The 54,519-nt window shown below is 41.6% G+C and overlaps 1 protein-coding gene across 1 annotated transcript; it reads right to left on the reverse strand.

The window, feature by feature from the left end:
- Positions 1–1,156: 1,156 nt before the first annotated feature.
- On the reverse strand, positions 1,157–42,024 carry patl1 (PAT1 homolog 1, processing body mRNA decay factor). Its single transcript, XM_078267098.1, has 20 exons — positions 41,915–42,024; positions 38,822–38,927; positions 29,620–29,838; positions 28,882–29,136; positions 25,200–25,288; positions 23,312–23,392; positions 22,818–23,018; positions 22,167–22,268; positions 21,856–21,942; positions 21,253–21,470; positions 19,439–19,583; positions 13,712–13,829; positions 10,481–10,578; positions 8,117–8,176; positions 7,853–7,998; positions 7,547–7,706; positions 5,200–5,325; positions 2,279–2,370; positions 1,775–1,924; positions 1,157–1,470 (listed from the first exon to the last, which is right to left on the reverse strand). The coding sequence occupies exons 1-20, from the start codon at positions 41,927–41,929 to the stop codon at positions 1,452–1,454; spliced, it is 2,487 nt and encodes an 828-aa protein (XP_078123224.1). The 5' UTR covers positions 41,930–42,024; the 3' UTR covers positions 1,157–1,451.
- Between the last annotated feature and the right edge of the window lie 12,495 nt (positions 42,025–54,519).

Genomic DNA, 54,519 nt, shown 5'->3' on the forward strand with positions numbered 1-54,519 from the left:
TGGTTTGATGTTCCGAAACACTTAAGTGTGACAAACATGCAAAGGAACAGGAAATGAGGAAGGGGGCAAACACTTTTTCACACCACTGTATGTAACAGAAGATTCCTTTTCAAATCAATCTGAATCAGAATTAAAATATTGCATTAATAAGCCATTTTCAAGGGCTTTACATTTTTAAATCCTTCATAAGAATGGTCTGATATTGACTAAGTGACAGTGTGAGGTCGTCTGCGGTCACTCTGAAGTGAAATGAGTCTCTAAACAGCAGGTTTCCTTTTCAGATCAATCTGAATTAGAGTTAAAATATAGCCTTCATTAGCCATTTTCAAAAGATTTCATTTTGAAATAAATATGCCATCTGTTGCGACTTTCTTTTGCCTCCTCTATTCAGCTTGTCTATATCTAAGATGTTCCACTTCCGGAATTGCTCTGGTGCCGCAGGAAATTCCGCCGGATGCATGTCTTTTCGCCGATGTCCGTTACCTTCCTCTTTCTTTGTGTTGGAATTTTAAACTCCGGTGGATTTATGAGGACTATGGTTAACTGCTCCTCAGATCTCTGCAGGGTAAATCCAGACAGCTAGCTAGACTACCTGTCCAATCTGAGTTTTCTCTCGCACGACTAAAACAACTTTTGAAGTACACATTCCACCAAAACAAATCCCTTCCCGAGGCTATTTTGCAGCGGCTCCCTGCGGAGCTTAGCGCCACCCATGACGATTGTGATTGGTTTGAAGAAATTCCAATAGACCAGAGCACGTTTTTCTCCCATCCCGGAATGTTGTGTGGACTAGCCAGACCCTCCTCCACAGCGCTGTGGAGGAAGGTCTGGCAAATACAAGACTACAATTCCACCATGCCTTGTTTTCTTTCCACGTGTGTGTGTCTGTTAACCTGCATCAACCAAAGCCTCCTCAACTGTGATTGTAGGACAAACAGAAACCAGAACACTTCGGATACCAAACTCTTTTCTTGTTGCATTCATATGCAGAATGTGTTTATCGAGATTATGCAACCAGGTTTTGTTAAGGACGAAGAATGCTACATTTTTTTTTTTTTTTTTTAAACTGCCCATTGTGAGTTTGACAATGTTGTAGGAGTACATAATGTTTCACACGTTTGGTTCTAGCAGTGTAAGATCAGACTAAAACACTAGAAATAGAAATACTTTTTAATTTGAAGGTTCATCACAGGCATAATCGTAAACAAGATATTTAAAAATGCAGATCATCATCATACAGTCCATCTGTCATGCGCTGTGTCACTGTCGTTCATTCACACAGACAAGCAAACACCAGAAGCTAAACACAAAAAAGTGACTAAAGATTCTGCTGTATTAAAATTCAATTCATCATCATCACCACACACACACACACACACACACACACACACACACACACACGTCTGCATCCGGTGGGCAGGGGGTTGTGTTGATGTCTGTTGTAACTTCTATCAGGACAAAGAAGAGATCCTGAGAAAGGCAATGAACAAACTATTAGTTTTTATTTTTATACTTGTGCTCCTACAACAATGAAATAATACTGTAATTAATGTTCATTCAATAGCTCCCGACTCATCTTAGTGGTTTACGTCGACATGATCTTTATGTACATTACAACATAAATATCTTACATAAACACATACACTTAAATAAAATTATTTAAAAAGGAGTAACTCTGAATGCTGTTTTCAGTATTATCAGCTTGTTTTCCTTGTGCTAGCTTGTCCACACAAAGCAGCTAACAAAATGCAACATGACACTTTTTGTAACTCACTGTAGCTTGTCCTGTAACAGCTCCAGCCTCTGCCGATCAACGTAGCGTGAGAAGAGGGAGAGCAGGTTGGGAGGGGTGAAGAGGGGAGAAGAGAGTGATGAGGTCGGCACGCTGAGCAACTCCCTCGTCACTGAAAACACCAACTCCGTCCTGGACGGAAAGAGAAGGTCAGTTTGGATTAATGTGCAAACAGCTGAAGTGGAAAGAAAAAGAGAGATATATTTAAAGAAGCATGAAGAGAAAAGGATCGAGGGAACGAAAAATTACTCATGGCAGGGTTTTGTCTTGGGCACAGAGCCATTTTGGGATGCCATTATGACTAGAGCTGCTGTATTGATTTTTTTCGTACTGCAGAAATGACTACACTGGCATGAAAAATACGCGTTTTTGTGCATCTTATGGAACACTGGATACACTCCAATTGTATTGAATGTATCAATTGACATTGACTCCATGAGACTACACAAGAAAGTAATTGACATCACTGACACACAAACAGCTTACCATCGATTGTCGTCCATGAGTTGACAGTTGGGGTCGGAACTTTGCATCCTCTCTCCTTCACTCAGGATCAGATACAGCAGTGTCACACCAAACTAGACAGAAACAAACAGAGGTGTGTGTAACTCAAGTTTGTTTGGTGCTATGTTGGACTTCGCTCATGTGCCTCCAATTTCCCTTTATTATCTTTGAGATGTACCTACACCGTTATTGGAATCCACCTGTGGTAAATTTAATTGGTTGGACATGATTTTGAAAGGCATCCACACCTGTCTATATAAGGTTAAACAACCGAGCAAAAAACAAGGAGCAATGATGTGGAAGGTACTTAGTTCAGCAGTTAGCGATTGCTTCTCTGCTCTCCGGCTTTCTGTTGATCTGTGCGTCAAATTTAGCTATTCCTCTGCCTCCTAAAGTGATACTTGTAAATATAATGACTGTAGTTTCATTGTTGTGTTGGAGGCGAAGCTCCACACCAAGGAAACTCGATCTTTAACGTTAGCTGCTGTAAGCCCCAGTAACGTTATTCGGTGTGGGCTGACCTAATGTAGCTCCCATCCAGCCAGGGAGACTTGGTGACTGTCCGAAAGATTAATTCGTCACTTGGCTGATTAACATGGCATAGTTGGCGGACGGACTGCTCCACCAGAAAATAAACAGCAGGGCGCAGATTCTAGATATTATAGTTCTGATAGTATGAATGTTATAATCGCTTAAATATAAGCATAGGAAATACCAATCACAGATCCTTCAATCGTCGATATACGATCTGATCGCCAATCGGCACAAGCCTAGTTGAGGGAAAGCTGAATGGAGCAAACTACAGAGATACGGCTCTCTAATCAAACTGTGCCCACTGGATTGTTATTTTATTAGCACGCCAAGAACCTGGTAGCCTCGTGAGTCCGTCCTGATCTTGCGAGCTCCAGTTTTCCACTCGCAGATCAGTCTGGCATCTTGAGACAGAAAAACAGAAAATTTTGGAGCTGTTTGCCAAACGACTGACCAATCAGCGTTGGTTTTGAAGCGGGTTTAGGTGTGACGCAACGAGAAGCGACTGTACAGTCTAAACAACATGGCGGCTTCCACGGATGAGATGAGCGTAGCTATCGTGCAAGTTTTATCCGAATTAGAAAGTATTCCTTCATTAAAAGAAGAGCAAAAAAACTGCACTGGAGGCTTTTTTCGAAGGAAAATATGTTTTTTTTGCTCTTCTCTCGACTGATTTCGGCAAGAGTTTGATATATCAACTCGCTCCACTAGTTGTGAAGAAAATTTGCCTTGTGAGACCGTCCTGATCTCGAGAGCTATCTGGCAGAGTCAGGTTAGTGATAGACAGATGGTTTATCCAATCAACTAACCAGCATTTTCGCCCCTTCCCAAAAGTTCACCAAAGTTCCCAGATGGATATGCAGAGCAAATGCGAAGCAATCCATCTGGCAGAGTCAGGTTAAGAACCTGGGGCTAGGGTGGAGGACTTGCTGTGGTGTTCAGGAACTGCTTTCCAACACAGGCAGATGAGCATCGGACTTTTCTCCTCATTTGAACTGCAGGTGACCAAAGTTAGTTTAGATAAAGTGGCTCCAAGTAAAAGACTTGTTCCCTCTGCCAACTCATCCCCCTGGCCAAAGGGTTGAACAAAAGTGAAAATCCACCATGCTCCATGTTTACCATCTCTATTACAAAGACCCCATAACTGCGTTTAAGGGTATAGTTAAGGGTGATGTTAATCCAATACACTTTTTGTCAAATTCAGTGAATATCTCCTCACGGTCACCTAGGTCTCGATTTTCTGTGTGCGCTGAAAAAAATCAGGTGTTTAATACACAGCCCTGGCTCTGTAAATGGAAAACAAAGGGGGGGAGGCAGGTATGTGAATGTGCTGGCCGACTGTCTGTTAATCTGGGGGGCGGAGCTTTTGAAGGGGGGGTTGTATTTGTTTGGCAGTTGTTCAAATATCAACAATCTTTGCGCAGCATCACTTACTGCACCTTTAACAATATGGTTGAAGAGTTAAAGGCATCTTACTTTGCGAACCACATTTCCTTCAGTAAACACAACCCTGAAGTCCTGTTTGACACCATCAACATTGCCAACCCTTGCGCCTTTTGATATGCCTGTCTTTCTACATAAGATCTAATAAAATTTTAGATCATTTTGCACATTACATTTTGCAAGTAAACTGTTAAGGCCCGGACACACAGAGCTGATAATCGGCCGTCGGACAGTCTGGCGAGGTCAATGACTCGAGTCTGTTCGGTGTGTTCACTGCCGTCGTCCGTCCCAAGGGGGTAAGCTTCTCCTCGGACCGCGAACCGTCCGACGTCCGTCGGCCTTCATTTCGGCTGATTTGCCGGCACTCAGACTCAAATGACCCATCTGATTGGTGGAGTGCTAACCCGGAAACGGGGAGCGGAATGAGCGTGACTAGGGTCTCTCAAAATCTGACAAAAATCTTTTATACTGACCTTTGTTGATCTGAAATGAAGACAGATTCAGCAACTGCATGGCCTATTTCTCGCTTCAAATGTTTTCAGAAACACGTTTTGGTGAACTATTTTAGTACAATATGAGATCGTATTCTGAACAAGCCGCCATGACAGTCTGTCTTTGAATTTCCGGAGGACACGTTTGTCTAATCAGCTGCCGGTTTTCATTTTTTGGCGACAACACAGATTAGCGCCGCATGCTGTTAAGGAGACGTATTACGTCTTGTCGCTTTGGTGTGTTCCGAGGCACTTTTTGACCAACTCGGGGAGACTGATCAGTCCAACTGCCTTTTCTGCCGACGTTTGATCGTCGGCTCTGTGTGTCTGGGCCTTTAGTTTGTCTTGTGTTGAAGGGGAATTCAAAAAGTTCAACTTGAAAAGTATGTAATAGTATTTGATTACTATAAAGCATTGATGTTCTGTGTGTGTGTGTACCTTGTTGTGCAATACTGTGGCCAGTTGGCCCTCATTGCCCTGAAGCTCCTGGAGCAAGTCTGTAAGGGCAGAGCTTGACAATGACTGGATCACAGCAGAAATTGGCTCCACTAACCAGCACAGCACCTGAACAGGAGGGTAGAGGATGAAAGACAGCCACTGGTAAGTAGAGGTGTTGAAATGAATCCAATACACACACAGACACACACACACACACACACACACACACACACACACACACACACACACACACACACACAGACAGGCAGACATGCACACAGACAGACACACAAACAAACAGACAGACACACGCAGAACGGCTGAGCGGAGACACGGGAGAGAATCACAAATCGAGAAGAGGAAAGAAAACACTGAGAAACATCGAGAGACACTAGTTAGCTTGGAGAAGATCTAAGTGGAATAACGAAGCTGAAGAGGTGTAGCTACACTACAGCACTTTTCCTGTCTAACAGCAGTGGTTTAGAACAAACGTGCTAGTGTGCCTGGCTAAAGTTGGAGCTAACGGACTAGCTAAAGTTGGAGCTAACGGACTAGCTAAAGTTGGAACTAAGGGCAGAGAGTTGCTGATTCGGAGGACGCTGATTTTTGACCGGAGAGGACGCCAGCATGTTTCCCTGCTGAAGAGGACTTTGCCGTAGCTGGTGACTGGTTTTCGTTTGTGTTTGAGCAGTTTTTCTTGGACTAACAGCTAACTGTAAGTTGGATTTCTGTGTGTTTACTTCACTGAAGATAATGTCCACACAAGCTACCATCAGGCCAGCAAATTTATTGATTTCTTTTTCCTCTCTGCATGTGTGGGTGTGGGTGGGTGTGTGTGTGGTAACACAGTGGTTTAATAGGGTTTGAGTAAGTTTTACATTGAAACTGCTGTAAGGAGGAATCATTTTGTGTAGCTGGAGTGTTTTAAGTGGAAACTGATAGAGAAACGGGTAAAGGGGTAGTTGTGTGTAATATCATTTGAAGAAATATTGCAGTTAGCATATTTGAAGGGTGTGATTTGTGTTATGTTTTTTATTTTTATTCAATCTAACGGCTAAATATCATTTGTACATTTAAGTTATCGTTCAGTAAACAATACCTTTTTTGTCAGTTATTCCAATACAGCACAATATATTTGCTGGTTAAAAGTAGGGTGGTATATGACTAATCCAAAATAGATAAACCTTTGTGGTAGCTACCTTAAAGAAATTAACCCAAACACTTCATCATTCCAGTCTAAAGTTAGTTATTGCAGCTTGGGCATTGCACTTGACAATGCAAGTTTGTCAAGTCAAACATCCGCTTTAATAGAAAAATGTTTTTGACGCATCAAGATATCGAATTGAAGACCCGATAATCGTAATCGAATCGGGAGATCAGTGAAGATTCACACCTCTACTGGTAAGTGCAGGTAGCTGTAAAACTCTGACAATCGCATAGTTTGGGTCTAGTTTGGGTCTATTTCATTATGCAAAAGAATTCTTTATTCACATGAATGATATTCAATGAGAAACTGCAGAACAAGACAAACATCTAATGTCTCTTAACTAGGAAACCGTTGTCTGTAGACTTGAACCTTATACTGTGTAGCTTCAAGTGTTACGATTGCATTAATAGATCTTATTTCATTTGATGCAACACCACGTTTTGAATCATAGCCAATGCTAGATGTAAAGTTACACAAGAAAACAGTAAAATTCCTAGCTTTCAAGGCTAAATATATTTAATTGGCCACTCTTTATAACATACAATGTTTACCGTCTGTATAATTAGATTAGCTTCGGTCTTTTAATGAGAAAACCGTTTGTAATTGTAACAGTAGCCAGCCTTCAACCTGCTAAACTAGACAGGGATCGAAAAATGACCACCCTACCACTGCCACAAATTACATTAAAATTACATTTAATTATTACATGTCATTTAGCTGACACTTACCAAAACAACTTACAGTTGCTATATATGTAAAGAGGCCACACGCCTCTGGAGTGGTTAGTGTCTTGCTCAGGGACACATTGGTTGATGTATAGCAGTGGGAATAGAACCCAGATCTCCCACACCAAAGGCATGTGTTATATTCCATCACCACCCAAATAAATCAATGTAAGGGAAACACTGCTTTGTTCTATGGTTTGGACTACAGCCTCTGTGTTGTTGTATTATAATCTGATGCCTTTATTCACAGTGCAAAAGACAAAAACAGTTACAAAAATAACAATCAATTGCACACAAAAAACGTCCCTGGTGTGAAAAGGCCTTAAGGCGCAGCACCGGTTTTGTTTTTTTTACAGCGCCTTAGCCGAAATAAAAAAAAGATTATGCTGAGAGCTTGCATTGTGAAATGGTTTACCTGGTCCTGCTTGTCCTTCTTGGCCAGGGCAGGAAGGTTGCGAGAAATCGCCATGACAATGGCGGCAGCTTGGGGTGAGGGCAGGAAAGGGAGGAGCCTGGAGATGAGCCGCTTGCCCTTCCTCACTGACATGATCATCACACACTGCTCATCACTCACTCTTATCAGGAGAAAGAAAATAATAATTAGTGGGTGGAGATAGGCATATTTTGGGTGTTTTAATTATCTCTCATTATCCCATACACTAAATTATGTTTTGTACGCAGTTATTAGTTGTACTGTACTTAATCCATCCTTCCCTCCTACCTGTCATCCCACTCCTTCTCCCGCAGAGAGTTGCACAGCTGCAAGGTGTTGGTTTTATGCTGCTCTAGAAGAGCCTCCCTGTCCTCCTCTGGCACCTGGACAAAACGTTTCTCAAAGTCTTGAACCTCCAGCAGCAAACTGTACATCTTGAGGACAGAGATAGATGGAGGGAAGTACAAAAAGAGTCATAACAACATTTAGGATCCAAGAGTGTTTTCCTGCATTTTGAAAATGTGCTTGACATGTACAGCTTCCTTGACCTACCTTCTCCACAGTGTAGAGGATCTGTCGCCTCTTATTCCAAACCTGCTTCTCTCTTTTTTCCTGGAGGTAGACAGTCAAAAAATACTTCAGATTAAAAAACAGGTACGGAATTAATAACAAAAAGGAAATATTTCAGAAAGAGGAGAGTAAAATAGGAACATTATGGCACTACACACTACTGTGCCGTTTTTTTGTGGTTCTCTGTTTTATTTACAACAAAGCAAGCATGAGGCAGCTGACTGGCTTTTCTGTCCATGAGACCAAAGCCAGGCAAACAATTAGTGAAATGTGCAGCAGAGGGTTTCCACAAATTCTAAACTCACTCACACCCCCCCCCCCGTTCAGATTTCCAACAGTTCTGAACACTCCGGTTTCAGCGTTTTTTTCTACTCTTGGCTAAGTCTTACGTAGTCTGGCTACTCCACATAGCATTCGGGGATCGGAGGAAAATGTGCTCTGGTTTATTGGCATTTCTTTAAACCAATCACAATCGTCACCGGAGAAAAGACGCGGTGCTGCTGCAATAGGCTCGGAAGGAACTTGTTTTGGTGGAACGTGTACGTTTAAAAGTTGTTTTAGTTGTGCAACAGAAAACTCAGTTTGGACAGATAGTTTAGCTAGCTGTCTGGATTTACCCTGCAGAGATCTGATGAGCAGTTAACCATAGTCCTCAGAAATCCAGAGTTTAGAACGCCAACACAAAGAAAGCCCAAGGCAACGGAGCAATCCCGGAAGTGGAACGCCAAGGATATAGGCGTTATAAGTGTTACGCAACTCTAAGCCGGCCTTCTATGATTGGTCATCTGCTCCAGGTAGGTACTGAATGCTAACATCAGTAAAAGATGTCATTTTGGCTGCCAATGTTATTAAATTCTCCCCAATTTCGGGTCGCATTACTGCTGAAACATGTCTGATTGGGTAGCGTTTGGTTCAGAAGCCTTTGTATGCTAATGCCAGATAGCTGTAATATTGGCGGCCAATGTTGGTCATTTCTCCTCAATTTCCGGTTGTGAAGTATTTGGTTTAGAAGCCTTTATTGGCAGTTAACAGTACAAAGTCCCGTTATATGCTCCGTTGCAATAGCTCCAACTCCAACTAGTGAAACAACAGTGGAGGCTACGGAGCACAGAGCAGATTCCAGGAAACACTCTGGCCAATCAGAGCAGACTGGACTTTTTCAGGTGGGGGGCTTAAAGAGACAGGCGCTCCTCATCTCATCATCCTTGTCTCATACAAGGGTGAATACAGGCCTGTTGCGCCTGTATTCACTGTATGGAATTATTAATTATTATTAAGTATTAGAAAAATAGAGTGTTTTTGAGAGGGAGTTAGATTTTTAAGTGGTATATGGCACGTGCCAGTGGCATGTACTTCCGGTACTTCAGTATGCCAATTGCGATTGCATGTGAATTGACGCTGTAGCAAGTAGTATGAAAGGGCGAAAATCCGCTTAGGTACGTTGGTTGGGGTGGAGGATGGGTAAAACGCAGGACTTTCACCTAGGAGAGCGGGGATCGAGTCACGTGTGTGACCTTGTGCCCCGTGATTGATATTTCCTTTTCACATTTGTTGTTTTCCTAACCCCGTTATTCTTTTCCTAAACCCAACCAGTTGTTTTTTTCCTAAACCCTAACCCCGTTATTCTTTTCCTAAACCCAACCAGTTGTTTTTTTCCTAAACCCTAACCCCGTTCTTCTTTTCCTAATCCCAACCGTTTTTTTGGTAAACCCAACCCAGTTCTTCTTTTCCTAATCCCAACCGTTTCTTCTTTTCCTGAACGCAACCCGCATGTCACGTAGCGTCGCGATAACACGCCACGTGGCTTTAGAAAGTGCCACGTATATTTTAACGAAAACTTACGTATAAGTTATATTTTAAAGTTATAAGTTATATTTTACGTCTTACGGTGAAGAACTAAGTTATATTTTAACGTTGTAAGTGATATTTTACACCTTACGGTAAAGAACATGCCACTTCCGGTGAAGAACATGCCACTTCCGGTGGAGCATGCCAGGACATGCCACTTCCGGCTGCCACATGCCAATTAAAAATCAAACTCCTACTAGTTTTTTTTGTTTTTTTTTAGCAATAAACCATGTAAATATGTTCTAGTACAAACACAAAATACAAGTATGAACCTAAAAATGCTATATAACAGTTCCCCTTTAGCACCTCCTACAGTTGCCTCAAAGCTTTACAGTGAAAGAGAAGGGTTTGTGATTGTAACTGTGAAGCAGCTGCAGGAAGTGTTCAGTTGTAAACACTGACCATTTCCTACACATGCCTCTACTGTTAGTCAATTTAGCTAGGTCAAGTCAATTTAAAGAGACCATTGCGTACAAGAAAAGAAACATGCAAACAGACCTCGTCATCTGTGCGGGTTGTCACCACAGCATCAATCATCTTGCGAGGGTTGTTGACGCTGGAGACCGTCAGCTTACCCAGAGAGCCTGCAAACTGAACTGTCGACAAACATGTCATCGTTCCCCAGGGATCATTCGTTGTTCATGTTACTTAATAATAATAATGTTACGTTGTGTTAATTGCACTGTAATTAACGTTTTGTTGTTGCAGTATATTATATATATATATATATATATAAAATGGCGGATGGTCACACTGCCTGTGTGTTTAATCGTTTAGAACGCTGAATATTATAACGGAGGTGTTGCTTTGCAAGCCTCAATTTGGAAATATTGTTTGTTGTTCTTACACAATGTAGGCAGTGCTTATTTAAAGGGTTAATTCTGCAGCTCATGACCATTATATGTTCAGCTGATTTAGCATGATGTGCAGCAAATCAATCTTTGAACAGGGATATAGCCTATTACTGCATTTTCTTAGTAATAAGCATTTATTTACTTATTTACTATATTATTTATTTACATTACATTTAAGTCATACTGTATATAACAAAACTATGATTTAACCTCTTAAAGGGTAATTTTTTAATTGAATCTTTTTCAACCTTTCCCCATGCACTTGTGTCTAATAGACTGATGAAAAATCTTTGAAATTGGTCCAGTATTGAGCAAGATTCCAAGTACAGGCCAGCGCACACCAAGCTGCAATGTAACCTAATGGAGCAATTGTGCACCCTAGATTTTTGTCCACTAAAAGTGATTTTTACAGGCTCAGATTGTTATTTCAAGTGTTACATCAACATCGATCTCAGGAGGTGACTTCTTGTCTGCAGTGGAGCTGAGAAAAAGGCGTCTGATGTTTCAAAGTAGGCTACAAAAATTATAGGTTGGTGGTTGTTATCTAAAATATTTTCAGTCCCATAGCTCAATATTTAAATGATTTCGACAATGTGGATGAGGTCATTATAATTACGGCCGCCTGTATTCATTTGAGCCAGAGTATACGGACAAAGAGGGGACGAGGGGAGGGGAGGGAGGGAGAGGGAGAGAGAGAAAAAGATAAAGGCTGTAAAGTGTTTTGTGCGTCAATAGGCTATAATACATCCATGGTTTTGTGTTATCTAAAAGATTTTCACTAACAACAATGGCTCGTATTTGCTCATGTCTCCACCACAGCCCTGTAGATTAGAGGGGGAAATTCTCTGATGTGGTGACACAGCGTTGTGTCCGAGGTATATCACCGGACACATCACAGATATCTGGCAGCAACAGGTCCCACTCCTGACAACATATTCTTGGGGCATATAGGGGCACCGCACCCACGGGAGCACTACCAATATCCCGAGCCTTGCAGCCACCTTTCCCTCTCCCTCCCTCACGGCTCAAATGAATACAGATGGTCATCTATAATGACCTCATTCTGTTCGCGCCGGCCCGTCACTGCGTTCTTGTTCAATACTGGACCAATTTCAAAGATTTTTGGTCACATCAGTATATTAGCCACAAATGCATGGGGAAATGGGGTCCAGGTTGAAAAAAGGAAAAAAAAAAATTACCCTTTATGTGTATAATGTTTTATTATATACCAGTTAGCCATGTAATAACTATTTGAAATATATATACAGAACATACTAATAACTGCATGTATCTCTGTTTCAGAACCACACACACCTTCATTCCAATAAAATACCTAAAAAGGAACATCTTGTCTGCATTCTAATTGATAACCTTTTACAAACCGGCCAAAACCAGTAACCAAAACAGCTGTAGCATGTTAAATAAAAAAAGTGCATTACTGTAACTATTTTGATGTTAATTATCTAATAATAATCAGTGGTAATTTTGACCATATGGCCTTAGCAACAAACAAGCCGTTCTTTAATGCCGATTGTCGCTTTGTACTCTTCCTTTATTTTTTATTTTATTTTTTTAAGTATCGGTTCTGCGCTGTTTTGAGCACAGTGTCACAGAGGAGCACTCGAAGAAACTATGCCGTGCCAGGCCCACTTCAAGAGGGGTCGGCTCCGGTGTCCCGTGGCAAAAACACATTCTCAATGTAGTGCTAGGCGCTTTTTTTGCATCAACTTTAATATTGGACCATTTCTTTTTAATTTCGGCCACGGCCTGACCTTCTAAGGCTGTGGCATTAACTGCGTCTGCAACATGTTGTCACTCTACAGTTTTTTTGGTATTAGTAATGCCCATTTTTCTACAATTTCACATTCAGTGAAATTCCTTTGTTTTGTTTTCCTCTCTGCTCATGTCGGTATGAATGAATATTAATCAGGGGCGTTTTAATGACTACATATAGGCAACTATGAGCGTGACTAGGGTTGGGTACCAAAACCTGGTGCCAATATGGCACCGGTGCCTAAACGACCGGTATCTACCGGACCATATAGCAACGCGGATTTTGGTGCTTCATTTCGGTGCCACTTAAATGCTTGCGTTGCTCTCTGATGCTCCGAAACAGACGTTAGCGGCAACACTTGGCAGCAGGTTAGCCTACCGTTAGCTAGTAGCTGGATTAAACACGTTTAAATACTGACAACTAAACGGTGTAAAGTGTGACTGTATTTTACTGTAGAGGATTCCAACAGCGGGACGCCCAACAGTCTGCAGCTGCCGTTGTCGGAAAAACAACACAGACTGTGCGTTTACTGAAACTGGTAAGCCTCATGGTGCATTCAAAGTTATTGTAAAATACCCTTTTCTCATCTAGTGGTTGTTTTTGTTGTTTAACAGCAGTTTACTGGTGAAGTAAGTTATTGTTATAAGTTATTACATTTTTAATAAACCCTTTAATTTTGACCATATGGCCTTAGCAACAAACAAGCCGTTCTTTAATGCCGATTGTCGCTTTGTGCTCTTCCTTTATTTTTTATTTTATTTTTTAAGTATCGGTTCAGGCACCGTTTAGGCATCGGCACTGTTTTGAAAGTATCATTTTAGCACCGGTATCACCGGAAAAAAAGCTAAACGATACCCAACCCTAGGCATGACATGAGGCGGCAAAGCGGTGCCACATTTAGAGTTGATTGTGATTTATAAAAAAGGGAAACCGGCATTGGACGTGCATGCGCAAATCAGAATATTTCTGTGCGTACGCACGTCCTATGTTTCGACCATACGCCACTTTTGACACAAATCCTCCGTACAGTTTTATAAATGAGGCGTTGATCACGTACTATGGAGCGCAGATAATATTCTGATCTGTTCTGTTGTCATTTACCTGGTCTGTAGGTGTGTTCAACCTTGGCCACCTGTGGAGTGATCAGTTTGGTGGTATGTTCCTTCTTGCTGCTGTCTCTCTCTCTTTCCTGACGTTTCTCCATCTTTTCATAGTAGTTCTACACACACACACACACACACACACACACACAGTCGGTCAGTCATCCGACCAACTTTCGACACTGAGTACAACTCTCTGCAAGGTATTTCATTTTAGGGTTTGTAAAATTCAAGCACTTTCAAGTCTCTTTTTCACCGGGAAAAAAATTCCAGACCATGGATATTATAGTCTCCACTTCAGCATCTAAATCATGTGCTGGGTCAATGTGTCACAAACTCCACATGGCTATAAAAACTCCCAGACACACACAATGGCAGCTAGACGGAAATAATCATCGGTTGTTGACATCGGGCTAGTTTTGCTCATCAGGCCTATGCACTACTCCATCCATCTGGACCATCCAGGGTTGCACTGCACTCATCAGTAAATAAGACTGTTTGAAAATTAGTCTTCATGTATTTCTGGGCCCACTGCAACCATCCTCCCCTGACCTCAACCGTATTGAGACCCTCTGGAGCATCCTCAAGCTCTATGAGGGTGGGAGGAAGTTTGCACCAAAACAGCAGCTCTGGGAGGCTATTCTGACATCCTACAAAGAAATTCAAGCAGAAACTCTCCATAAACTCACAAGTTCAATGGATGCAAGAAAGAAAGAAAACGGTTGGTGACTTGAAAATTATACTGACTGTCATTTGCATCGACTATTTAGGAAAATCAGTGTAAAATATAATTTGCATAATAATTTGGAACACGGTGTATGTAGTGTGTGTGTATGTAGCAGAGCTGCAGGTCATTTAGGCATCCCTGGATGTGTAAATGAAAGTAATGTGGCTTTTTGATGTCTCACTGCAGACAGGAACTGCATTGGACTTTTTAGATAAAAGGTATATGGACTTTTCTGGAGATAAAAAAATCTAAGCATTTATTGTAGTCTACTGTAGCTACTTATCTACAACCACATACACTATCATGCATGAATGGCCGGGCCCACTACAGAGTAGCTCAGATTATGACAGACACAGTGGGAGTGTGACTTCATTCTCTGCTTAGGACGCCATTACTCCACTATCTTTACGGAGCAAATATTTGTTTAAAGTGCATATTAATGTTGAGTACTAGAGAACTAGTAAAAGAGAACAAAGCACTGCAGAACAACAGGCCTGGTGTAAACATACATATATTACACATAATTATGAATCTTACTGATCTCCAGTTACAGAAACCAATCACACTAACTGACCACAGCCCTGCCAATGTAAGGGGGCTTTCACACCTGCCTCATTTAGTTCGGTTGAAGTTTGCTTTCCCCCCCTTGGTGCGGTTTGTTTGGGCAGGTGTGAATGCAACAATTGCACTCGGATAAGCACCAAAAGCGGACCAAACAAGCATACCTCCTTGAAGAAGAAGAAACACAATAGGAAGAGTCCTGGTGGTTCCAAACTTTCATTTCACAATTATTGAGACAACTGTGCTCCTGGAAACACTCAAAAGTTTTAAAAATGGTTTTATACGCCTGCCCTGATCTATGCAATGCCACAATTTTATTACAGAGGTCTACAGAGAGTTACTTGGACTTCATTGCTTGGTTTTAGTCCCGATATGCAGGTGAATTGCGGGATCTACATACACATATACATTATGTCCAAACAATTGACTTTGCACAAAGGATACACCTGACCATAATTTGGAATGCCACAGCAAAAGCTCGGAATACTTATGTAGAGATTTAAAAGGTACAATATGTAACATTTCTGCATTAAAATGTCTAAAAATGACCATAACTATGTTATATATTTTAATGAGTTGTGTTCTTACACTATCCCAAATGTCTCCACCAAATTTCAAACCCAGAGAAATCTGTTATTTTATTTTCAGACATAGGTGGTTTCCTTTAGTCGCCTGTCAGTGGTGTCATATAACCCTTCACCCTCTAGTTACTCCTAACTCCCGTCAAAACACAGCCACCCAGACGATACGTTCAGTAGTAATTGTAAATCATACAATGTCACAGAAAAAAATACTTGTAACCGTAATACAGCTTTTTCTGCCACACAGCATCATTTTGTTATTAATTACATGCCACTTTTTAACACAGTAATACAACCTTATTCATTAATACATTTCAATATCGATCCAGCTAACGTACAATGTGCTGGTTGACAAGTAGCCAATGTTAATGCTAATGCTTGGTGGGTAACATTATGAGTTTACAACATCGTTCAACACGCTCATAAATAGGCCTGTCATGATAGTCAATACATCAATTAATCGCACGATTAAAAAAAAATGAGCTAGATAATTTTTCAGGCCGCGATAATTTCCATTTGCATGCTTGTTTGTGGTCCTCAAACTTTTTTCAATAATGTACCCCTTTTGAATGGTTTCTTTAAGCCAAGTACCCCCTGACCAGCGCTAATCATTTTTGGTAGAAAAAAGGTCTACATAAAGAGGAACAATACAGCGCTGTCAGCGATAGATTTACTAAACAACAGCCTTGCAACTGAAAAAAACATTTAAATGCTAATGAGAAAAGGAGACAAAAACTGTAAAAAAAAAAAAAAAAGACAAAACCTTTGAAAAAAGATGGTAGAAAGAAGGAAGGCAGTAGCCAAAGGCAAGAATAGGTTGAAAATAGTCGAAAAAAACCTTCAAACAACAGCCAAACAATTTGTTAAATATCTCACGTACCCCCTGCAGTCCTCCAAAGTACCCCTAAGGGTACCCGTACCCCCATTTGAGAAACACTGCCTTAGCGTAACGAGGAGTGAACCCTCTTGTCAGTCGCATGGTCTTTGTGTAGGCGGGACTCCAGGCGGAGAGAGAGAGACGGAGCAGGGTTTCCCGCAGCACTTTGCGGTTAAGGCGCCGCCAAAAAAATAAATAAAAAAAGTATATGAGCAATATCCGCCGTGTTACTCGGCGTCGAACTATACAGAACTATTTTGGTACAAATATTTACTCGCCATGTGGCAGATAGCCATATAAATATATTTCATTTATTAATTATATATTTAAATTTAATATTTAGTGTTAAATAATTGTTAAATGTAGTACAGAGTCTGTAGTCTATCACACAAACACTCGAGGAATGCTGCAAACATTTGACAACCAGTAGGCTATGAATTGCCTGGGAGAACATACGTGTCACAAACGGCAATTCCACAACTGTATAACAGCGTGAAAGACAACATACTAAAGGAGATCAAAGACATATTGTGGATATTTAAAATGTCTTCCAGTTCCAGTGTTAAATATTCTTTAGAAATAAAAATGTATTGATCTTTGAAAAGGTGTACCTGCATTATTATGCCATTATCATTATATTATCGTTTATCGCAATAATTTCTGGGACAATTTATCATCCAGCAAAATGTTATTTTTAGTATGATTGTTTTGACCACGGTTAACAGCACTGGGCTAACCCACGAATAAGTTCACTATTAACGTTAACTGTATAGATAGACGATTAATCTAATGCTAATTTAGCCAGCTAGCACACCCTGGTCTGTCTGCCTCACTCCCCCGGCGCAGAGAGACTCAGTCGGGATGACAGTAGGGCTGTTGGAACGAATGCCGAAATTCGAATATAATTCGAATAGTAAAAAAAAAAAAATCAATACTATTCGAATGCTGAAATTACTATGAATGTGACTTTTTTTATAAATATGTTGGCTAACCTTAACTAATCTCCCTCTTCTCGCCTTGGCCTACCCGCATGTGTCACTCATTTCACGTCTTATGAACAATAACTTAGCGGGAGCGAGAAATACAAGGCATTGTGAGGTCTAATAACGTTAGTACAACATTACGGAGCTATCGTTACGTACCGAGTAACGTTAGTACAAGGGAGAGTGACAGGCTGAGGCTGGAAATCGTAAGAAGGATGGGAAATAGTTAACATTACTTTAAAAATCGACTTCCACCGAGCCAAAGTGCTTACGTTAACATTAGTTAGCTCTTTCTTGTTTTCTAACTGCGTCGCGAGGTATAGTAACATTAGCGTAGCTGGGAGCTTCATGAAAACAACTAAAGGTAATGTTAGATGCCCTACAGCTGTCAGAGTTAGCTTCTACTTCATATATTGCCTTTTAATAGCTGTATTCTCAGTAACGTGACAATCTGCAAGAAACCGGTTGCTTATAAATCACTAAAACAGTAGTGACAGCACCGTCTGGCTTAGTTATTAATGCCGTTAGCATCGTTTGTTACGTACCTAGCTAGTTTATGACAAAACGTTTCGGCTGTGCTTTCTAACATGATGTCATTGTGCTAACCGAGCACCGTTAGCCTTAACAACAGAGCCGCTTCACTACACTTGTTACATAATGTTACATTACAGAGTTCTCTGTTGATATGTGTCGCTGTGTGCATGGTGGAAAATGAATGTAAACAAAGTTGCGTGCAGGTCCCCTCAAGGCCAGGCTAATGTTAGAAGCCCCTCTAGTGGACGGAACATGTAACAACAACCACATGCTTGTAATGCCATCGACAATGCATAAGCCTGAGTAGTACATACATATTATTTTACAGGCTGCCATTGAGCATTAAATATTTGAATATTAAAAAAAATAAATGGAATTTGAATGGTATTATAGAGGAAGATTGACAGCTCTAGATGACAGCTGATAACAGCCCCGGGACATATAGCTAGCTAGTTACCGTTAGCCCCCAGTCAGCTAGCAGCCAGCCAATTTCATTACAGCAATCCACCCGGCCAGCACTTACCGCCAGTGCCTGGTGCTTACGACGCTAACGGCAGTTTAATGAAGTGTTGGGAAACCGACCATATCAGACCCAGGCACCAGAGTCACAACAGCAGCCATTCAACGTTAGCTACGTCTCCGTTAGCTCTACCGGTGTCCGTGCCGAAAATCTCCCCCCTTCACGTTTAGCTGTCTTTACGGTAAGCTAAATTAACCCAACAAAAGGTGGGTTAAGCACCAAAACGAAAAGTTAAGATTACAGAAAAGTGAAGGGGAGATCATTCCGGGCAGCTGGGAGATGTTCTGCTGCTGCACAACGGCCATCGAACGTCCATGCCGTCCCTTCCCGGAGATTCCCCCAGCAATACCCATCTACACCCGTCTCTCAGCCTTGTTGAGTAGCTAGCTACAACAAACCCCGTCCGCCCGGTGTTGAAACCATCCAAAAGGTGACATTGACGTGAAATATTTTGTGTTTTAGCTGCTGGCTAATGTTAACTTGCCGGCTCACTAGCTAACTGGTCAGCTACCAATATAAATCAAATCAAGAAAAACGTAATTATGTTGGGGAAAATGCAGCTATTTTATTAGAATGACATGAATAAATGTTACTAAACGTAACATGAATAACCTCGAATGGGTAAACTCGTCCGTGAACAGATGCATTCTAATCAACTCCCATAATTCCACGCAACTTCCCAACGTCATCAAAAGTCCGTGTTTACCATCCATTGTTTTGGTTGAGAGACCCCTAGCGACAGAAAGTTACATATTGTACGTTTAAGTTTTTTGATTTTTAATACATTCCTAAAACATGTTTGAACTTTGTCATCATGGTTATTGAGAGTAGCTTGACAGGCAAAAATGGAAATTTTATCTATTTAAAATTACATCTACAATACAAAGTGTGCAAACAGTATGGAGGTCTGAATACTTTCTGAAGCCAATGTATATAAAAACCAACCTGATAGTAGTAGTCATCCAGGTAAGGGTCAGTACTTTGCAGCTGCATCATCTGGATCTTGGTTACCCATTCCTTCTCTTTTTGAGTCATAAGGTTACTGTAGGGGTCCCTGCTGCGCCGGTCCAATCCAGTCCTGCCACGGTCCCTAAAGGGAGGTTAAAAGACAAAGATGACATGGGCTGCGGTTAAATAGTCAAAAAAATGACCTCATGTATTTTTTCTAACCACTTTTCCTCAACCTTGATGGAAAAAGTAACAGACGGATGCCGAGGAAAGATGTAAAAGGAGAATTCATGAGGACTCAGGAAAAGACAACCGTGAAACATGCAAATCCGACTGCACTTGGCTATGACGTAATTATGCGATGGTAGACGTTATTGATGGTGAAACTAAAACGTTCAAAAGATGCACTACAAAACGTGCATCTGGATACTTACGTTAAGAGACCTAGAATATCGTATACACGGAAAAAACGGCATCTCTTATTCATATTTTAATCATTTTATAGCAATAAGAGCTAGAGACATACCGTTTTTTGCAGCTAAAAGCTAACACTCCGGCCGTCAAGGTGGTGCCTTTGTAGCCCTTACAGGAGGTTTTCTGTCCAACGTCTAAAATAAAGCCATGGGCTGTGGTCGAAAAGTCAAAAACAATTACCTCCTATATCGTTACTGAAAACATCCTCTCTCATCATTAAAGTACATCTTTTTTTTGGGCCATTTTAGCCTTTATAGACAGGACAGTTGTAGACAGGAAAAATGGGAGCAAGAGGGGGAAGACATGCAGCAAATGGCGGCAGGTAAGCCACTGCGTCAAGGACTGAACCTCTGCATATGGGTGGCGAATGTCGTCATATCTGTAGTGACTTTTAAAAAAACATATATAGCCTATATTGAAAAAGCCATGAGGGGCGAACAGGTGAACTTGTTTCAGATGCTGCTCTGGGCTAAAAATAATCCAATATTCAGCGTGCTGTATAACTTTGGATTCAGCGATCCATTCATTCACAGTTCTGTAAACACATGCTCACTGTAATTTTATGCATCGGGCACGAGAGTAAAAATCTCGCATTAACCGGTTTATTTAACCAATCAAACAGTGCCATAAAGTAGGCTACATTATCATTATTATTAGATGGGTTGCAATGTCTCACAGAAAATGACATGTACGCACGGTGCGTACAGGATTACGGCTGCCGGCACCTTAATATTCTGAATATGAACAGCAAAATAGTGATGCGTTGCTTTAAATTTTGCTGCTGCAAGGACTTGTGGGACGGCATTATTAAAAGTATTACTTAGGGTTGTTGCAATTCTGTGGCAGATAAAATGCCTTCACAAATTTGTGTGGTGCGTAACAAATCAATACCGTGAAAGCCTTATCTATTTATAGCCTCTAGGTGCAACAACAACTCTGACCCGTGCTGCAAATACAACACATACGGTTAAGTTCCTGTTGTTCCCCCACAACCCATGTCTTTTGCTCTCATTGGCTGTAGCCGGCAGACACCCCCAACAGGTCCAGATGTATAGCCTGCTAAATATCTGGAATGTGTCTGCTAGGCATCAGCGAGCCTCCTTGGTTTGCTTCTTTGAACAGTACATACAAAGTGCTCGAGCGCCGATTTGCGAGCGTTGAGCCAACGGCAATTTGCGTCTGATCTAGGGCTTTTGTCAGGGAGCTCCAAAAACTGGCAAGTAAAAACTCAGGGCTAAAGTCATGTAGTGTGAACTAGGCATTAGTGATCCAGGACCGCAGTACTGTGTAACCTTGCAGCTCTTAGAACCTCATTGTTCATATGCACACTTGCTTACCCTCCCCGGTTCTGCATGCGTTGGGTGAGCATGCGGCGGTGCTGGGGGTGAAGGTGTGTGGTGTTGTGCCGGATAGGTGGCGTGTGATTGGGGGGGCCATGAGGGGGTGGCGGACCCATTCTATGACCAAGTGGAGGAGGAGGGCCCCCGAAGAACGGCCTAAAACCACCACCTGGTAACAAAGGAGGCGCTGGACCACCATGAGGAAAACCAGCCACCTGGGAAGAGAGGAAAGGGGGGGGGGAAATTACCTAGTGAAAATGATTCATTTCATTTATAAGAAACTATTTAAGAATTGGAGCTGCTGTGTCAGTATTAATCATCTGAAAAGCAGTTTCCTTACCTGTGTGTGTGTGTGTGTGTGTGTGTGTGTGTGTGTGTGTGTGTGTGTGTGTGTGCGTGCGATCCCGCATGCACAATACGCCACATGAGCGGTTGTACATTTTATTACATTTGATAGCAACCACATTTCTCAAAGCTTCATTACAGTTAGACCATCTTATTTTCAAGATATTACCCATTACCAGAGTTGTAATGCATATCTACGAAACAGCAAGTTACCTGTTTCTGCAGCAATCTAAAAAGACCATCTGCTGTACCAACCTGAGAGTTGAGCAGCTGAGCCCGTTGAATCTGTGACAGGACAGGACCAACTCCAGGAGGGAACGGACCGCGACACAGCGGAGAGTTCTGAACAAAAACAGCACATAGAAACTTCATACTCTGGAGTAATGAAAATGGAGGTTGGTTTGTCTCTCTCGTCTTTATTTCTTAAAATAAAATGAAATGTGAAAATTGTCCCCCCCCCCCCAAAAAAAAAAAAAAAATGGTAGGGGAAACACTGACACTCTTTGATTGAATGTTCATACAAAGCTGAAAAACCAGAGGGAAGGATGGAGGAGAGGAAAACTCACAGCTATATTGAGTAGGGTGTTGGGTGACACACGCTCAGGAAAAGGAGGAGGGTATCTGTGTTGGACTGGGGCTCTCACATGAACCGCCGTGGGGTGGTGGATCTACACACACACACACACACACACACACACACACACACACAGACAGGGTTAACAGAAACAAAGCAAACAACATGTTAAGTAATATCACAATATGATGCAGCATGGTAACTACTACAACTAATAACTGACCAACTAGATACCATATATCTCTTTGACTTTAGTAAGCGCACGCACACACACACACACACGTCTGAGAACTAGTTATAATTAATTTGGATGAGAACTAGTTATAATTAATTTTGATGCATAACTAAATAATGTGGGATTACTATTCCTTATTTCATGGGCTACTGGATTTTCTGTGGTAATGCATATATAAAAAGGAAAAGAACAAAGAACTCAAATACTGAACGAGCAAAGCTTCAAAGCATTTGTGTCAGCTTTAATACAATCTACGGTTTAAAATGGTAATGCACTGGGTGCAGCCAAAAGTGCCAATGGAAAAACACCATTACCAACCACCTTAATCGTGAAAAGGGGGGAATGATGGTGACAAAATATCAGTAAGGAAGCACAGTAGAATGACGAGAAGAGTTGTCTCTTATTCACCTGATGATTCAGGGCATGGCTCATAGGCTGTTTGGGCGGGGTCCCAATAGGCACTGCCCTCACCGGAGGGGAGCCAATCACAGGGGAAGAAGAGCGTGGAGGTGGAACCCTTTCTGACAAATCCCGTCCTTCATCATTTCTACTTTGAGGAGGTCGTTTAGGAAGGCCCACCTCCTTGATTATAGACATTAGTGGACTATCCTGAAAAGGAAAAAGAGGGTAAATAACATATTAGAAAAATACAGATGATGAATCAACAGCTTGGTCAAGCCCTTTCAATAAGATAAGCAGGTGGCACCTTGTATGGCAGCCTCGGCCCCAGTGTATGTGTAAGTGAACGGTGCCAGTAATATGTAAAAGCACTATGAGTAGTAGTTAAGACTCAAAAAACGCCATATAAATACAGTCCCATTTACATCTGCATGTTGCCATGCTGTTCAACTAGATATGGATGCCCAGTGGTTTGAAGAAGGAGAAGAGCGAGTGTCCCTTACCTCCATATGTGTAACCAGTCCGGGGGTGACACTGACCGGCCCAAACCCCATACTGTTCTCCCAGATACTGTGAGAGTTCATCTAGAGATAATGAGAAACATTTAACTTTAAAAGGTCCTGAAACAAAAATATCCTACACAAAGTTTAAATAAAGATACAGTGGGGTTGGAAAAAAAGTATTTAGTCAGCCACCAATTGCGCAAGTTCTCCCACTTAAAAAGATGAGAGGCCTGTAATTTTCATCATAGGTACACTTCAACTATGAGAGACAAAATGAGAAACAAAAATCCAGAAAATCACATTGTAGGATTTTTAATGAATTTATTTAAAAATTCCTCGGGAAAATAAGTATTTGGGAACCTACAAACAAGCAAGATTTCTGGCTCTCACAGACCTGTAACTTCTTCTTTAAGAGGCTCCTCTGTCCTCCACTCGTTACCTGTAAATGGCACCTGTTTGAACTTGTTATCAGTATAAAGGACACCTGTCCACAACCTCAAACAGTCACACTCCAAACTCCACTATGGCCATGACCAAAGAGCTGTCAAAGAACACCAGAAACAAAATTGTAGACCTGCACCAGGCTGGGAAGACTGAATCTTCAATAGGTAAGCAGCTTGGTGTGAAGAAATCAACAGTGGGAGCAATTATAAAAAAATGGAAGACATACAAGACCACTAATAATCACCCTCGATCCGGGGCTCCACGCAAGATCTCACCCCGTGGGGTCAAAATGATCACAAGAACGGTGAGCAAAAATCCCAGAACCACACGGGGGGACCTAGTGAATGACCTGCAGAGAGCTGGGACCAAAGTAACAAAGGCTACCTCAGTAACACACTACGCCGCCAGGGACTCAAATCCTGCAGTGCCAGATGTGTCCCCCTGCTTAAGCAAGTACATGTCCAGGCCTGTCTGGAGTTTGCTAGAGAGCATTTGGATGATCCAGAAGAGGATTGGGAGAATGTCATATGGTCAGATGAAACCAAAATAGAACTTTTGTCGTGTTTGGAGGGGAAAGAATGCTGAGTTGCATCCAAAGAACACCATACCTACTGTGAAGCATGGGGGTGGAAACATCATGCTTTGGGGCTGTTTTTCTGCAAAGGGACCAGGACGACTGATCCATATAAAGAAAAGAATGAATGGGGCCATGTATCGTGAGATTTTGAATGAAAACCTCCTTCCATCAGCAAGGGCATTGAAGATGAAACATGGCTGGGTCTTTCAGCATGACAATGATCCCAAACACACCGCCTGGGCAACGAAGGAATGGCTTCGTAAGAAGCATTTCAAGGTCCTGGAGTGGTCTAGCCAGTCTCCAGATCTCAACCCCATAGAAAATCTTTGGAGGGAGTTGAAAGTCTGTTGCCCAGCGACAGCCCCAAAACATCACTGCTCTAGGGGAGATCTGCATGGAGGAATGGGCCAAAATACCAGCAACAGTGTGTGAAAACCTTGTGAAGACTTACAGAAAACGTTTGACCTCTGTCATTGCCAACAAAGGGTATATAACAAAGTATTGAGATGAACTTTTGTTATTGACCAAATACTTATTTTCCACCATAATTTGCAAATAAATTCATTAAAAATCCTACAATGTGATTTTCTGGATTTTTGTTTCTCATTTTGTCTCTCATAGTTGAAGTGTACCTATGATGAAAATTACAGGCCTCTCTCATCTTTTAAGTGGGAGAACTTGCACAATTGGTGGCTGACTAAATACTTTTTTGCCCCACTGTAATACCAAGTTTTTTCTCTTTAAATTGTCCCTTTGCACAAGCCGACATATTGGGAATAAATACAGGGGGATTGCATTCATCCAACTAGTTTGCAGGCTTTAAAAATACTACAGAATAATACACACAGTCACAGTTAAAAAACTAACCTGGGCCATAGGAGCAGTCCCTCTGCGTAGCAAGTGCTGCTGCTGTTGGTAGCTGAGCAAAGACGAGGGAGAAGGGCCAGGAGGAAGGCCTGGAGTAGTAGAGATTTAAATTAAACAGGGCAAATACAGCAGGGTGAACCACATTGTCACAAAGTACCGTATTTTCCGGACTATAAGTCGCTCCGGAGTACAAGTCGCATTAGTCAAAAAATGCGTCATGAAGAGGAAAAAAAACATATATAAGTCGCACTGGACTATAAGTCGTATTTATTTAAGAGAGACCAAGATCAGACATTTAATCTGGAAAGGCAAGTTATTAATAGCACACAGAACAAGGGGCTGAATACGGTAGGTGTCCAGTATGTTAACGTAACTGCACTGTTGACGAGCCTCTCCCAGCAGCACGTTGTTCAAGCACCCATCTGTGGACTAGTTCCTCCAGCTCTGGCCATCTGGATTTCAGCGCGCGACTAGCTTTCTTTGTTTTCTTCATTGCAGTAAGACTAACCTTTTCGCCAGTCCCTCACAAGTTTCTCTCTCACTCCAAACTTTCGTTCTGCTGCTCGATTACCGTTTTCGGCTGCGTATTTTACTACCTGCAGTCGCCTGCAGTTTCTTTTCTCTTTCTCAGTTGTCTTTAGGAGCAGCATATAGTTGTCACAAGCCTAGAGCGCCTCTTGCGGCTGTAGATGGTAATGTTTTCAGCATGAAATAACATTTAAAACATGTTAAATTATATATATTTTGATATATAAGTCGCACCTGACTATAAGTCGCAGGACTAGCCAAAGTATGAAAAAAAGTGCGACTTATAGTCCGGAAAATACGGTAGCTGAAAATAGCCGTTGTGTCTGACGGTAAATTTGTAGCAATGTAACATTAATCACATTGTGACAAAACAGAAAATGTATTCTTAGCTAAACTGACCTTTTAAACTGACCTTTCCGATCTGAAATGAAGACAGATTCAGCAACTGCACAGCCTATTTCTCGCTTCAAATGTTTTCAGAAACACGTTTCGGTGAACTATTTTAGTACAACATGAGATCGTGACAGTCTGTCTTTGAACTTCCAGAGAAACAAGACCCACGTGACGCGTTCGTCCAATCAGCTGCCGGTTTTCATTTTGGGGCGACAATACAGATTAGCGCCGCCTGCTGTTATGGAGACGTATTACGTCTCGTCGCTTTGGTGTGTTCCTTGGCATTTTTTTTTATTTGGGTAGACTGATGAGCCCAACTGCCTTTTCTGCCGACGTTTGGCCGTCGGCTCTGTGTGTCTGGGCCTTAAGATGACTGTACGAGGAAAGCAAGGCTATATGTTCTTTTGCCAGTAGAGGGCACTACTGCTCTGTTGACCAGTGGGGCATCTCATAATGTGAATGTGTAATCATGCGAGTCCTCAACAAAAACATTGTTTATTGAATATTGTAAAGGCATGTTTTTTTTATTTTATGTGTTAATAAACTATATTCTAAAGTGCAATTAAACCTCTGGTTTCTTCCGGCTTCAGACAGGACGCACTTCAAACAGGCACTAGCCTAGCCCTATGGTGAATTGTTGTATTCACGGAGTGTGAGGAATCTTTGAATGGGCAACAATTTAAGAGACAATTAGAGGTAATTGGCGTCCAAATCTGTATTTGAATGCTTCGTTGTTATTGATTTTTTTCAAGTAACTAGTGCAGTGCCCGTTCAAAACATGACTGTTGGAAAGGGGTCGATTGCTTGGGCTCCTACATTGCTGTTTGCAGCCTTTTCCAGAACCATTGTACCCCGAAATAACTTACAGAAGGCACCCAAACCACTTAATATGCAACTGAACTGTATACTACTGACTTACTGTGTAATTCTACTTCAGAGGAAAACATCTACTACTACTACTACTACTACATTTACCTGACTGACAATTAAAATCACAAAATATCACAATTAAAATATGATGCATTATTCATGCCTCTCCTTTTACTTTAAACACTTGAATGCAGGACTTGTACTGTGTGGTCATAGGCAGTTTTAAAATATGGCACATCGGCCTCGTCCACCAAAAAGGGCCTTGTAAATTTGTGTGTAGGGATAAACAGGTTGGGAAAAAAACAACAGTTTTGTTGTAGTTTTCATCTGCTCTCTTTCATATGTGTCACATGGAGCCTAAGGCAGCGTTTTTGCACGTGATGCCCAGGAGGGCGTTTATAAACGGGGCATACGCACAAAACGAAAATGCCTTGTTGATGCTAGAGGTCAGAGGAGAATGGGCCGACTGATTCAAGCTGATCGAAGATCAACTTTGACTCAAATAACCACTCGTTACAACCGAGGTATGCAGCAAAGCATTTGTGAAGCCCAACACGAATAACCTTGAGGCGGATGGGCTACACCAGCAGAAGACCCCACCGGGTACCACTCATCTCCACTAAAAACAGGAAAATGAGGCTACAATTTACAAGCTCGCCAAAATTGGACAGTTGAAGACTGGAAAAATGTTGCCTGGTCTGATGAGTCTCAATTTCTGTTGAGACATTCAGATGGTAGAGTCAGAATTTGGCGTAAACAGAATGAGAACATGGATCCGTCGTGCCTGTGCAGGCTGGTGGTGGTGGTGTAATGGTGTGGGGAATGTTTTCTCGGCACATTTTAGGCCCCTTAGTACCAATTGGGCATCGTTTAAATGCCACAGCCTACCTGAGCATTGTTTCTGAGCATGTCCATCCCTTTATAACCACCATGTACCCATCCTCTGATGGCTACTTCCAGCAGGATAATGCACCATGTCACAAAGCTCGAATCATTTCAAATTGGTTTCTTGAACATGACAATGAGTTCAGTGTACTAAAATGGCCCCCACCGTCACCAGATCTCAACCCAATAGAACATCTTTTGGATGTGGTGGAATGGGAGCTTTGTGCCCTGGATGTGCATCCCACAAATCTCCATCAACTGTTGACAACAATTTGCAGAAATTCACCAGTGTCTAAGAAATTTTTTGCTTTTTCCCCGCCAGTGGTCAAGATTCGGCATGATTCGGCATAATGAAAGAACAACTGCCAGGGTCATTAACATACTGATCAGCATTCATGAGGTGCTTTGCATTGACCATTTATGGTTTTAAATGGGCGTGTACAGGGCGGGATAAGAGGCTGATTCACGTACGCACATTTGTGGGTAATCTGTGATTTATAAAGGGAACATTGCTTGTAGATGTGCATACGCACGGTTTTAGTAAGGATCCTACGCACAGTTTTATAAATGAGACCCCAGGTGTTTCTGACCCTCTGGTTGTTTAGATTGTGAAGCCTTAAGCAGCTTTTGCAATTTGAAAATTACTTTGTTACATTGCAATGTCGGTTTGAATGTGATCTGTTCAACCCTAGTAATGACAAGCACAATTTGCCTACTTTCACACCCCATATGGGTAAGATTGTTTTACTTAGACTGACCAAGCCTATAGACAGAAGCTGATGACTTGTTTCACTTGCACCATCATATTGCACAAACTGAAAACTGTAATGGTTATTTGTAATTAGAATGCAGATAAAAGCCTCCTACTAACTTGGAAAATACTCATGTCAATTTTCACATCATCATTAGTTACGTGAGAAGGCTGGTAACGGACAATGGTTAAGTTGGCTTTCTAATCGGTAATTGATATCACTAATAGAAAAATAATTACTGCAGTAATTCTCACCTGAGGTAGAGGGGCCAGGAGGAAGCTGGTGCTGCAGGTGATGGGGATGCTGGTGTGGTTGAGTGGGATGCAGGATGGAGGGCAGGACTCTGGGTAGGTCTAGGCCCTGCAGAGCAGACAGGCTGGATCCTGAAGAGCTGGGGGATGGACCAGGTCTCTCAGCTGCCCCGACCCCAGCAATGGCCGGGTCAGCCTCCAGGATGAGTCTGGCCAGGGACTCAGCCAAGTCGCCTTCCCCTCCTCGATCCTCCACATCTGAAAAGACCGTTTTACATAGAATTTTTCCATCCAGGTGCATTTCTTTCCATTATATCTTAAAAGTCAAGAAAAATACGTGACCAGCAATACTGTTCAGTTATCCAATCAATTTGGCCTCTTGCCAGCCCTAATTTTAAACTCTAAAAAGTTAATGAAGTAATATAGACGACCCGAAAACCTGAAAATCACCAGTAAAGTAAGGAACACTGCAATCTCACAGAGAAATGAACAGGATTCCTGAGTCGAGTCAGATTTCGATGCTAGGGAGCGACCTCTAGCTCACCCAGTACAGTGTGTGTCCCATGTAGGCTGAGTCCTTTGCAGCGGCACATGTTCGAATCCGACCTACGGCCTTTTGCTGCATGTCATCCCCCTTTTCCTGTCTATCCACTGTCACTATCAAATAAAGGGAACAGCCCCAAAAATATCTTTAAAAAAAGATTTTGCTGCTAGCAGCATTCCTCTAATTACATCACTGACCTGGTGGAGGGGGTCCAGAGGAAGACGAGGAGAATTTGAGTGAAGGGATGGAAGATGGTTGGGGGAGATGGCCCGTAGAGGAAGGAAGATGGGTGGAGGATGAGTCCTCAGCTCCTCCTGAATTTGATTCTCCTCCCATCTCCCCTCCTAACCCCAGTCCTAGCCCGTCCCTCTCATCGAGCTGAGCGAGGCGTTTGTGTTCCTCCTGCCAGTCGTCATCTGGAAGAGGAGAGAAGGCAGACAGAGTGGTTGTTTGTTTGATGGTGATGAATCATCCGTGCCGAGATTTTACGTATAGTTCTAGAGACAGTAGTTTTTTTTTGGCTTATAACTATGACAAATTGTCTCAAAAGGTGATTTCACAACCTCAGTACTGCGTTTATAAAAAGGTGACAAATAGGGCTGTACCGAATAGTTTGAAGCTTCATTCATAACGTTGACATTCAACTTAGGGTTGCACGATATTGACAAAATGTGATATTGCGATATTGATTCTGAATATTGCGAAAGATATTAATTTTTATATTCTTAAACATATGTAAAATTACAAAAGTTATGGGAAAACGCATCAAAATAGATTCATAACAAATTAAACAAGTTTTCTTACAACACAAGGTTTATTTCAACGGATGGTCATATTGGACTGGTCCAACATGAATAAATAAATAAGGACCATGTCTACAGAACAGGACATGTTTTACTGGTTGTACAGTATAAAATATATAAAGAGAACAGGACACAACTCTGTTGTCACTCTGTTGAAATATGCACACACGTCCTATGGTACGTTCTAGGGGTGGAACGGTACATGTATTCGTATTGAACCGAAACGGGCGTCTCGGTTCGGTACATGAATTTACACGGAGAATAAACGGTATAAAAACAAATAAAACTTGCCTGCAAATTAATTAATGTAATGCGGAACTACTGTTAGACACATGGTTCTTTAGGGACACCTAATCTGTAACCCTGCCCTTAGCTCTGAAGCTCCCGAGCTCTGCCTACATGTTGAGGTCCCACTACTAGCCGGTTGTCTTATTTTGTTTACAAGTTCAAGATGGAGTCTGGAGATGATGCAAGGTACTTACTGTTTACATCTTACTTTATACACTTCAAGCTGTTACAGCTAGCTCAGTGGACAGCCTGAGACATGCACAATAAAAAAAATTGCCTTCTGCATTTTTGTTTTGCTTTTCCCTCCATTGTACCGAACCGAACCGTGATGTCTGACCCAAGGTATGAACCGAACCGTGATGTCTGACCCAAGGTATGAACCGAACCGTGACTTCCGTGTACCATTCCACAGGGTTTGTCACGTAGTGGACCCGTGGTTCGCTTCATAGGGTTTGTCACGTAGTGGACCCGTGCGCTGACGTGCACTAACATGTGCAAGTGGCACGGTAACTGGCCAATGAAACATGATTATAGCGTTTCAAGCGAGCTCTAAATCAAACACAACTAAGCCCACACAGCCCTCCACAAAACAATTAAATATTGCATACTTATTGCGACACTTTTGATATATTGTGATAATGATATTGAGTCAATATATCTTGCACCCCTCGATATAATATTGCGCAACTTGATATTGCGATAACAATATTGAGTTGATATATCTTGCACCCCTAATTCCAATGTAAATCAACATTGGAATGATGTGCAGCTTTTTTTCCTCGCTCCTCGGTATCTCACTGACCTCCTTCATCATAGGTGTGATTGGCAAAGGACAAAAAAAAGGAAATGTACGCCGTACCCATGATGCTGCAACAGCACCCCCCCCCCCCATTGCTATAAAATTTAATGAAACACCCCCAAATTCAATGAAAGTAATCATTAATATTACTTGCATAGAACATTGTATGCAGGGGTTAAATTGGGATTTGTTATGTGGGGGGGCTCTCCGGGGGTCCGCCCCCCCCCGTGACATTTTTTTGAAAAAATAAACCATTAAATGGCACTTTCTGGAGAGTTTTGTGCAAAGAAATGGAGAAATTGAGTCTTACATGATATGTGCAAAACTGCAAGGTTAAGAGCCTATACTTTGCATTATTGTAGTATCAACAGGTATTAGGGCATTTAGCATTTACATTACTGTTAATCAGTCATCACTTGATTACATATTGCATTACCTTGTTATAATATAAATAATGTTCCACATGAAGAGACAGTGCAGCATATGACAGTAGCAACAGCTGAGAAGATTTGGGTCTGTGGTGACCAGGTCCACCTCACACAAACTTCCTTCTCCCATTCTCTCTCTTTACTACCACACACACACACACACACACACACACACACACAAATTCAACCCTGGCACTGTAGCCACACCAGCCCACATTACCACGATCATGCTCACAGACATGTGCATTCAAGAATTACATTTGTGTAAAGATGGTGAAATAATATAAGCAGTACCTTATGTAACAGATTTTTAAACATTAATGTAACTGGCAAACAATGCTTTCTACTTTTTAAAGAGCACACGTTTATAACAAATTTTTATTTATGCCGTTTGTATGCCGTTACGGTCATTCTCTACAGTATGTTGTTCTTTGTTGTCACCGTCTGTTCGATTGTCCGTGTTTCTCTCTGGTGACACTGTACATATTGTCTCTGTCTGGTTCTCCATCTTTTCATCCGTTTTAACTAACTGCAATTTAAATGTTTTTATGGCTGTTTGTGATTATACTTCAGATTTTTCCTTGCTCAGAATTTGTCTTTGCAGGAACACACAAAGCAGGGGGGGAGGGAGTCTGGGGTTTTGAGGGTAAAAGAATTCGATTCCTGCATTCTGATACATTTTTAGGCACCAATTTATGGTAAAAATGTCAATATTTATTGCAAGGAAATCACAGAATTCTGGTGGCAGGTAACAATTCAAAATATAATGGAATATTATTATATTCAGTAGTCCAGTAAGGGGGCTTTCACATCCGGGACATGGGCCGGAAACGACAACACTTGACCCTAAAGTCCTGATGTTTAATGAGCATGAACAGGGCTTTATGGTAACTTTTTTTCCCCCCCAAGGAGCATGTTTTGCTCCCAAGTTGAAAAATGTTGATGTTGAATATAGCCTACAGTGTAATGGACCACCACAGTTCATTTATACATGTGAACCGCGGATTAATTGCAGAGTTTAACCTACATAGTGGAAAACTACTACGTGAATGGGGCACAGCAGAAAGACGGAGCAGAGCGAAGCTGCTTGTTCAGGGTTGTCATGTGTACTCCTATAGGCCTACACTTCGCATCAGGCGTTAAAACCAACTGTACCGAATTAGACTACTATTTAACGCAATAACGAGACGTTTTTAACCGGTAATGAAACTGTCTCAATTTAATACTGATGCCGTCAGACGGCCGCGTGGACAGACAGCAGTCGGAGTTCCGGCAGAGCTCTGCGGCCGTCAGCAGCGGCTTCTCACTGCGCAGCCGGTCCGCCAGAGAAGCATGATCACCGGGAGGGTCCGGTACAGCCTGAACCCTGCAAACGGAGATCCGTGTTTGAAGGTGACGTGCTTGATTTTGACTGAACGTCCCAATTTAAGTAACCTCTGATTGGGTCGTAATAAATTAAGTACCCTAAGTAAGATTAGGTGTTGGTCATTCTCAACACCTTTCTACCCCCCTCCCACCCACTTATCAACTCTGGACTCGGTGCTGCTGCCAGCCTGTGTAACGTACGTTACTCACCATCGATCGACTGTTAGCTTCAGCTGGCTAATGTTAGCTGTCAACCTCCCAACTAACGGTTACCGCTAGCTAGTGATCTAACGAGGATTAGCCCTTCAGACCACAGTGGACTTCAGTGGACTCTCCATCCAAACTCCCGAATGGACCTTCGTCTGCCACAACTGCCGGACTCTTTCAAATACGTGTACTCCCTGTCTCCGCCGATCACTTGGTAGCGTTGGTTAGCTGTCAGTTTACCCCAGCTAGCTTCTGTTAGCTTCCACCGACTGACGGCTCGCCCAGCGCATCTGTTCGCTGTAGAGCTCTTTTAGCCATGTTTCCCGGCTCAACACTAAGTTAGTGTGGGCCACTACCTCTCTGCACTGCCGAAAGTGATATTCCTCACTGCAACTTCTCAACATCATCTGCTACGTCGCTTCAGCTTGCATTGCCAACATAAAATAAAAATATTGTCCCGTTGTCGGCTTCAGCTAAGAAGATAGTTCGCACGTCCAAAATTCTTATTCAAATAACCTTCCGCAACGATTGCAGGCTGTTTGGTGGAGCTCTGCTTTGAATGAAGTTACATCGTGACAAATTAATGGACCACTTGCGGAGTGATATGAAGACATGAATCAGAGGCACAAAAAACGTTGACAGCAGTGACCGGTCATTATGTCCCCCCCCAAAAAAAAAACATTTTGCACGATTTACGAGAGCTTCATTTTCAGGTCGGAAAAGCCGGATCACACCCCTGCTTCATATCAACACACCCACCCGTACTCTCAGGAGCTCTTCATCTATTCACCTCACTACACCTCCTGCCCGTTTGACCACCACGGGACTTAGAGCCTTCAGCATCTCAGCCCCTCGCCTCTGGAATTCCCTTCCACCAGACATTCGCAACATTACCTGGCTTTCCCTTTTCAAAACCCGTTTGAAAACACATTTTTTTCACACTCATCTGTACTTAGTAATGTTCGGTTTGTTTTTACTATTATTACCATTTTATTGTCTTGTAAGGTGACCTTGATTGTCCAGAAAGGCGCCTATAAATAAAATTTATTATTATTATTATTTTCTGCATGTCTATTCATTATGTTTAAACCCTGTATTTCTGCACAGCTGCAGATTAGGCTACATTAATATTATTAGTAGTAAAATGAAGTTCCAGTGTTCCACTGTTAGTGATCTGCAGGTTGAAGAATTAGGGTAAGCCTACTAAAAAAATATCGAAAAGTGACAAAATAATTTTGGCTAGACAAAGTGTTATTAATGCAGGTATTAAAAAACCCTAACCCACCCACAACTAGTGGCTGTGTAGGATTGTTTTTGAGCGTTTTTCTGTCGTAGCATAATGCTATAAGCCTCAGGGACCGATTATTATTTTACCATTAATTTATGCCCTTGTTAGATTAACCTGCTGTCTACATGTATTTATGTTGACGAAACTGCAGAGTGAAATTGTTTATGGATTTTTTTTAAGGGTGATATCACAAAATATGAAGACAGACAGACAATCATCACCATTGTGACAGCCCTGTTAGGTAGTGCTTTGTCTGCTTGCTTGTTTGTTTTTTCGTTCACGAACCTCAGGGCATGTGTACTTTTCTATCCATAAACCAACAATTACAGTAAAAGATGGTGAGAAGAAGTTGAACCGGAAGTTGTTCTGGTCCGCCTTAAGGCCAGGACACACAGACCCGATAATCGTCCGTTGGGACAGCCTGGCGAGGTCAGTGACTCGAGTCTGTTCGGTGTGTTCCGTGCCGTTGTCAACTGCATGGCCTATTTCTCGCTTAAAATGTTTTCAGAAACACGTTTCGGTGATCTATTTTAGTACAATATGAGATCATATTCTGAACAAGCCGCCATGACAGTCTGTCTTTGAATTTCCCGGAGAAATAAGACCCACGTGACGCGTCCAATCAGCTGCTGGTTTTCATTTTGGGGCGACAATACAGATTAGCGCCGCCTGCTGTTATGGAGACGTATTACGTCTCGTCTCTTCGGTGTGTTCTGAGGCATTTCTTTTACCAACTCGGGGAGACTGATCAGTCCAACTGCATTTTCTGCCGACAATTGGCCGTCTGGTTGGTGTGTAACCAGCATAACTTAGCTGCTGGGTAAACAAACCATCCTCTGCTGGAGCAGTAAAACCACATGGCTACTTAATATGCATGTGAATGACGTCATCGGACTTTGCATTCTTCATTCTTTCTAAACTTCAATATCAGTATTTTGATATCAGGAATTATGATTTATTTTATTGACACTAGCTCAGGGAAATATCCAACCCACGGGCACTAAGCTTTGAATAGAAAAAGGCATGGTACTTTGAAAACACTGCTTTGTTTTAATTGACAACAATATCAGAGCAGGCCAAAATCATCAGTTTGTCTGAAAACACCCACGGACCCCAGAGAGATTATACTTGTATCGGTGCTCGGTATCGGCGACTACCAAAATGTAAGTGCTTGTACTTGGTCTTTGTTGTATCGGTGCATACCTAGTACTGACACCTGACACATGAAAGGGGGAGTTTGTGACGCTGCATCGGAAGAAGAAAGGAGAGGCGGAGAGCCTCAAGTGGACACGGAAACCACGAGCCACACTTGCTGGAGAAACCCACAGAGAAAGACAGTTTCTTACTGAAAATACTGTTTTCTTGTATTCCCGCAACACAACTTTTTAAAACTTGAACTACAACACGAAGAGCGGGGCTGGCCCAGTCGGTGATGGCTCCCGACGGTGGAGACACAGTGGCCAGCAGCCATCTTTCGACCGCGAACTAAAGCATCGGCTGGGTGAGTCAGTAAACACAGCACAACCCCTTTAGAAGTAGAAAAGACATTCACTCAACCAGGCAAGCTTAGGTCTCACTCTCATATTAAACACAACACGCAGGGAGAGGAGACAATATAAATTAATGTTACGTGCTATGTTAGCTTTTAGTAGCTGTGTTTCTTTGTTCTATGAGCCCAGGTTAGCTTAGTCACTGTAACAACAGCCTATACGATACATATACACAATATAAGAGTGGTGACTGGGGCTCAGCTGGTAGAGCTTCTACCATCATCTACCATTTGGAAGGTTGTTGGTTTGATTGCTGGCCCTGCAGTCCCATGTTCGAATTGTTCTTGGGCAAGACACTGAACCCTGAATTGCTCCCGATGCTGCGCCATCGGAGTGTGAATGAATGAGCAGCCTCGGCCACCAGTGTTTGAATGTGTGTGTGAATGGTGACTACTATTTAAAAGCACTTTAAGTAGTCGTTAAGACTACAAAAACGCTAAATGTGGTCCATTTACATTTAAGATATACAGTACAAGTTTTTACGTTTTAAAAAGTTTTATAAACTGATTGCAATAAACGTAAACACGCAAAGGCAAAAGACAAATCATTTGTTCATGCTCAACTTGCATTGCCTAAGTAAAGGTTATATTTGATCTGCAACTGTCAGGGGTCAACGCTAACTTTTTTCCCAAAGACAACATTTGCTACTAAGTAGAAAAATTTAGGAGCGCATAAAGAATTTTAGGGGCGCAATGAAAATCAAATGTGTTTTTCCTTTCATAAAAAAGGAATACGAGGAGACATTTACAAAAAGAGGGATTTCATTTATTTGACTCGAACAAGTAGCCTATACTAGGTTTTTGATTATTTCTGCTTCAAACTGTATTTATTTAATAATTATGTAATAAGTTATGCTTTAAAATGTAAATGGTTCAAGGTTCATTTATTGTCATTATACAACAAATGTCCCACTAAATCCAGACAGACCTTTGGAGAATTCACTCCAGTCAGCTAATCGAGTGACTTACATAAGGTAACTGCTATTACTGTTGGTGCACAGTGATAATTGTAGCACATTTTTTACAATAATACATATTATAACACGTGTTAAAAATACAAAATGTGTAATGTTTTCGGTTTTAAAATACATTTTCTACTGATCAGTACACCGAATATACAGTAGTGGTGTAACAGACCAGTCCCACGGTTCGGCATGCATGTGAAAAGGAGATTAATTGCAGTTTAACCTTCATATTGTTAAATACAGTTTTACTGACGCTGTGAAACCGCCTACACATGATCAGAGGTAAAACTACGAGGTAGGGTGCAGAGCACAGAGACAAACTGTGGCGCAGGTACACGCTGTTGCTTCGGGTTTTAGTTGCGGCTTGAAAAATCTGCGGCGACAAGGTCAGAGTTGAAATAATATGAGCTTCAAACGCAGCGCTTGGCAGCAATTCCCAGCGGTGCGCAACGCCAAGGGCAGCGTTGCTCTGTCTCCACCGCTCCCCCCCGTAGAAAAAACAACGGCACAGCCAGGCGCAAGGCGGTTCACCGCGGATCATTTGTAGGCGGCTTTACCTGTAAGTCGCCTCTGTAACATGCTCTGCTACTTGTTCAGTTAACAGGAATAGCAATTAGGGGTGGTACGGTTCGGTTCGCTAGTCTCGGAACGTCTGTGCGTCGCACGGTTCGTCAGTACACTGCTAATGTGCACTAACCTCTTACTGCCGTAGTGCCCACGTTCTACCTGCCCACTATGTTAAAACACTTACCGGAAATGACAAGCGGTATGAGCGTGACGAACGCAACACATGGCAGCTGATTGGACGAACGCGTCACATGGGCCTGGCTGCTCCCAGACCAATTCTCTTTTTTTACGAAAATAGTTGTACAATGTGTTTCTGACAACATTTTAAGTGAGAAACAGGCCATGCAGTTGCTGAATCTCTTTTTTTTTTATTGCCAAAAGGTCAGTTTAAAAGATTTTCGTCAGATTTTGAGAGGCGCCGAGCCGACCGTTTCTCAAGCGGAGTGCATGGATGTATTAAGAGAACGGTGGAGTGTGGAGTGCTGCAGGTCACGTCACGTGTAGAAATGGCAAGTGGGAGAAATAAGGAAGGCTGCCCGGAGTTGAAGGATGCGCCAGCGTCATATAAGTCTGGTGTGTGGGAACATTTTTATAGATCATAAGTATATTTCTGGAGTGTTAAAGATTAAAAGAAAAAATAACAAGAACCATACAGAACCGAAAACCGTGACCCTAAAACCGTGATACGAACCGAACCGTGGGTTTTGTGAACCGTACCACCCCTAATAGCAATGGCAATAAAGAGGTTGCAACTGGGGTTACGCAGACAACAACGCTCGCTGCAGGCTCGTTGCAACATAATATAATGACGAGCCGAGAGCAGTCGCTCTGAAACACGCTGTATGCGGTCCAGTAAAGACAGAAAGACAACAATGTAAAACTAAATGTAGCGAAGTCCACATCTGCAAAAAACGGCAAGTATGAAAATATCCTAGCGTTATACGCACATATTTTTAGTCGCACTGTCGAGCCCTGACTGTGTACTCCAACTCAAAATGAGCATGTTTAAAGTAATGTGCCGTGTGATTAGGCCAGGTAAACTGCCAACTGTTTTTAAAGCAAATATTTCTATTCATATATATTTCAATTTTTGGAAGTTGTGAATCGATCCCCCCCAACACCCCCATTGATATGACTCACCGATGGCCCCAGCTCCGAAGGTGTCATCGTTGAACTGATCAATTTCATCTTCCTCCTGTATCAGTCCATCGTCTTCCTCCTCCAGCGTACAGTCTTCATCCAGGGACTGCAAAAAAAGCAAACAGAAAAAGGAACAGAGTGAGATCGAGGAAGGAAGGAAGCAGGATATGGAGATGTGGCCAAGGAGTGGGGAAAAGAAAGTGACACAGAGTTAGAGAGAAGATAGGAGGAGGAAGGGAGGAAAAATTCAAAGCATAAATGGTGTGGCGGAAAGAGAAAGAACGGGGAATTAATGACACAAATAAGTATGTGGAACTACTATGAAAGCAGACATCATTCCCATGTACTTAAGGGCTGTTACTCAGATTTGGGTTTAGTTCCAAATTTAGCCAGAATCAGTCATTTCTTTGGAACAGCCGTACTTCCATTTTGATTTACTTGTGCGTTTTACATGTGTCAATACACATGCATAATTTATAAATTGTAATTTCCCATTGCAGGATCAACAAAGTATAAATTAAACACAAAGGTGTGGCTCAGCCATGTGGTGGAATTTCCAGAAAGACCATCTTGTGGTATGATGACACAAAGGGAAAGCTTAAGACAACATTAGGTCATTCATAGGTCACAGGTTAGGGGACAAGAATATTCGGCCAGTCTCTAATAACCAAACCTGTTCATGTATAAAAATGTATGCGTCTCTACAGATTCAGGGAATCTCAGCAGCTGCATGATAAAGGAATGGTTTGTTTCAGGAATGTCTCCTTTTGGAGGTCAGTGAAAACTAGGTTTTAGTTAAGCAATCTGTGTTTACGGTGCCCGCTATATCTTTGTTTACATTGAAGGTTCAGCTAAACTTGTTTAAATACACCTTCAAAGATAAGCTTCAGAGAGTTGGGACGGCACAACATGATAACACACCGTGGTTAAACGGTACTGTCTGCCTAAATTCTCTCCTCAATTGAGCGTTCATTAAATGCTTCTGTGTAATTCATCAAGGTCTCCCAAATCGAGACAAATGAGTTGTGCTGTTGAGTTTTTCCTTAACAAGCCACTAGGGCTGGGCAATGTATCTATACTATATTGATATACGAGACTAGATGTTGTCTTAAATTTTGGATATCGTAATATCACAATCTGACAAGTGCTGTTTTTTTCCTGGTTTTTAAAGGCTGCATTACAGAAACGTGATGGAATTTTCTGAGCTTACCTGTTCTAGCTGTTTTTCCCATACCCACTTAGTCATTATAAAAACATTATTGGTGATTATTTATTTATAATGTCATTGTGTAAATATTTTGTGAAAGCACCAAAGGTCAACCCTACAATATCACCGCAATATCAATATTGATGCATTTGGTCAAAATTCGTGATTTCTGATTTTCTCCATATGGCCCAGCTCTACAAGCCACACAAGTAGAAGTAATTTGGTGTAATTAATATTAATATATATAAATAAATCTTAGCAGATTACATTAAGTTTATGCATCAATGTTTTAAAGTTACAGGTTTTTCTTATACAGGATCACTAATAATATAAGGATACAAAGGTTTAACAATAGATTTTTGATTCTTTGTAGGGTTACTAAAATGTTATAAGCAGGGTACACAATTAGCCCCATCCACCAGCAAAATGCTTGTAAAATATGCAAGTGGCTGGTAGATTTGCTTTACTCACCAGCCAAAATAACAATGGTAATCTATATAATCGCTGAATTGAGGACAGAATTGGGTTTGGTGGTGGTTCTGATTGTTTCGCGGCTGTCATGTTTAAAGCACAAATAAACCCACACACACCACCGCGGGAATGTAAGGCATTTACCATGCAGTTATTTCATACAGACCATTCATTTATGTAATTACCAGAAAAAAATAAGATTCAAGATTAAAAATCCTTTATTGATCCCACAACAGGGAAATTCAAAACGTTGCAGCAACAAGGGAAAAGTACAAGACACTCTAAATATAAAGAAACAATACATGTAAGTAAAGAGAATGAATAGTGAAGGTGTAGTGATTCATTCTATGTTTTTAGCCAGTTGTAAGCTTGCCCACTAATTTTCTTAAAATACAAAAAGGACATCTAAAATGTAAATAAACATGGGTTTCCAGTACAACATTACACTATAAAAGGTTTATGGCCATTTTGGCTTCAATAGCAAAACTAGCCATCAATATTCTGCTACGAATGCCACATAAACCATAATAATAAGTGTGACGATTTATTTTTCGTGCCAACTGGTGGCAATAAGCCTATGACAATAAGTCATTAATTAGTATAATAGTTAGCGCTAGGTGCAAAATATATATAACTTAGCCAGCATGATTAAATGTCAAGTAGCAACCGATGCACTACAGAGGTCAAAATGTGCAAAATTTTGAAAAGTGAAAATTCAGTTGAGCGACAATTCAGTTTGACTCAATACTAACCCAACTACACTATGACTTATAAGTTAACTTATACTTATACATAGCAGTGACTGTCAAATACCAGTTACATTAGCTAGTAAACTGTGACCAGGCATGGAGAAACTCACTGGGGAACACATCACAGCGTAGCAGCAGTCGAGACATTAATTTAGGTAACGTTAAACATACCAGTTTATAGCTCCCCTTTAAACTACCAAGTTTAAATTATATGAATAAATAGAACTCGTGACTTTTTCTACAGGATCTTCTGACACCCTGTAGCAAGTGAGCCCGTTAGCCACAGTGCTAATGCTGACGTTACATCACGCAGGACGCACGTCGATGGAAAACTGCTGCCCTAAAACTAACCAATGTGATACTGTCGGGGACACATCTTAAAACTGTCGCATACTGGCCTTTCATAACTGAGATTAATTTATGAAACAATAAGCGCTTCCTTGTCACCATTGGAAGGGAGCGCTCACCTTTCCTCTGGCTCATATCACCAGACAAGCTGGTCTGCTTCACAGGCCGCCAACCACATTGAATTTGGCAGTCGCATAAACAATAGACAACATTCACCATATAAATCAAACACCATCTGTTATTACTATCAGCTCTCTGTAAAACATCCGAAATTATTTTCAGGAAAAGGGCACATGGGTCGTGGGGTACAATACTCACCTGAAATCGGAACATCTAACGTTATCTTTAGGCTTTCGGGAAAAGAAGTGCTTCGGGAGCGAGGTGGCGCGCAAATGACGCAACAGGGACGTCCACTTGAACGTGCGTTGCGGAACAACGTGAACGAGCACGTATTTGGGGGCGGCACTCATCATAGACAGTATGGACCAACAAATCTCGTTGCTCTGGACGGAGACCAGTGAAGGCCATTAGAACGAAGCACTTTTCCGGTGATGGCTGAGCGTTACTGCGCAGCCTCCAACTGAGAGAGACGACGTAAATGTGCCGTGAGCAACGTGTCTGAAAGTTGTAAGTCTTCTGGTAGCTGTGCCAAGAGAAATCTCAATTATTCCCAATCTTGCAGAGACGGAGAGCATAGGTATATGTAAGGAGATAACATGGACACAGGCTAATTATTGCTAACTAAAATGCTAGTTAACATTAGTAATTAAACTTAAACAGCTAATGTGAGACGAAACTGCCTGCGCGCTTCTCCTGTACTATACGGTAATTCCTCTACTATGCGACAGTAAGTCACGTGGTTATGACACAATCGTTAGCCTATTTTTACAAAAACGTCTACTACGGAGCCATAACGCGAGGTACAAGGTAATGGAGACTTTTATACTTTGTCGTGTTTCTTTAGAAATAAACAACGGACAAATAGAGTCTTTAAACGCTTCAGATGTAAAGTTATTCGCTGTCAAAGTGACGTCAAAATGAATGGCAGTCAATGGAATGCTAACGGGAGCTGATGGCTTATTAGCATCAAAATGGCGCCATAGGAGGTTCGCGGTCCGAGGAGAAGCTTACCCCCTTGGCACTCATAGACAGTAAAATAAAGGCGGCACTGGGTGGGCGCTGCTGTTTTCACTTCTGCTGCATTCAGGTTCTTTTCGGATGGTCCCATTTCCCGAGTTGTCAAGTCGTTCTTCCTACTTTGGTGTGTTCATGAGCTTTAAGTCGTAATGTGGAAACAACGTGGGCACTACAAAGAAGATTTGTTGTATTTTATTGCTCAGAGCGTTTAAACAACAAATTGATCGGTTTCCAATATTTATTTTCAAGTTTGAAGCTGATTTTCTTCCAGATGTGCTGCACCAGTAATGTTACATTCCCTTAAGCCACTAAAATATTGCTTTAGCATACCTGACTTGTTATCAGGGTTAATAAATAACGTCTTACTAATCTAGGTCACCCTATGTGGACAGCAACGCAACGGTTAATAGCCTATTGCAAATTACATGTGAACAAAAAAAAGTGCAATACAACATTTCTTATCAACCATAACCCATATCTACGGTGGCCGATGAAGATGTTTTCTTAATTTGCTTGTGTTTTGTCTATTTGCGTGTTTCATTAAGTTGCAGTGCGAGAATTTGGTGATGGAGAGGTTAAGAAAATAAGGAAAAGGTATATCTCATTTCCTCTTCTTCCAAAGGTAAAATAGGTCAACTTTAAAACGTTAAATGAAATATACCCAACAAACAAATTCTTAAGAATGAGATTCAATTTTGATACAAATGACTGTGTTTTTTGTGAAAAGGAAACTGAGAATCTAGAACATGTATTTTTTTCTGTGTGAGTCGGTGCAATCTTTCTGGAGAGATCTGCAGAGCTGGTTACAGACCAGGGAAATTGAGATACCACCTCTGAGAGTGAAGAATATACAACAATTCAACAATTTGGTGCTTTTATGAAAACATTTTTTACATAAATGTAGATATTTTAAGACCAAACCCTCCCTGGTCCATTGGAAGAATTAGTTAAATATTTTGTGTAAGTCATAAAAATGGGTTAAGGATAAAAAAAAAAAAAAGCCCTTGAATTGATTTATTTACTTGAAACTCTTAACTCAATTTGAGATAGCCCCTTCTATTTATTTTTTGTCATTTAATTTTCTTCTTTATGTTGATTTGTTATGTATAAGCTCCTAGGTTTTGTTTATATCAGTGGTTTTCAACCTTTTTGATTCTGAATGAATGAATAAAAAAAAAAAAAAAAAGTTGCAGTGCGTTTGCCCCTGTCGGCCATCAACCCAACATTTATTTTCGTGTGTCATGTTATATGACGCCAACTTGGCAAGTCGTGCACTGAAATCTGACCAAAATTCCTCTGACTTTCCAAGTAGGCTATTGTAAAAGTTTGCTGTCCGATTTGAGGGTGCGTTCATGTGAAATATCCCAGTCGGGAACTAATATTTCCGATTTTACCGAAACTACTTGAATGCACTGCAGTAAGGAAGAGGAATACCAGTAAGACGGACAACAGCAGGAATGCTGAAATAGTAACCAAAACTGGACACTATCATCTTATTCATTATTATAACAGTCATTGCAGGAAATGTCGCTTTTTATTACATTCATTTATTACATGCAACTACAATCGTTTCCAAACTCGAGGTGTTAAATAGGAGGACCTTTGGAGGTCAAAGGTCAAGGTTACTCTGACCTCACAAAATGTGTTTCTGGCCATTACTCAAGAATTAATATGCTAATAATGACAACGTTTCACACAAATGTATAATAAAATAAAACGACGAAGTGAAACATTTTTTATCTAAAAGGTCAAAGGTTAACTTTACTGTCACATCATAATGTTATTATTTAACACCATAACTCAGGAACAGAAGGGGAGACATTTGGTCAGATACTGATTCGGGGACACTAATCTTTGGTGCCCATTTTTAAACTGGTGATTTTATAGATCTTATGTGCTGCCCGATGGAAGATGTGTGTGAAGCATCTATGTTTCCCCAAAAAATATATTTAATACTTTTTCTGTATGAAATTGTGTCTTCACTGCATATATTATGAGTCTGGGCAGACATAAGGTAAACATATAAACGTAAAGCGGTAATTCTAGTTTTTTTTAAATGCATTTTGTTTTTAACCTAAATGTTCTTCCATGTTCCACAACTCCCTAATATCAATATTCTCATCCATCCATCCATATGCAACAGCAACCTGAACACAGAAACCTACCCAGCTTCTGCAAACCTCCCTACATATGTGAGGATAAATTATAGGTTGGATGGTAACAGTGGTAATTACAATATAGACCGTACCATCATCAGTTACCAGGTGAGAACCAGGGTTGTGGAGACGGTATATGTCACAGAGCATGACAGAGCTGGGAGGTGAAGGATTTAAAATGTGACCATTGACCAAAATCTGGCCTGGTCGAAAAGGCCAGATAACTGACTCCACTTAGGTCACTACACCTCACACTCTCAAATCTTAAGTGTTCGTTGACTGGTAGATCAGAAATTAGACTCAGGATTCGTTCAGTTAAAATTATAACAAGCTTTAGTGATAAATGATATTGCAATTATAATTACATGTACACGGATCAGATACTTCAAGACAAAGTCTATCTCTCTCCTAGCAAACAGCCAAGAGTCCCGCCAAGCATCTGATGCTGCTAACTAAAAAACCTTATACTCTTATACATCTTAGGCTCTGCCTTCTTCATGGTGGTGTCTTTGCTTATCAGCTGGATGTAGTCCAGGTCCGGCTTTCTCATGGGAATTGTTAAAGGATGACGCGCAAGAAGATAGTTCTGTTATTGTTAACTAGACAGGTGTCTCAAATTGTATACTCTGTTTCATCAATGTTTTACTCTGCCTAAAGTTGTAATTTATGTAATTAATGTTGTATTCTGCCTGAGATATGTACATGTTCTTATCTTCTGCAGAGCAGAAAAGGGGCATAACAAGGTAATTTCATGCCTGAGTCTTATTTATTACTTATTGTGAAACACATCTTAGACACAGCTCCATTGTTGTCTCTGCTTCCCCTGAGTAGTGCCAATATTCCGCACTCCCTTTATAATAATATCTTATCACTTTAAAAGACCAGATGGCCTCTCATAACCCAGAGAAGCAGAGACGACAAGGTCAGCTCATGAACTCAAAAGCCTCTCACCTTATTCTCACAAAAATATATCCTACAGAGGTTCAGTGTTGACAGGACTTATGAAATCAGCCCTGAACTGATTCAAGCCCTGCAGAACCCACAGCTAGACCTCCTCACCTTTCTCACCCAGACAGGCTACTTGGGAGATATAAAGATTCAGGCTAACAATATGGAAGACATTCATTACCCAGAACCTTTAGCCTATCAAATGTTCAACATAGTGCAGAAGTACAGAAGATGCAAACGATGGCAATTTTCTTCTCAAAAGCCTTTAACCAGCAACTAGATGTCAATGTAGAGCCCTTCAGCTATCAGCAAGTGCACTACATCCAGACCAAACCAAGAGATTTGATGCAAAAGGGGGGGGGTGCATGGTTAGCTCACCTGGTATAGCGGGCACCTATATATAGAGGTTTACTCCTTGTCACAGCGGCCGCAGGTTCGACTCCGACCTGTGGTCTCTCTCTCCCCTTTCAAGTCTAAGCTGTCCTATAGAAATAAAGGCCTAAAATGCCCCAAAAAACTATCATTTAAAATAAAGAAGACACCATGAAGAACTTATCAATATCATATCATGCTGGATTATGTGTACTAGAATTTTTTGGGTGAATAATGTCTTTTTAGTCCAGCATGAAGACCATCCATCCATCGTTTGTAACCCCTTATCCTATTCAGGGTCACGGAGGGCTGGAGCCTATCCCAGCTGACATTGGGCGAGAAGCGTTGTACACTCTAGACAGGTCGCCAGACTATCACAGGGCTGGCAATTAGAGACAGACTATGAGCAATTAATGTCAACGATCAACCTAACATTGATGTCTTTGGACGAGACTGTCCTCCCCCAAAAAAACAACCCCATAGGTTACATGCCATACAAGCAGCTTATTACGACCTATACTGTATTTATGTTTATTGTGGCAGCAACCTCTAGTGGCTGTAGTAATTATGATGGGAGCAAAGGAGGAAGTCAGGTGACATAGTATAAAGAACGACAAGTCCAGTTCGTAGATGGATGAATCAAACAAACACACAACTTTGACCCAAGAGACCACTGTTTGTGTCCTGTGTGAAACCAAAAGTCTGTTGACTAATGTGTGAAAAATGAGTTAGAATTGTAACTTGTTATGCTACATCACCTACATTACTACTTCACAAACTTATGTGTGTGACGGAAGTTACATAACATACTTATTTTAACCCAAACCATGATCTTTTCTAAACCTAACCAAGTAGTTTGGTTGCCTAAACCAAACAAAACTTCAGTTTGTTTGGGACAGCATAAAAAAGGAGGTGAAGTTGCCGTTTTGTTTAATAATGCTTTCCAATGCAAGAAAATATCAACACAAAAATGTGCCCCTTTTGAATATCTGGCTCTTCAGTTAAAGAATTATCTTGCATTCTAGATAGCGATGGGCTGACAAAAGGGGGCCCACTCTTATCAATTATCACAAAAGGTCAAAATTTTTCCAGTGTTGTGGTTACCGATGTTGTACTAGCCAACCACTCCTTTGTCTTCATTGAAATGAATATCAGTGTTTGCACTAATGTCCAAAAAGACATCTTCACTACAGTACATCACTGAAAACCAGGGGCATTTCTAGGACTTGAGTAGATTCGGGGCTTAGCCCGGACCTATTTAAATAAACTGAATGCAATGAAAAACAGCGATTGGCTTGCCCAGCTTGTTAATAACCAGTGTATGTTCATTTTAGCTGACCAGTTTGTTGATGTTATTTAGATGGTACCACTATTTGGCCTAATCATAACTGGCCTGGCAACCCAATGGCCAAGGTTTTGTTTCCAGATTTGTTTGGTGACTTATGATGCGGGGGTCTGGGGGTCCACCCCGCGAATTTCTTTAGCATTAAACACTTAATTTCCTGCATTCAGGTGAATTTTTATGCACCTATTTATACCTTTTTCTGAATCAATGTATGCTGGAAATATCTTTATGTAAAGGGAAACATAGATTACAATAAAAATATAAAACCATAATGGAATATATTGCAGTAAGGCTGTCAGACATTCTGTATTGCATTCATCTATTTATTCTCCTGTAGATCGGCTTTTCTAATTATATCTGAGTCAGCACACATGTCGCCTAGCATGATTTACTCTTCCCTCTTTTGCGTCTTTTGTTGAGGAAGTAACCTCCTTAAATGTGCATATGACAATTATTCACCTCAATGATACATGAATTCATTTTAATGAATTAATAAACACTTGGACTGTAATATTTGTAGATGTGTTTGAAGATGTCTGCTCATGTTCACAACTTTGTGCACATTCAAAATATAATGGGCGAATATATGATGAGTAGGCAGAGGAAGCCCACCGTCCAAGTTGTTGTAGAGAAGTACTGGAGACACCTTGACTTGCAGCAGTAGTAGCAGCCCCTATTCTCAGTGTTCTCTGAGATTTGGAGGAGTCGTGATATTTTGAGAAAAATAAAGTTATAATAGGCTATTAAAAGAATAAAGTCACTATATTTCAGAAAATAATCTACCTGCACCATAGTATGCTGTGCATTACGTGATTGCTCTGCTGATACGGTAGATCTCAGACCTTCTGACAGCCACAGAGCCCCGTTTGGGTCTCTGGTCTCCGAATGAGACAAAGTTTAGGGAAGTGGCTGTACGTTACTCTACATCGGAGGTGGAAACCCGGAACTACGGCAGAAATACACGGAGCTCAAACGCGACACATCTGCTCCAGCATCTCCACAGCAGAGCGCGTCCATTACAAACCTGAAGCTGCACAGACCACGGAAGGCACGCTGCTCATCTCTATTTTTACAGCGAGAGTGGACACTAAAAGGTCTGCTTCAGAGCTCCGTGTGTTTGAGTCTGAACCATAGACTGTAAACGTCACATCACGGGAACTTCAAACTAAATCATTTTTGCCCTCCTAAATTACACCTTTCACAGCTTTCCTCACTTAGAGACGGTTGCTAGGTGATAGCAACAAATACGGCATGATGGTCAGACCCCGCACGTAGCTGCCCATTCTATTTGCCTCGGAAAAATAAACTGGACAAAGTAACAGTTTTACCATGAGTTCTAGCACAATGAAATAAGGCAACTTATGATTTCGGGGGTTTGCATAGGTTATTGTCCGGTTTCATATTTGTCAGTCAACTTTTCAAAATACATTCAGGGCTACACTCAAAACATGTAGGGCTGAACCCCAGCAAAATCGGCTGACGCGGCCTCTGCTGAAAAATTGTTCAATTAGGCTTTCTCTGCCACTCCTGCACTCTATTTAAACTCTGTTGATGAAATGGTGGATAATCTTAGCTCTTAAACTACCATGGAGAAATGCCACACTGATCAAGCTTCAAAAAAGAGAATGTCAAACAGAAATAACACATGCCTTATTTGCAACTGTTGACACCTGAACTCTACCAAATCATGTAACAATTTTTTCCTGCTTCTTTACAGACAAAATCAGACAAACTGTTAGCGCCGCCGTATCAGGCAAAGGCTCTATGTCATTCAGGTTCCCTCCTAAAAACAATTCCATCTGCATTAAACAACTAAATCCCATCTGCCGTAAGGAGGGGGGTCAAGGGATCTTTCAGTTTGTGTTTTGCATGCCTTTGTTCTCAAGACAAAGGGCTCACCAGCCGGAGGTTAGTATTGTAAAGTGCATTGTAAAGGAATCAGCATGATCAAATACAAAAGAAGCTTAAACCTGATATCTGTTTTTAATCTTTTAATCGTTTTTAACTGCTCTTTAATGTTGTATGTTAATTTGTTAATGTTAATGTTAATGTAAAGAACTTTGAATTGCCCTGTCATCACAGTACGTGTTGCCTGTAATTATCATAGACAGTATATAAACTGGACCAACAGATCCTGTTGCTCTGGACGGAGACCATTGAAGGATATTAGAAGCACTTTTCCGGTGAGCGCTGAACGTTACTGCGCAGCATCCAACTGAGAGAAATCTCAATCATTCCCAATTTTGAAGAGAGAGAGAGAGCGTAGGTATATGTAAGGAGATAACATGGGTACAGGCTAATTATTGCTAACTAAAATGCTAGTTAACATTAGTAATTAAACTTAAACAGCTAATGTAAGTCTAAACTGCCTGCGAGCTTCTCCTGTACTATACATCCTCTACTATGCAACAGTAAGTCGCTTGGTTATGACACAATCGTTAGCCTATTTTTACAAAAACGCCTGCCACGGAGCCATAACGTGAGGTACAAGGTAATGGAGCCTTTTATACATTGTCGTGTTTCTTTAGAAATAAACAATGGACAAATAAAGTCTTTAAACGCTTCAGATGTAAAGTTATTCGCTGTCAAAGTGACGTCAAAATGAATGGCAGTCAATGGAATGCTAACGGCTGGTGAGTGCTTGTTAGCATCAAAATGGCGCCATAGGATCTATGAGTTGTTGACAGACGCTTACCCCCTTGGTAATTATTTAACAGAGACAGCCTTTTCCACAATGGCTACACTGGTATGACTTTTATTCAGCGTGGATACACATGCATCTCTTGTAATTACCTGTGTGACTGAAAATCTTCTCACATTGGTCACACTGGTATGATCCAGTGTAGTCAGTAGGTGTTTTCTGCTTCTGCTCTAAAAGTATCTGGAACTCAACACCTACAGACACCAGACTTGACTGATACCTCAGGTGTCTCGCTCACTCCTCAGATTAAAAAAAACAGATGACTGAATTTCTAAATATGTTCATGTATCATATGCCTTTGTACATCTTGTAACCAAATGTAAAGATACTGTCTGTTTATGTATGCGTAAGTAAATAAAACCTTCAATGACAAAAGACAGATGACTGACCACATGGTTGTGCTACAAGAGGCAATTTTACATTTTGGTAATTAACTTATGAATTGTATGAAAGCCCGCGTGCAATAGAAACAAACCTGCAGAGATCTGAGAAAAGGTTAACCATAGTCCCCATAAATCGACCGGAGTTTAAAATGCTAACACAAAGGAAGCCCAAGGCAACGGATATCTGGCCTAAATGAGTGAAATCCGGGGGATTTTCCGGCGGCAACGGAGCAATCTTGGAAGTGAAACGTCAAGGATATAGACTACTGTATAACTGACTCAAAGTTTTTTTATAGAATTTACTGGATATGAACTAGGGTAATTTCATTCACCACCCGTATAAAATATATATATATATATATATAGCATGCCGTTTAGGAAATTAGGAAATTATTATACATATATGAAGTCTGAATATATTGAATGAAGGTATATATATATATTTTAGAGGTTTAGAAAAACCCAAACATATCCCCCAAAACTTGAAAAGAGTTTAGTGATTGAATGACATTAATACACATACCTTGTAGCCGCAACAAATCTGTATAGTGATACAAAACAGCAATGTAGTAACTACAGCATGTGAATAATTTGAGTAATTAAATAAATCTCAACCACAACTTGATAATGAATCATGGCCCCAAAGGCACATGACAAAATAAAACTAGGCAGTTAGGCTGGTGCAAAATATGCAAAGCTGATACATCTCGGCAATACAGGAAGCCGGTAGCAACACACAATTTTGGCAATTAACAATAAACCAACAGTTCGACATAGGGAAATCTCCAGGAATAACAAATAATGGTGATAGGGAACTATCATGAGGCCTGACAGATAGATACTTAATCATAGATTTAAATGGGCAAAACAGTGTGTCAGTGTGAGCAACAATGATTGAACAAGCACCTCCACGTTTAGAATGTTTGAGTTTTAAGCTGTAATGATGAGAATGAAAGGCTAGATCAGAAAACGTGATATCTCTACTGGGATTAAATGATAGAAGGTGTAGTAAATTCACCACATCTCAAAAAAGCATAAAACGCCAAAAAGAACACAGATTCCAATAATGAATCAACATAAGAGGAAATAACCCCAGTACGAGGTGTCAATATCAATTCATGCAAAATCCTGAGGGTAATCGCCTGCCTATGATCAGGGGAAGACGGATGAGCTTTAGATATACCTTTCAGAATAAGTTTAATTGCTGGATTCGAAAATAAGCTTGTAAACGAGGGATCATAACATCTGACATTTAACTGAATGCCAGTAAGCAACCTGCGAGTATACTGAGGTTTAAATTGGCGAGTATCAGTGCAATAGCAAATAAAAGCACAAATACTGTTGATGAGAGCAGGTTTTAGTGGCACATCACATTAGTGGAAAAAAAAAAAAAACCCCGCAGACGGGGCAGCATCTGTAAACAACTGCAACGAGTCAGAGGAATACACCACGTCATCATAGAAAAAGGAAACCCCATTCCAGTCACCCAGAAGACGAGACCAGGAACTCAAATCGGAACGGCACCCGTCATCCAAGGACAGGAGATCATGCAGATCCAGAACAGAAGAAGCCATATCCAGTAACCTGGAGATGAAGGAGCGTCCCTGCGGAATAACGCGCATTGCAAAATTCAAATGCCCGAGTAGAGAGAGCAACTGGTGATGTTTGGTGACGTTACCCGCAGATAAAAATGACTCAGCTATCCCGCGGATACGCTCCAATTTCTCGAGCGGGAGAGAAGCTTCAGTACGGACAGAATCCAGAGTGTTGTCAAGAAAATCCAGGCGTGTATCGGGACCAATAGTTTTAGCCTCCGACAGAGGTACACCGAGGGACTGAAAACAAACCCTCAGTTTGCCCAGGGACGAGCCAGCACTATCATGAGGGGGATCAACGAGCAAAAAATCATCGAGCAAATGAAGTACCGAAGGCACCCCAACCCTTTTAAGCAGGATCCAACACAGAGCTTCTGAAATGTGGTTGAAAATGCACGGGCTGCTCCTACACCCAAAAGTCAGCCGCACCCCGAAATAATACTTGGAGTCCCACCTGACACCAAAAAGAGGCCACTGGGAAGGATGAATGGGCACAATTTTGAAAGCGTCGGTGATGTCAGCCTTAAGTGTGTCTTACACATCCAAGGTGGCGCGCACCATCGTGACGTCAAAATGACGTAATATCCTGCCGGCGCGCCCGATCTACCCAGCTCTTTTTTTTTCAGCGCCGACAAAGCGGAAACGGGAGGCCTGAACAGGTTCGCCGACAACCGGATGCCAGGACTCTCACAGTGACTGCAAGTCTCTCTGGTAAACTTACTAGGTTAAGATGAGTTATTTTATGGTGAATGAAAGGCTTGATCCGACAAAGTAGGTCATCGAATCAAATCGAAGCATTGACGGCAATGCTGCTGCCAGTTCTGCCGTTGTTTACCTTTTTCTTCTTCTTCTAGTCCGTAGAAAGAAAAATGTCTGTAGCCTTTGCTCATTAGCGCCACCTCTGTTCAGGAGAAGACTGCAACTAGTGTTGTGAGCACCAGCGCGGGTATAAATAGTCACGGTGATCCCATGATGTCACATTTGCATGCACCAGCTGGGCTGCATCTAGTCTATAAGACCCTTTAGAGAGCCAAGCCCCCCTGCCAGCCAGTTTAATCAGTCTGATGGCATTATCAACTGTGGCGTAATGTAGTGAAAAGGGGACAAGTGGAATGAGACTATTTACACTAGCAATACCTCCGAAGCGTGGCGCAGACATATCGAAAATCAGCCGCTTCTTGCCTGAATATTTACCAGTAGCGACACCAATAGGACTCGTGCGAAACACCGGAAACAGGGAAGATGCGGCCCGAACGGCCCGATGACATAACCTTTCCTAACCTCCGTTGCCAATAGCAGGGAGACGGAATCAGGATCAGACACGGCGGAGAGAAGACTTTTAGCCACGTACGTCACAGTAGGATAGGAGAGCACACCCACCCGAAAACCCTGTGAGAGACCTGAGAGAAGATGATCCACAAACACAGAATAAGGATGAGACGATAGTTCAAATGCCAGTGCCTGTATATTTATTGGAGTGGAAGGATGTATCTTCAAAATGTCTTTGAACCACGTTGAAACTGTTGCTGGGCCCCCCGGGCCAGAGCCGGGCGCCGGGGGCAGACTGACCGGGGATGTGCATCTCGGCAGTCGCTGCAAACGTGAAGGAAAACGCAGTTGGGGAACGTACAAATTATTGCAAATGGGAGTATATCTAGAATTATGAACGCCCACGTGAATCCACACCAGGAACAGGATGTCTCAGAGGAGGACGCTGCAAAGGAACCCCGGCATTTGAACGCTGAAATGCCACGGCAGGGCAGAGGGAGGCATAGTGTCCCGCAACGCCGCAAATTGAGCACGACAATACTTGAGATCCCCCCGCGATCATGACCAGAAGCTCGGTGTCCAGTATGGACCAGTTCAGGCGCACATTGGACCGGGCAACATAGAGCGCAGATTTACTAGAGAAGGCTTTGTGGTACTGAAAGAACACATTTCTACCGTACTTCAGATTGAGATCTCCGATAAGAGCCAAATATGCGTCAAACTCCGGTCTCCTGTCCGGATACACGGAAGTCTGGGATCCGCAGATTTAAACACGGCAGAGAAACTATCCCCGGAGACGAGAGACCTATCACACTCAGGGGAAGGCAAAATAAGGCGCACCAAATGTCTTTCCCCAACAGAATTTTAGACCTCAACCGGCCGAGATATTAGCCGATTCAGGAATATTGGGCCTACCCATGACCGACGTTGCCACACTTGAAGCCAGGGAATAGTTAGCATTGAACGGGGCCAACGCTGATGCCTGAGGGAAACTGGGCGCCGGCTGTGATGTAGAGG

This window comes from Sander vitreus, chromosome 2, assembly GCF_031162955.1.
Source record: "Sander vitreus isolate 19-12246 chromosome 2, sanVit1, whole genome shotgun sequence".
Taxonomy (NCBI): domain Eukaryota; kingdom Metazoa; phylum Chordata; class Actinopteri; order Perciformes; family Percidae; genus Sander; species Sander vitreus.

Coding starts and splice junctions, on each gene's coding strand:
- patl1 (XM_078267098.1), bottom strand. Junction 10,579..13,711: donor TGAACACACCTACAGACCAG/GTAAATGACAAC, acceptor GTTTGTCGACAG/TTCAGTTTGCAGGCTCTCTG. Junction 7,999..8,116: donor TCCTCTACACTGTGGAGAAG/GTAGGTCAAGGA, acceptor TCTGTCCTCAAG/ATGTACAGTTTGCTGCTGGA.